This window comes from Lupinus angustifolius, chromosome LG15, assembly GCF_001865875.1.
Source record: "Lupinus angustifolius cultivar Tanjil chromosome LG15, LupAngTanjil_v1.0, whole genome shotgun sequence".
In the NCBI taxonomy this organism is placed as follows: Eukaryota; Viridiplantae; Streptophyta; class Magnoliopsida; order Fabales; family Fabaceae; genus Lupinus; species Lupinus angustifolius.
The window spans coordinates 12,966,707-13,038,795 of NC_032023.1; the positions used below are offsets into that span (position 1 = coordinate 12,966,707).

Genomic DNA, 72,089 nt, shown 5'->3' on the forward strand with positions numbered 1-72,089 from the left:
TGCCCTAGGAGGGGGCATGGAGTAGTGATGGTCATAAATACACCTACACATGTCCTTGTGCCTTAGAGATAGAGATGGTTTGTGATAGATCTTCCATGCGCTTTCCTTACCATCACGAGGAGTTGGAGGCTTCCTTTACCCTGCCACCTCGTAGGCCGACACCTGCTGTGTCGTCGACTCAGTCTGTGACCCCTCAGGGACCAGATGCTATAGGGCCTTCCAGGAGGCAACGGACTTGGAACGACGCGATCAGTTCCCCAATATGGAGGAGAGCAACCCAGCGGACGATGTCAGATCTCCAGGCAAATGCAAGGGTGGTGACTCCTTTGCAACATTCGTCCTATGTTCCAGAGGAGGAGATGGTGGCGGAGGAAGATGAGCCATCAGCTGAAGAGGATGACTGCATGGAGTTGATCAACATCGAGACTCCATTGAAGTTGTCAACCTCTCCTCTGACTCGAAGATATAAGAGGATCCAAGCGAGTGTTCCAGCACAGCCGCAGACGCTGGGGCTAGCCGCTAGGAGCTATTTCCATTTCTATTTTGCTTTTTGATTAGGGTACATGTGTAGGGTATTTATTTTGTGAGTAGTTTTATTTGGGCGACGATTAGGATTTCGCCTTGTACTTTGTACCAACATTTTATGAAATTCTAATGAAGTATGATTCGAAGTTATATTAAGTTATTTTTTATTACCATTAGGTAATGGTTTTTGATTTTCTGCATTGTATGTTACTTAAAGTAATATTCCAAAAATGAAATGAATATAAGGAAATAAATTTGTTATGTCTTCATTATTAAAAAATTTTTTTACCCATTTTTGAGCAAGACTTTTGGATTAATTTTCGGGGCGTTATACTATGCACCACAAAAGAGTAGGGATGATAAAGAAAATCGAACTTGTGGGTACTCGCTCGAACTCAACCTGAATTTAACGGGAAAAAACTCAATGTGGTTGGTTCGGGTTTTGCCCGAGTTTAATTTTTGGGTTTGGTATAGTTGATACATACCTAAACTCGCCCCAAACCCGATTAATATATGTAAAATCATAAAATTACACATAAATACATATATAGAACTTATATATATATATAACATGTATATATAACCTATGTATATAGAGAAAAATATATGTTTCTGACGAGTTTTCATCGTGTTCGGGTTACCCGAAACCCGATGGGTTTAAAGTGATATCATTGTTTTCAACCCGTTTAATTCTGGTTCAGATTTTGGATTCCAGGTTCAGGTTTTGGATTTCAAGTTCAGGTTTAGATAAGTACAAACCCAACCCAAACTCGACCCGTTGTTATTCCTACAAAAGAGTTTAGTTCCTTATATATAGAATGCCCATTTCTATATATAAAAAAAGGATAATATGAATAGTTAGATTAGATGAATGTTGCAAGAATCTATAGAAAAGAGCCAGGTTTGATAACCCTGTTTCTTTCTTCTACCTTAATTGATTTGAGCCAATAATTATAAAATCTCACATCCTTTAAAAAGGGACTCCTACAAGGGTAACAAGTAAACCAACTCTTACCGATAACTATATAAGGATGTTACCTTGGGACAGGTTAAAGAATAAAGTAAAAAGTAATGTAGTTAATATAACTAAGTTAAGCAAACCTAGACTAACCCCATTTGCTATTATTTAAAAGTCACTTAGCTTGTAATAGAATTACACAGTAAGCGATTAAAGTAAGTTACTTGATTTAAAAAAGTTGATACATTTACAATTTCACTCTCTATAATTTTAAGATAAGAGAAAGTGGATTATCATTACTATAAAACAATAAAAGCATGTAGTGGTGAAAATTGAGTTTCCTTGTTAATGAATAACTAATTAAATAGGGATAAATTAGGAGGAAATTAAATATGTATAAAATACCTTATACAACTAACCTTACAAAGCATATGTCTTACAAATAATATCAAATAGAGTATTTTTTTTTATGAAATTGAAAGTTGTGATAGCAAGAGTTTTCTAATAAATAAGAGTAAAGGTATAAATAATTAACTACTAGAATTTTAAAAATAAAATTATTTCAAATTGTGAACACATTTTCTCATATAACTGGTACATAATGTACATATCGGGTCATTAAGGATTATCTTCATTATTAGAGAGATAAGTGTTACAAAATAACAAATAAAAGATAATATGTTATGATATTTTTATACTTTTATTTATAATAATATAACATTTTCATCAATAAAATAAAATAAAAAACAATAATCTATACGTACGGGAGAAAATTATGGGTCTTATTAAGTCACCATTTTCCTTTGTTTTTAATGGTAATAGGGTAATTTTGTTATAATCAGAAGGGTAAATGTGTCATTGAAAATTGTGTTTTTCTTTATTTTTTGATGTAATTGTCTCTCCATTAATGAAGATGATCCTAACTCGTCACCAAGGTATATACAGCCAGGTGTTACACGGGTGTGGATCCTCTCTTGTAATGGATGCCAGTGGTATGATAGGATTATGACACATGTCTCAATCAATTTTTAATGGTCAGAATTTTAAAATATAAAATAGTATATTTTTAAGTAAATTATTTTAGGCAAAATGACAACCATGTATTTCTCTCTCTCTCATTCCCCAATCTATTCATGGAAATGGATCCATCCTCTCCGGTACTGGAGAGTCCTGTGTTGAATAGGATGATAACATATGGCAAAAAAAAATTTAACGACTATAATTACATGTTATTTTCTATTAAAAATAAATAAAAACTTTTTAAAAAATTGTCATCCTCATATTTTAGTATTGGAAAGGAGTTGAACTCTCTATTCATGATTTCATGAAAAGTAAAAAAGACATTCCACAATCCAATTTCATCTTCTTGTCTACTTTGTTAGAACGTAAGAACAATAATCACATGTTATCATTTGTTCCAAGTTGACATTTTTATTCATTCTCCATTTTACTCTAGACTACTCACTGTGGTAGCTAATCTGTGTGTTGAAGAGGAAGAAGAGAGGAAATAATTTTTGATTTTTTTCTTCCAATGAAGCCACCGTTTCTACAAGTTGCTAAAGAATGGAGTCATGGTAGCTGCAAGTTACTGAAGAAGAGAAAATGCTATTAATGACCTTGTGGGTTCTCACTCCACCGTTGATGGTTGAAAGCAACCAATTTGCTTTTCCAAAAAGAAGAGAAAATGCTACTGAAACTCTTATGAGTAATGGGAGAGAAAGACAGAAAAATGACATGATTGTCATTTTCCGTAAAACAATTTAGTTAAAATTATATTATTTTACATTTTAAAATTCTGACCGTTAAAAATTGACTGAGACATATGTCATAATCCTATCATATTATTGGTCTCTCCATTACAGGAGAGGATCCAGACCTGTATTACACAACCTAATTGCATTGATAACAAATGGAAATTGAAAACAGGAGAAATACTGGAAACGAAGATCACTTATCCTATTTAGTATCTTAGAGTAATTAAAAAGTGATACTTCAAAAATTTATAAATACATAAATTAATATTTTTATAATTATTATAATTTGATTGGTTTGAAATATAGAAATTTATTTTTTAATTAAGACATTTGATCTATGTTGGTATGAAATACTTTTTAGTACATTTGATTTTTGTTGGTATGAACTATTTGTAAGGTGCTACTTATAAATGGACCTCAATGACAACCTAATATCACTAGCGTGTATCTCATCTTATTTACCCCTAATACCTCGAATAATTCACCTTTTAACTAAGTGGCATGTCATCATTCTACATAACCCACCTCTCTCTCCCTTATGTCATAATATTTGATTTCTTCTTAATGAGTCCCCTTCACATTTTACATGAACGAGATTTCGTAAGGCCTTGGCATTACTAGCTTTACCGCTACATAAGATGTTCTCCAGGCATCAACTTAGGGGCATTGGATCTGGAGAGTGTAATATGAGATTCCAATGTACAATAGTAAAAATATGAATATACTATCCTAAATCTGATTTTATATCTCACGCCAATGAAAAATATGTCATGTCAATTAAAAATACAATTTAAATTTTTATTATTATTGTTTTTGATTCATTATCATTAAACAATACAATATATGAGAGATGATTTGAGACAATTTTTTCTAATAACTAGCAGTGTACTCGTACACTTGCACGGGTCGTTTCTTTGTTTATGCATAATGCAAATATAATATACATATATTTTATAATATCAATAAATCATGTATTTGTATGAAAATAACTCATAAATTAAAAACACACTAAGTTAGGATATGACAGATATTTCCATGAATATATATACCATTGTTATCTTTTAATTAAATAATATAATGATAGTAATTAAATACATGTGACCCGTGCATTCGCATGGTTAAAAAACACATATGTTACTCATGCATTCGCATAGTTAAAACGTACATATTACTCATACATTCATATTATTAAGAATATACATCTTACTTGTGTATTTGCATGTTCAAGCACATAAGAAAAATAAATTGATAATTTTTAATTTGAATTTTCTACAATTAGTATTAAATTATTATTAACATATAAAATATATAATATGAAATATATAAAAAGTAGGAAGGAAAAAATGTGAGGAGGAGATTACATGTGACATGAAGGAAAAAATATAAGGAGAAAGTGACATGTAACATGAAGGAAAAAATATAAGGAGAAAGTGACATGTGGCATGAGAGAGTTTATTTTATTATATTGTTAATAGATATACCCAGAACAACACAAACACAAGTGTATGGTGGCCCACCTATAGTAAAACCTTTAACTGAAAGAAACACACCCCTAAAACCTGCAGCATTAGGGGTGGTTTTGTTAAGAATCTCACACCCCTTGCACAAAAAGCACGAGTATCGACATGTTACAACATCAACGTCTCTCACCTCTGATAAACATAAAAGGCTAAGTTTTGCAAGTAATCATACTATCGTCTCATTTCTATACAAATTGGGTTGGAGATTGGTGCATTGAAGCTAAGTCCTCTTCTATTTACAACCACTTCGGAGTCGAGTGAGAAGGAAGAAGATATCGATCAAATACCAATATCTCATCCTAGGTATTAACTCAAAGCACATATGAATTGTACTTGAATTTTGACGAATTTATTTTATTTGAAGTTGAATTTTTAAGTTTAGAACATGTTTAAATATTATTAGAATTTCATAAATAGGATGCTGACTTTTCTATTTAACATACCACACATAATTATTTTCATTAAAAAATTGTTCCCGCGTTTAATTAATTCTAAGGCAAATTTATTAAAATGGAATGTATATAAATATAATAATAGTTTGTATCAAAACTTTGATCCTATTAATTGTATTATTAATGGATTTTCAACACAATATTAAAATAATACTAGAATTACTTTTTATTACAACTTTGTCAGTTTAAGCCTAAAAATGGTAATTCAAATGATGACATTGTTTGAACTGACGGAGTCAATCAAAAAAAATTATTTAAAAAAATCAAAATAACATCGTTTTGAGTTTGAGAAAAATCAAGTGTTTTCAATATTTGTAATTATGTTTGTGGTTTATTAGCTTATGTTCTAGTAAAACTTTAATTGTTGACCAACAAGATGTTGATTCCGTCGTGTAAGGGCTCATTGGATCCACATACATCATATTAGGCCAACAGTTAAATATTCGATTTTTATGAACGATACTTGCTATGAGGGAGAATCACACATTTCAAAATAGATTATCCATAGGGTGGTGGAAGAATATCATGGTTATACAAAAAAAACTTAATTCTTAAATTAAATTTTAAATTGTTCTTTTCGTTTGATTATGTTTTCAAGTTATTTGTGACATTTCTTTATAGTAAACCTTTTAATTTTATATTTGTATGATGATAATTTCAAATTTGGAGTACATATAAAGTTATTAACCATGCTAGTTAATTTTATGATTTTAATTTTTTTTAATGTAAACTGAGTCAACTGATCTAACTATCTATATGGTATAATTATCTCTTACCTATTTTGCTCTTTTAATTAACTAAAATTATAATATTTTCTCACATAATAAACTATATATAAAAAGAAAACTTCTTATATTTATACTTCTATATATATACTATATATTATATATTATATACTATATAAATGGAAAATTTTCTACATATATGGTGTAATTATCTCTTACTTATTTTGCGCTTTTAATTAACTAAAATTATAATATTTCATACCTATATGGTGTAATTATCTCTTACCTATTTTACCCTTTTAATTAACTAAAATTATAATATTCTCTATACAATGAAAATTAGAGTAAGTTACTACACCAAAAATATAAAATCTCCAATATAATTGTTCATAATATCACAATTTATTTTCATACATTTTATCACAAAAATGATAATATTATATATACTCAATACAAAAGTGTAATACAGACACTTTATAGTTTATACCTACCTGTTGACAGTAGTTATTTATAAAGGAAACTTAATTAAAATCTAACATATATACGTAAAAGATTGTGTACGAATTCAAAAGATTTATGTAATAATAAAAATAAAAGAATAGGTTATTAATTATTACTAATTCAATTAATTTAATGATTTATTTAACGTAAAATAGACGTAGGGAAATTAAGGAAATTCCCTAAACCCTAAACCCACTAACATTCTCTCACTTATTGTTGTTCTTGCACCACCAGTCGTGTTGAGCAAATCTTCTCTTATTTATTACACAGAAAATTGTATTTTTATCTTCTTAATCCTTGAATGTTGTATCAAAGGGAAAAACCATCTTGTTCGTTTACAAAAGTTGTTTCCATGCTCAATTTTTCTTCCTTTTCGGCGTTTCCAATTTCCCATTTTCTCCCTACGCGCAATTATTTCCCTTCCACACAAAGAAAATTTTTGGTCTTTACAAAAGATTGCTGGTCTTTTCATATATCTGGTGATCCCAGAGAGGGAAAAACAAAAACCCAGAATTTAAAATCACCCGAAACACAAATAATAACATCAAATTTAACCAGGATAGGTGAATGTGAAAATGGGATTAGGGTTTTCAATTTTTATTGGGAACACGATGGAACCTTCATTCATTTCTAATTCATCAACTAGAGATGTAAATAACAACAGTGTAGATATGACTAACTAGGAATCATGGTTTGATGTGAATTTTTGTTATGTTATTTCTTTTGCTTGATTACTTTTCAAGCATGATGAGTTCCGCAACACCTACTCTTGATTATGATCATGTCACTAGAGTCATTGTTCCTATAATTCCACCTAGTTTCCAGGTGATATCTGATTCCGATTCTAGTTTAGGTTCTAGTTTTGGGGTTTGCAGTGATGATAGTGGGGTGACGGCGGCAACACTGATGAACTTGAAATCAAGATAATTAGGGCTGGGGAGCAACAGTGCAGGGTAGGTTCTATGTCATCGGCGGTGTCGTGGTAGTCATCATTTTTTTCGTCACCTAACCGGGTTGGGGAAGAGGGTTATGATGATACTTTTGGTGATTTGACGATGAGTGTTAGGATTGACATGTTATAATTGCGTAATCTGACACCAGAATCTAGGAGAGTTATGGATATAGACAATCCTTTTGAGTATGACACTGGTGAGAATGGTGGCTTTTACGAAACTTCCCTCTTAGAGATGTATGATCTTGAGCAAGTGGCGAAATGGACTGAGAGGATCCTGCCTTTCTTGCTGCTGTTGTTAGCTGTTTTCCTTCGAGAGCATTTCCAAGGTATTGCTGCTTTCTGCTCTAGTTTTATTTTGTTTGTTATCTTAATATGTTTTCAACTAGCAATTGCAAATATATTGTCGATGCCCAAAGGAGATAGTTAGATGCCCTAGTAAGAAGAGTAGATCAAATGGGGTTAGTCCAATTTCTAGAGAAAGAGAGTCCTAGAAAAACCATAGATAAAAAAATTAAGAAAATTTTGAGATCAATGTTTTGTCATGAACATGATTTATGATACAACATAATGGTGTCTTTCAATCCATATTGTGGACCTTACCTAATGAATTTAAGGTTTGATTGTTGTTGAATTGATTCATTCTACAGTCTAGGGGATTGACAAGGCAACTCTCACTTTTTGGCATTGTATTTTATTTAGTTCTTGAGGTTTTCTTATCCTCATCATTTGTACTTTTCTCTTCTATCTTATATATAATATTCTTCTTTTAAAAAAACAACAAAGCTATTCTCACTTTTATAGTTTCAGTTTCCTATGAATTTGTACTTTTGGCTCTTTCTACATTACGTTGAGGTATTCATTTCTCAAAAAATTGCAGGAGTCTTTGTCATGATGTTTACATCTTTTGTGCTGTTCAAATCTAATGACATTGTTAAGAAGCAGACAGCTCTAAAGGTGCTATACCCAGATTTTTGCAAGTCCTTTTCAAATTTCTATTCCTAAACGAAGTATCTATTTGTAAACTCCCTTCCCCCTCTTAAGAAAGTGAGAAAATAAAATTGGAGAAGCTCAATTTAGCTTCTATTTTGTAGGAAGATCGAAGAGCGTTAGTTCTTGCTGGTTTCTCTTCTGCCTCCATGTTGTATGTGATATGCATTTACTGGTTGTATCGCAATGATGATCTTGCATACCCACTTATCATGTTTCCTCTTAAAGAAACACCATCTTTATGGCATGCACTGTTTACCATTTTGGTTAATGGTAAGTATTTATTATGTGTATGCAGTTTATGTAGTTATTAAACATTAATTTATATTATTATAATTTTTACTTTTAATTAAATAAGATTTTTTGATTGGACGAAGACACCAAATGAGACAAGTAATCTCCACCCGTTTAACTCTACTACAAAGTTTTATTTACTTTGAGTTATGTAATGGTTTTCAAAGGTATATTTATTAGTTTATTAATAGTTTATATTAAAATAAAAAAGTTAGCTCCTAAGAAAATAATTGCGCAGTTCAAGGTCAAATGTTGAATGCTTGACTTAATTGTTCAATGTCCACTCATTTCAAGCCTATATTTATATAAAATGTTGATATAAGTGCTTATATACAAGTGACTCTCTAATCAATTTTGCAGTAGCTTAAGAACAACTTATTCTAAAATCTTGAATATGTTTTGTATGGTATTAATATCAATTGTGTTGTGTCACTTCTGCCAGGACTTCGGATGGACTCAATGTTCCTCTCCAAATTTTAATGTTTCATGTCACTCCTTTAATTTATGCAATGTGTAGAACAGTTGATTATAACATTAAATGTTTTTTAATGCTGTTTCAAAATCTTTAGGTCATCCAACATGTGCAATTTGAAGTCACTTTTATGTTCTATCAAAAAAATCAATATTTACCCAAACTAGCTGTTAGCATAATAGTTCAGTAGTATTTGCTTATATATTTGAGACATATTTTTATGCTGATAATGAACAGTATCTTTGTAAACATCTTTCATGTTATACCAATATGTTTTTTTTTCTTTCTCAGTGCTTTGGTTGGATGTTTCCCTGTGTCTTGTTGATCCTTTGATGTTGGAATTTTCTTGGTATATAATCATATTCTAATTCTCTTGATTTTCATGGTCACCTTTATGCATTGATTTTCAGATACATTAGTGCGGCAAGCAGCAATGGCTTTGAAGTGTATGTTGCTTATTTCCTTCAAAAATTGCAGACGCAATAACTTCCTTTGGCAGGTAATAAAGAGTCACACTCCTCTCAATTACCCACTTGAGATAACAATTATAGAAAATACATTAAAAAAAATCAAAAGATAATAACATTTATATTCTTTAATTTATATTGAAGTTACAATTTTAGCTTTAAAAATATACTATAAAATATATCTGTCATCTCTAACAGTGGAAAGAAGCCGGTCAATAAGTACCTTCCTTACTAACTAGCATTTATTTTTAAAATATAATTTCCTTCTGAAAGCATTGAACTTGTTTCTAGGGTAAAATGTTAACTCTGGTTGAGCACACACTGCTGTTATATCGTTCCTTGTTGCCGATTTCTGTTTGGAACACATTTTTCATGAACAAGGATTATGGGACTTTGTTTTCATTAGTGATGATAGGGTTATATTTAACCTTCAAGCTATCATATGCACTTGAGAAGGTATGTTTTTCATTCTTTAAAGTTCCTACTTATATTCTTACTTCCTAGTACAGTTACTAAGAACGCGGTTCTCTACGATACCGGTACGAGTACGTTGTATGCTGCTACCTCAAATATTCGACACATTAAGTATATATTACAATTATTTAATTATTACTAAATGTATATAAATATTTACATTAGTATATATATTACAATTATTCTAATATAATTTTAAATAGTTCCTTCATTTAATTTTTGTAAAGTATTTTTTATAATTATATTTATTTTTAACTTCCGTATTTTAAGTTAGTGGTACTTTATATTTATATTAAAGTTACATTTTCAATATATATCTTTATTATGTGAAAAATAATTTTTTTTGTTTTAATAGGTTCATTTCCTTTTATTTTTCACTATATTTGTTATCACTTTTCCAATACAATTAAAATTAAACACACTCCAACTCACTCTAACTTTTATTCCATTATCCCATGTGTTATAATGACTAGAATTTCAAAATGGAAAATAGTAAATAATTCAAGTTTTTTAAGGTATAATTTCTTCTGGGTAATATTAATATTTAATACAAATATTAAATAATTCCTATTTCAAATGCTTCTGGGTGATTATGTTTTCCATTCTTTTCCTCTTCCTCTTGGTTAGTGACTTCTCAAATGCTTGTTTCTTTACCTTTCCATTTGCTTCCTCTTAGTTTTAGTGAGTGAAATTATAAGTCTTGTCTTTCAATAAGTTTTTTTATACTGTTCTTATTCTCATTTTACCATCCCAATTCCTTCTCTTTTCTTTTGGACTGAAATTCACAGTAAAAACTGTGGTTTGCTTTTTACATGGAGGAAACAAAAGAATAGGATAGAACCAGTTTGCTAAAGAACGGCGAATTAGTATGCACGAACTGATTCGCGGTTTCTATGCTTTCCTACTGCTGTATTTAAAGCTTTTTTGTGTGTGGCCCTAAATTATTACATGTCTTCATCCTTCCATGTCGTTATTAGGTCCGATGCTTCTTTTATGCTTTAAAATCGTTATCAGAAAGGGAATCTCTTAATAGTATTTATTCGACAACGGACCAGGTAAATAATTCTTTTAAACTCTTTGATGAACAATATTCATTTATGCACATGTTTACTTACATCAATATACCTGCATGTTTCTATATATCGATATTGGTATTATCAATGATTCATTTTTGGAAATCTTATTAATGGCGATTCTAAATAATGAGTATCTAAATGCAGGTAAATGATGCTGGTGACTTGTGTGCTATATGCCATGAGAGGATGTATGCTCCTACTCAGTTGTTGTGTAAACACATTTTCTGCGAGGACTGTGTGTGTCAATGGTCAGTTCATACTTTTATTGTTTGTGAGGACTTTTAAATAGATAGTTTTTCTGTACTACCAATGTATCTCACCACCTTTTGGGATCCAAAAGTATCATTTTGGGTATACGGTTGTCCCTCTCAACAACTGTCGCTCACAGAAATTGAACCATTGACCTCTTGGTCATCCAAGGTATCTAACGGCGCCTTACACCACTACCATATATTTGCTCGTAAAAATGGAGTCTTGGACTAAAGTTTTTCTAAGCTTTAAATACTTTTCTGTGGAATAAATTCAGAAAACTGAACTGGTTGATACTAATAATTACTACTTATATTAGTAATTACTTAGATTGTATTCTGATTTGTTAACAATCATGGTTATCACTTCTCTCTTGACATATGATACCCTTGTTTTTCAGGTTTGAGAGGAAAAATACTTGTCCATTATGCAGGGCAGTTATGTCAACGCCGCCTCTGACGACATTTAGAAGCGGATCAACAAGTCTGTTTTACCAGTTCTGTTAGACCTGTTTTTTCCCTGCTTGAGTCATGATTTTGAGACAACACATCTACCTTATATATTTGATGTTTTGTTCTCTTGTGTGGTTAAAAATCAATGCATGAACTCTATGAAATTGAGATCGCAGGAAATGATATACTGTTGTTACAATTATGGGTTTTAAGTTTTTTTGGGTGTTAATGAGGTCCATGTACTAAACGCTTAAGCAACCTGATATGAGTCATGTGATAGACCCATTTGTTGATGTTAAATCCTTTGTCAACTCATTTCTCATTCACATATACCATAAGGCACGGATCTTTCAACTAAGATTGGGTGAATTAGTTGACTTAAAAATTATAGCTATTTTTCTGCAAAATCGAGAGTTAAAGTGCAACGGAAAATATATGCAGAAAATTAATAAGTAAAATCAAAGAGATAAGGGAGAAGAGAGTACACAAGAGATTTTTATAGTGGTTCACTTTCTTATCCACCGAAGGCTATGTCCAGTACTCTTGCAGCACAAGAGATTTTTCTACTAAAGATTATGAGTTGAAATTACAATATCTCACCCCGAGATTTCTATGTACCTTACACACTCCTTAATCCTTATTCACTTTTAGAAAACACATTTCCAAGTGATTCTAATCCTCTTTCTTATCACACCCCATGAAAGAAAGTATTCTGCAATAATAATGAAGAATGTTTAACTATGGCGGTATTGCCTTTACAAGTATGAAAGTGATGTAACTTGCAATCCAAACAACTATTTGTATACTTAGTAATAATGTTATTTTATAAGTTTGTAAACTTGAAACACTTTCACTTTAAGTAACTTCAGAAAAATCATTTTTGAAAGTTTAAGAACTTGTTGCAAAAGAATATTTGTAAGAGTTTTTGAAATTTGTATGAGAGTTGTGTGTTGCATTGTTTGTTTCATTGCCTTTATATAGGTTTTCCAATTAGCCACAATGTCTCATTGAAATGGTGGGAATTGATTGGTATGAAAACATGTCTTTTGGATTGAAACTCATTCACTTTGAATTTGAAAATCTGATACAACAACTTTCATTAATCGATTACAATATCTGAGTAATTGATTACTCAAGTGTTCTATCTACTGATCATTTAATTTCGAATTAGAGTAATCAATTATAGTAAGTTGAGTAATTGGTTACTCAACTTTAATAACATTTGTAATCTGTTACTCAAATACAGTAATTGATTACTCTGATCAGTTTTAAGTTGGATAACTCTTTTCTCACACTTGTAACATATTACTTAGATGAAGTAACATATTATACACTATTTTTTTTTAAAATTGTTTGAATTATTATAAAGTGTTTCAATTTTCTTAAAAATTATTTTTAGCATTACTACTATTGTATAATTAAGAATATATGATAGAAGTACCTATTTAGACTTAGACTAAAAGTCTTGAATATCTTGAAGCTTAAATCTTTATTGTCTTTATAAGTATTCTTCCCTTTCTTCCTTTTGGTGATGTTGGTGTCTTCATCAAAACCGTGTCAAGGTCAGGAGCAATATCTTCTTCACAATCTCCCCATTTTTTATGATGACAAACCAATATCTTCTTGACATTGTATTTTTTTAGAGAAACATACTTTGTGATATTCTTGACTTGTCTTGAGTATGCTCCCCCTTTCATTTTATGTGCCTGAAATGTTTTAAACAGAAAATACACTCTCTCAATTGTTCTCCCTCTTTTGACTTCATCAAAAAGTAGAAAAATCAAGAGTTTTCCAGCACAATATATATATGGCATACAATTTGTATATGACAAACATAAATGTAATCATAAGATAACATAAACACCATAATACATATCATAAGGGTAAAAAAGATGTTCAAGCATTAACAGTAATAAAAACAACATAATAAAAATTTGTCCAAAACCAAGAAAAATTAACATTACAATAAATAAAAAATCCTAACAACAGATAAAGTCTAAGATTCAGGCTCAGAACTGTCTTTATCAATGTCCATGTTACTCATCTTAGAAGATAGACGATGAAATTCAAAATGGAGTTATTGATTCTGAGTATCAAAGACATTCATTTGATTAGTGATGTAGCCTCAAAGAGAAATCAATTCATCCATAATCATCTAGTTTAAAAGCATGACAACATATGAGGAAGATTAAGCATGGAACTCATAAGGTTGAGATTCAAAAGGATTAATAGGGGTAGGTTCTGGTTCAGGAGAATAAGGTCTGCTTGTAGGGTCCAGTCACGAAGATAAAATGTGAAGCGTATTTTGTGAATCACAGCCACATCAATATGACTTTCACGAGGGTTAAGCAGGACCTTATTTTCTCCAACAGTAGAAACACCGAAATGCTCCAGGATTTTTGTTATGAAGATTGCATATGGCAAAGGGCTTTGGGTTCCTCTTACAAACCACATTTGTCTCATTATCATCAGAGTCCAATTGATTTTCATATTAAATTTCATAGCATACATCAATTGGAGTTCTATGTCACTTATTTGAGAGTGGTTTGAAAATTTTGGTAAGACGATATAGCTCAGAAAATATTGAAGCAAACGTTCTTCTAATTTGAGATGTCCATCGGAAAAGATATCTCTATTTTTAACAGTTTCACAATAACCCTATTGCTTAAGCATTTTTATTTCCTCTTTAGTAATTCTACACAGAGAATAATAAAAATCTTTTCGATCATAGTTTTCTCATTCGCATACAAAGCAGAAACCTGCAATGCTCCCCTGATAGGGTATGTTACAGCACAATGAACTCATGGTTTTCAAATCCAAAGTAATGTCTTTTCCTTTTACATAGGAAGTAAGACGATTTTTCCTAAAGTTCATGTTACAGTAATATACTCTAATCAGTTCAGGATATATTTCATTTGATTCACAACAGAAATCGAAAATGTTTTGTTGTCTCAAGAGATAAGGGAATAGAAAATCTTCAAATTCAAAGTTCCTGAGATTACCTATTTAGGAGTGAAGATGATGCGACCATGAAAGTGCTCCTCAAAGATTTTACTTTGCTCATCATTTTCTAGAAGTCGCGTTAAGTCAAGAAGGTTGGACTCCAAAGATGAAGTTCCTTGGTTCCTTTGAGTCACATTTGTGCGTTGCTTCTTTGATCTAGAAGAGGAAGTCATTGATTAAGGTTTTTGGGTTCTTAGGTTTTTGGGTTTTGGAGATTTAAGGTTTTTTTTATTTAGGTCACTAAACACGAAAATGATGGTGTAGAAGTATTTAGAATTGAAAACATTATATGAATAGACACAAAAATCACTCAAAACGGATCAAAAACAAAGATTTTATAGAGAGAGAATGGTGGTCACGAAGAGAATTTGAAATGAGGAAGAAGAAGTGACAAAAAAAATGGAAATTTCATATAAATACCTGCACAGAGTAATCAGTTACTCACCTTTGAGTAACCAGTTACTCAATTTTAAAAAGTTTAAGAATTTCAAACAGTAGCGTTGAGTAATCGGTTACTGAAACACGTTGTTCAACCCTATAATCGGTTACTCTCTAGTGTAATCGAGTACTGACCACAAAAAAACTTATTTTTAGGCAAAATTAAGCTATGAAAATGATTTTTAACCCAAAAATTGAAATTTTAAACATAATTAAACACATTTAAGTTCAAGTAGGCATGAAATAGATTTAATGAAGCACACATATAATCATATATTAGCATTTAAGATAAGTATGCTTCATCAAGAATGACTAATTCTCTTCTAATTTTATAAAGAAGTTCTTTTGCCAATGGTTTAGTGAATATATCTACTAGTTGGTTGTGAGTAGCAACAAATTCTACAGACACATCCTTCTTTTGGACATGGTCCCCAAGGAAATGATGTCTTATATCAATGTGTTTGGTTCTAGAATGTATAACAGGATTCTTTGTGAGGTTTATAGCACTAGTATTGTCACATTTTAAAGGAATACACCCTATGTCTAAGCCATAATCTCGTAATTGTTGTTTGAGTCACAACACTTGGGCACAACAACTGCCTGCTGTTATATATTCAGCTTCAACAATGCTTAGGACAACACATGCTTGTTTCTTGCAAGACCAAGAGACTAAAGCATTTCCCCAAAATATGGCAAGTACCACTTGTACTTTTCCTCTCATATTTGCACCCAGCAAAATCTGAATCCGAATAACCAACCAAATCACATATACTTCCTTTTGGATACCACAACCTAACGTTAGATGTACCCTTAAGATATTTCATGATTCTCTTAACGACAACTAAGTGTGATTCCTTTGGTTTAGTTTGATAGCGTGCACACAGACATACACTAAACATTATATCAAGTCTACTGGCAGTTAAGTATAAAAGAGATCCAATCATACCTCGATACTTTGATATTTCAATGCTTTTTCCTGCTTCATCCGTATCAATGTAAGTACCGAATCTCATAGGAGTAGCTATTGACTTGCAGCCATCCATGTCAAATCTTTTTAGCAAGTCTCTGCAATACTTAGATTGACTTACGAAAATGCCATTATCATGTTGTTTGATTTGAAGTCCAATGAAGTTACTTCCCCATCATGAACATTTCAAACTCTCCTTGCATCATTTTCCCAAATTCATTCACTACACAAAATCTCATTAGTAGAACAAAAAATAATATCATCTACATAAATTTGAACAAGTGGAGTATGATAATTTACTCTTTTTATAAAGAATGTAGTGTCGACCTTTCCTTTGTTGAAACCTTTTTCAACTAGAAATTTAGTTAGACGATCATACCATGCACGACGAGCTTGCTTTAATCCATAGAGAGCTTTATTTAATTTGTACACATGAGAATGATGTTTGTAATCTTCAAAACCAGGAGGTTGTTCAACAAACACTTCTTCTTGAATGTAGTCGTTGAGGAAAGCACTATTTACCTCCATTTGATATAACTGAAAATTCAAACAGCAGGCATATGCAAGTAATAGCCTAATGGCTTCAAGTCTAGCAACCGGAGCGAAGGTTTCATCAAAATCTACACCTTCTTCCTGATTGTATCCTTGGGCTACTAGTCTAGCTTTATTTCTAACAATAATACCATTTTCATCAGATTTATTTCGAAATACCCACCGAGTTCCAATAACATGCCTGTTTTTCGGTCTAGGAACAAGTTCCCAAACTTCATTTCTCTCAAACTGGTTTAATTCTTCTTGCATAGCAAGAATCCAGTGTTCATCCTTGATTGCTTCATCAATTTTGGATGGCTCTATTTGAGACACGAAGGCCATGTTTAGACATGTGTTATCAAGCATTCGTCGGGTAGTAATAGCCGTATTTAATTCAGTAATAATGTTGTCAATCAGATGATCTCGATGAGTTCTCCATTATTTTGGTAAATCTTTATGAATATGCTCCTCTTGAGATGATAGGTTATCATTCATTTTCAAATGCTCAGTATCAGTTGTAGGTTCAATAATAGAAATTTTATTTGAGGATGAACTTGGCAATTCCTCTTCATCAAGAGTTAACTCATCCTTTATATCAGGATTGGTTTCATCAAAAGATATATGAATTGATTCTTCCATGGCTAGAGTTCTTTTATTAAAAACTCTATAGGCTTTACTCGTAAGAGAGTAGCCTAGGAATATACCTTCATCAGCTTTCGCATCAAATTTGCCTAAGTTATCATTACCATTATTCAAAACAAAGCATTTACAACCAAATACATGCAAGTGAGAAATGTTTGGTTTTCTACATTTGAAAAGTTCATAAGAGGTTTTCTTAAGAATTAGTCTTATAAGAACTCGATTTGAAACATAACATGGAGTACTTACTGCATCATCCCAAAAATATTTTGGGAGGTTAGTTTCGTTCAACATTGTACGAGCCAGTTCTTCTAAAGACCGATTCTTTCTCTCTACAATACCATTTTGTTGTGGTGTTCTAGGAGCAGAAAAATTGTGACCGATGCCAAGATCATCATATAATTCTTCAAAAGAAGAGTTTTAAAATTCTCCCCCACGATCACCTCTTATAGCAACATTTTTCATTTTGGACTCTTTTAGCATAAACGCTAAAGGCTTTGAATGCCTCATTCTTATGAACTAAGAAGAGTGTCTAAGTGTATCTCGAAAAATCATCTAATATAACAAGAGCATAATAGTTACCACCAAAACTTTTTGTCCTTGAGGGGCCAAACAAGTCCATATGTTGTAATTGCAATGGTCTATCGGAAGAAACCATATGCTTAGGTTTGAAAGAAGTTTTTGTTTGTTTACCCATTTGACAAGCACTACATAGTTTGTCTTTAACAACTTTCATTTTAGGTAAACCAACAACTAAGTTTTTCTTAATAAGTTTATTCAAGTGGTCCATATGTATATAAGCAATTCTCCTATGCCATAGCCATGCATCATAATTATCATTTGCAACTAAACATGTTATTGGTAAATATGAATCTATGTCAATGATACATATATTGTTTATCCTTTTACCAACAAGTTTAGAGTTTTGAGAGTTTTTACTTTCAATGATGCACTTATCTGAGTAGAATGTCACATGGAAGCCTTTCTCACATAATTGACTTATGCTTATAAGGTTGTGCTTGAGTCCTTCAACATATAGTACACTTTCTATAGTTGTTGAGGGTGACTTGCTGATTCTACCAACTTCAAGAATTTTTCCTTTGTTGTTATCACCATAAGTGACATATCCTTTGTCCCTTGGAGTAAGGACAGAGAATTTCTTTCTATCGCCCGTCATGTGTTTTGAGCAGCTGCTATCCAAGTACCATAAGTTGTAGGCGGCTCTCAAATTTTCCTAAAAAACAATTTAAGTTGTATTAGGTACCCAATATTCTTTGGGTCCTACATAGTTAGTACATTTCTCAACCTATTTAAAATGACCTATTAAAATGACCTAGGGGTACACCATATTTTCTAATATTACGCATATTAGGTGTGTGTCCAAGGTTCTTGCAGTATGTACATGTGAGTTGATGATCATGTATCCTAGATTTATTTTTACTATTTTTAAAAACATGGATATTTAGTTTTTCAAAGTTTATCTTAATGGGGACACCTTGTTTAATAGAAACATGACCTTTTGAATAGCCAAGACCTCTTCGGTCTGTTGAGTGTCTTTGATCACTTATGTTCTTTTCCAAACTTTTACTGCTCTTGTTCATTTTACTAAGTTCAAGATTTAAAGTTGAAATTTTATTTTCCTGAGTGATACATTTTTTACATGAAGATGATGATGGTTTATTTCTAAAAGTATCTAACTCAGATTTTTGTTTTAAAAACATTTTAGTAAGTTTGACATATTCATCATGCAAGTCATTGAAAGCAATTTGTAATTCCGAAGAATATAGTTGAGTGTCATTTACCTCTTCATCATCAGAATGATGAGATGCCATTAAAGAGCGATGTGCTTGTTCCTCATTTTCAGATTCAGAGGCAGAATTAATGTCATTGTCTTCTCAAGCAATGTAGGTTCTTCGTCCATTCTTTGTTTCATTCTTCCCTTTGAAAGAATTCTTCTTTAGGTTAGGACAATCCATATTCATGTGACCAGCTTTGCCACATTCAAAGTATGTGAAATTTTGGTTGGAAGTGGATGCGTCATTGTTCTTAGTGAATTTCCTTGTTTGTCCAATTCTACCACCTTTGTTCCTTTTGAGGAATTTGCTGAATTTCTTCACAAGGAGACTCATGTCTTCCATCTCTTCCTTATCAGATTCATCTTCTGATGACTCGAATTTGTCCACTCTATCCTTGAGAGAGATATTCTTCTTTTTCCTTTCATGTTCTTCATGTTGGTCAAGTTGACTGAGTTCTACTTCATGTTCCTTCACTTTTCTAAATAACGCAACCAAAGACATTTTCGATAAAATATTCTTTTCAGAAATGGTTGTTACCTTGGGTTGCCATGTTCTGGTGAATGATCTTAAAACTTTCAAGTTCAAGTCATTGTTTGATAGAACCTTACCAAGAGCAAGAACGTGATTTGTGAGATGAGTAAATCTCTTTTGAAAATCCAGAATCTTCTCTCTTGATTTCATACGAAACATTTCGTATTCTTGGAAAAGAGTGATGAGTCTAGATCTTTTTACCTCATTTGTTCCTTCATGTGTAGTCTCTAGAGTATCCCACATTTCTTTCACAGATTTGCAGTTTGATACTCTAAAGTGAGGATATTCTTTGCCTTGAGATCATACCGCACCTTCTTCTTATCTTCATCATTCCATGAAGATTTGGGTTTTACTTCCCTTACACTCACTATTCACAATTGTGAAGGGTTCATATGATCCTTCTTCAATCGCGTTCCATATATCCAAGTCTTGAGATTCTATGAAGATTCTCATTCTGATTTTCCAGAAGTCATACCACTTTCCAACAAAGCTTGGAAGGCGATTGATGTTGGACCCTTCTCCTAGGAATGGTCTTGAGGCCATCTTTGATATATGATCAAGTTTGAGAATATCTTACTCAAAAATAGCTCTGGTGCCAATTGTAAGACTGAGATTGCAACTAAGAGGGGGGTGAATTAGTTGACTTAAAAAATATGGCCATTTTTTCTGCAAAATCGAGAGTTAAAGTGCAGCGGAAATATATGCAGAAAACTAATAAGTAAAAGCAAAGAGATAAGGGAGGAGAGAGTACACAAGGATTTTTATACTGGTTCTCCTTCTTGTCCACTGAAGGTTATGTCCAGTACTCTTGCAACACAAGAGATTTTTCCACTAAAGATTATGAGTTGCAATTACAATATCTCACCCCGAGATTTCTATGTACCTTACACACTCCTTAATCCTTATTCACTTTTGGAAAACACATTTCCAAGTGATTCTAATCTCCTTTCTTACACACCCCGTGAAAGAAAGTATCCTGCAATAATAATGAAGAATGTTTAATTATGGCGGAATTGCCTTTATAAGTATGAAAGTGATGTAACTTGCAATCCAAACAACTCTTTGTATACTTAGTAATATTGCTCGTTTATAAGTTTGTAAACTTGAAACACTTTCACTTTAAGCATCTTCAGAAAAATCAACTTCGAAAGTTTAAGAACTTGTTGCGAAAAGCGCAGAAAATAATTTCAGAATATGTGTAAGAGCTTTTGAAATTTGTATGAGAGTTGTGTATATGTTGTGTGTTGTGATTGTGAGTTTCAATGCCTTTATATAGGCTTTCCAATCAGCCAAAATGTCTCTTTGAAATTATAAGAATTGATTGGTATGAAAACATGTCTTTTGGATTGAAACTCATTCACTTTGAATTTGAAAATCTGATACAACAACTCTCAGTAATTGATTATAGCATTTGAGTAATCGATTACTCAAGTGTTCTATCCACTTATCATTTAATTTCGAATTAGAGTAATCGATTATAGCAAGTTGAGTAATCGATTACTCAACTCTAATAACACTTGTAATCTGTTACTCAAATACAATAATGAATTACTCTGATCAGTTTTAAGTTGGATAACTCTTTTCTCACACTTGTAACATGTTACTTAGATGAAGTAACCTGTTACACACTATTTTTTTTAAATTGTTTTAAGTATTTTAAAGTGTTTCAATTTTCTTAAAAAACATTTTGAACGTTACTACTATTGTATAATTAAGAGTATAAGATAGAAGTACCTATTTAGACTTAGACTAAAAGTCTTGAATATCTTGAAGCTTTAATCTTCATTGTCTTTATAAGTATTCTTCATTTTCTTCTTTTTGGTGATATTGGTGTCTTCATCAAAACCGTGTCAAGGTCAGGAGCATGATCTTCTTCACACTATCTACCGATAATAGAGCAAGTCTTGGCATGCTTGCAACATTGAATACTTATTTTGAGTTTTAATTTTGCCAGTAGTTGGATTGGGAGTCTAGGTTGATCAAATCTATAAAGTTTCATAAAATTTAAAAGATAGTTAACATTTGTGTCCAACCACTAGAGAGGTCTTGTTGGTTATGTAGCAAAAGGTTCTGAAAGGAAATGTGTTGTGTATAAGGAATTATCTTATTCATCAACAAGACACCTTATTTATACACCATGGAAAAGAAAATTGATGCAGAAAAATAAATTTCTACCTGAATAGCATAATGAGTCACATAAGTGCTTTAACATTGTAGGTGAAATATTTCTAACTGTCATATTGACTTTTTATTTCCTAATGAATACTCCTTATTGTTTAATGAATAGAAACATAACAAATTATAAGTCATATTAATCAATACTCCTCCTTGACTCTGGAGCTGTAAACTTCAAGCTTTTGCTATATGCTTATTCTTAGAACCGTCAAGATTGAACTTAGTTATGTAAGTCCATTTGACTCTTATACACTTCTTGTGTTTAGGCATCTCTACCAACTTCCATGTCTCATTTTTTCAATGATCTTGAGCTCCTCCTTCGTTGCATCTATCAATTTCTGGCCACTTCCAGCTTCTTCATATTTTGCAACATCTAATGGTGTACTCATAGGTCCTCCAATATTTGTGTGTATCAGTTGCAGCTTATGTGTAGCCTTCCATATACTTTTTTTGCGGAAAAAGAAGCCTTGTATGCTTCCCATATCGGCAGACAATACGTGTAGGAGACTTTGTTTCTATTTGTTCTTTGTCTACTGCAACTTGCTCATCTTTCATCAAATCCCAGACAAAACTTTTGCCTTTCATTTGAACTTTGAACACCTCTCTACCTTCTGAATCTTTAATCATGCATTTTTTGTCTTCAAAAAAAACCTTATAACCTTTCTCCATCAACTGAGGAACACTTAACAAATTTTCATTAATTTCAGGAACATATAAGACAACATGAATTAATTTCAAACTTCTGTAACTTTTAATTGCAATTGTTCTTTTGCCTGTTGTTGCAATACATGTCCCATTTCCAATTTTGACTTTGAAAATAGTAGTTTTTTCAAGCTCTCTGAAGAGCTCACGATCATAAGTCATTTGGTTTGTACAACCACTATCAATGAGCCAACTTTCTGTAAATCTGTTAGCGTCAAAGCATAACACATCAAACAGTTGCTCTTCTTCTGGTTGATCATCATCAACCTTAACTTCTCCTTGTTGTTGTTGAAACTTGCATATATTTTTCCATGTGCTCTAATTGGCCACACTTATAACATCTTGCATCATGTCTCCACCAACATCTGTTTATTGGATGATTAGTTTTTTTGTAGTAGGAACAAGGTGGAAAGACTTCATTGTTGCTACTTTTGTTATTTTATTTGTTGTTTGCAAAATCTGTAGTTTTGTAGTTGTTATTTTGCCTCCTTCTTTTGTCATTCCAACCATTGTTGTTTTGTAATTTGGTTTGGAAAGCACTCTCCACTAATCTTTCTTACCTCATAAGCCTCATTTGTTCTTGTGCCTGTAATACATTCAACACTTCTGCCAAGGTGATACTTGACATATCCTTATATATTTCTAGAGATTAAATTGCAACTTCATATTTTTCAGGAAGTGTAACTAAAATCTTTTCAACTATTCTAGAATCAGAAAATTCAATACCAAGAAGTCTTACATTGTTGGCAATGGCTATATGTTTATGAGAGTACTCCTTGATTGTTTCTGAATCTCTCATCCTTTGCATCTCGAATTCTCGGATCAAATTCATCACTTGCATCCATTTGACCCTTTCATCTCCCTCATATTCTTGCTTCAAAAATTCCAGATTTCACAAGTTGTTTTCAATGTCATTATTCTGTTAAAAATGGTGGGTGAAACAGCTGCATGTAGACATGCTCTTGCTTTGGACTTTCTTTGCTTCATCTCCTTCTCATTTTTAATTTGTGCAACAATTGGATTGTGCAGAAGAGTTTGAATGACATAATATTGTTCAATGGCATCTCATAAATCATTAGCATCCAAGAAAGCTTCCATTCTAACAGCCCATACATGATAATTCTTTCCATTAAACACTGGAGGTGAAAATGCAATAGACACTACTTCTGAATTCATTTTGACAATTTTAGGCAATAGAAGATAATAGAGAAAGTGTTTTGGTTGTGTTTCGTTTGTGTTTTTTCTCACAAATCCCTCAAGATATAGCTCTAGATACCAATTTGTTGGTTATGTAGCAAACAAAAGTGCAGAGAGGAAATGTATTATATAGAAGGCATTATCTTATTCATCAACAAGATACATGATTTATACACCATGGAAAAGAAAACTGATGCAGAAAAATAAATTTCTACATGAATAGCATAATGAGTCACATAAGTGCTCTAACATTGTAGGTGAAATATTTCTAATTGTCATATTGACTCTTTATTTCCTAATGAATACTTATTGTTTCCTAATAAATAGAAACACAACAAATTATGAGTCATATTAATCAACATGTCCAATGTCACTGAACCATGTGAAAGTGAAGGCAACCATTGCAATTGCTGGAAATACGCTTACTAAAGACACAAAAATGGAGTCTTGAACCAAAGTTATTCTAATATTACTTGTTGGACTTGTTAGGGACTTAGGAATCCCAGTGTTACTGGGCCATGAGAGTGTGAAGGTCAACTTATAAGTGAGATATTAGGTTTTGAATTAAAATTTTAAGGCAATAATTTCATATGTTTTACAACCAGTAAAAATATAACATGTGTATTATTTTGTTTAGTTTTAGAAATATTTTTATAGAAAATGATTAAACATGACACATGTCATAATTTTAATAGCGGTAAGAGATAACTTATTTTCTTATATCACTATATACTTTATTCTGATATTCAAAACCCTATTCTCTTTTTCTTGTTTACCATTTTAAGACTGTTTCTGCACTATTTCTCTCACTATTAAATTGTTGCATGAGATTTGGACTTGCTTTGTATATATGTTATTCAGACTCCTCATTAATTAATCTTAATTTTGTAAATACAAATAAGGTTAAAAAGTGATTGGTTAGTAGCTAGGAAGTGTAGATAACTAATTTGGGCCTCACCTTGCTTATATGTTAAATTATGGAAGACAAGTATTGCGGTAACTTGTATTAATTAATAACAATTATTGCGTATCTAATTGTTGTTATATTGCTGCTAATGGAAAGAGGATAACTAATATATTTCCTTACCTACAAGATATGAAGATATTGGAAATTTGGAATGGAAGTAAGTATATAATTCACTATCCGGTATCATTGATATGATTTTGTTTTAACTGAATGTATCTAACTCAGACCTAAATGGTTATGCAAATGTGGGTTATTATTTTTCTAACCATACAATGGTGGTATAAAGTATAAAGGTTCAACAAATTTGTTCAAGTTATGATCTAGTCTTAAAAAGCCACTACCAACTAAAACTTTCAAATTATCAATACATAAGGTTGTTCTTCATCGTCTCAAAGATATTTGTCCATATAAGGAGGACCAATATATTCACATTGCACTCTTTCACATGTATTTGATAGCAGATTAAAAATTGATGTACTCTATTTCCCTCACAGGTTAAAAAAGCAATGTTTAGTGTAAAAAGACATCCAAAATAAGTGTTACAAAATATTGCTATATGTGAATGTATAAAGTTGTTTCTGAATATATATGTGATGTTGCCATTCGGTAAAGTTACATACTATTTTCTCTCTTTAATACATTTGTGGTACTGCCTTTAATTGTGCAAGTAAAAGTCCTGGTCGCCCCATGGTAGAACAATCACATCTTTCTTATACAATGTTATATTGTATGATGAAAATCGCTCAAATATACACATTCACTATAATGTTATTGTCGTGCTTTTTATTTTATGCATTAGGAATTGTTTTGGACTTCTTATCATCGTTTTTCTATTATGAATCTGTGTATTTTATATAGCCCAATTGCCACACAAAGGAGGTGAATCAATGGAACATTTCATAAGTTACACATTTATCTTAAAGCAATGCACATTAAAATCTACAATTGAATGCACAAAATAAAATCCACAACTGTGTAGTGTGTACATACACGCTCAATAACATCAACGTCCAACACTAGTCTACATCTGATGTCTAGCACTTGTGTGATTCTTCACTCGTTTGATTTTGAGTTCACTCTCATTGTTCGAGCAATAACAAATAAAACACAATTGCTCTAATTAATTGTCATTAATTTTATCTCTCTAAGAGACATTATAAAAAGTATATAATAGGCTTGACTTATAATCTATAAATAAAACTCTTGCTCACATTTTATTTTATCACTTGTGAATTTTGTCAATTCCATTGCTTAGTTTGTTGGTTTACTTTTGTTTGGATTGAAGAAGTTATTTATATATAGGTATAACAATGCAATTACTCTTTTTTGCTGACTTTTCTCCCTTCTTCTGTATATCATTTTATACTTTGCTCTTGTTTGTTAATTCCCAAAATCAAAAATAAATATGCAATTATATATGTGTCCAATATGCTTATCTATTATAAATGATAAAACTCTCCCAGCAAATATTAACAATATTTAGATTATCAGAAACGGGAATTCAAGATTTCTTATTGTGTTATAATATAACTTAAGTTTAAAATCTATGCAAGTAACTGTCAGATTTCATCAATCAATGACCTGTATTTCGTTTTTGTAGAATCAATGATAGTTTATACATGAATGGTAGAAATTTGTTGATATTATAAAAAATACTTATATTATCGATGTACAGTGTATACATATTAAATTTATATAACTTTAAAAAATTATATAATATATTCATAAAAGATTGGTACATTAATTCTTGAAATCTTGTCACAATTAGTTGAATTTTGATCCTTAAGACTTCAAAGAAAAACAGGGAAGATAACTAATGAATTTGGAAGAAGGGTACAAAACAAATTGATTGAGAAACAAGAATAGATAAAGAAAAACAGAGAGATTCTACTAATCAGAACGTCTTCATCACGTTCTTACCTCGAAATATCGATTATACATGATCATGTTAGAGTGACTCAGATGTTATCCCAACATCTTCGCTCTCGGTAACAACATATCAAATATTTTGCATGTAACTCGATTCGCAATCTTTCCTTTCTAATTTTCAACCTTTCCAATATATATGTATATATATATATATATATATATATATGTAATATTATTCAATTTATTTTCTTTTTTATCTTTATGATACGAGGGTCCATTTTGTCAGATACCCAATATTGGAAATTTCAATTTTCGTCTTTCAATTTTATTTTTTCCAAAGAAGCTTCTCAATTCGCTAATTTTGACTTCCACGTCTAAATTCTCGTCAATTACTGTTTCGGTTGTTGATTAAACTTGATTTCGGAGTTAAAGTTTGAATCTTTTCTCTCAGCATAAAAAGAAAATATTGGATTTTCCCCCTATTTTGAAACTTCTGATCATGAGATATATATGCAGGATTGGTGACATAAAGAACCGTTGCTGGGAAGAGTTTGAATTTTCTGTTTTTTGGCCTGAGTGATTGCTTCCCCTGGTAGCCTCTTGCATAAATCACATTAATGCCATTTGTTGCATAGTTATGAAGATATAAATATGATGAATATCATTAGTAGACACTTATAATAAGTAGTTTTCTTGGGTGGGAATAACTTATTTACAACTTAACTGCATAATGTTGGTTTTCAACAAACTTTGTATGAGTAGGGATTGGAGAGCAGTATAGGAATTGGGAAGTAACAATGGCTATGATGGGAATAAATCTGTTATCAGCTTATGTTTAGTGATTGAAAGGTTGGTTTTGATTTTTCATTTTTAATGAGGTTGCTTTATGGGCATGTTGGCTTTTTGCTACACGGCCTCGAAATTGCTGTTTCTACACCATTTAAATGATTAATCTTTTTGAACTTTGAAGGGCATCAGAGACAGTTGCTTAGAAAAGTATGATGAATTGGGAATCTTAGGTTGAGTTTCAGTAATGTCCATGATTTAGGGACTTGTTTTGGTAATGCTGGAACTGATGCATGAAAACACATAAGTTGTAGAATTAGTAGGACCAAAAAGACATGAATAGTGACCAAGCAATGAATTTTAACTGTCTATACTCAAATTCTGATTGTGGTGTGGAGACTGAAACAGGCTAAAGCTTACTATGTATGTGTGGTATTATTATTCGATTAATTCCAGTCTAATTAATAGCGTTTCAAGCAATATGAATGAATTTTTCTCATTTCTTATGACAGAAATCACCTTATAGCACTGTACTTTATACCTCGTTCTCTGAAGCACGGATTAGTCAAATACTTTCACGTGTCAGTGTCCGACACGGATACACTCAGATTCGCGAAGGATATGTATTCATAGAGTATCCAAAAATTAAAAAAATAAAATAAAATAAATATTAAGATATGTATCCGATTCGTTTTGAATAAAATATAGTATGTATGAATTCGTTTTCAGTAAAGTATAGGATATATAGATTCGTTTCCAATAAAACAGAATAAGATAAATTCGTTTCCAATAAAACAAGATAAGATAGATTTGTTTTCATTAAAATATGATAAGATAGATTTGTTCCAGAGGATAATGATTTTATGATATATTCGTTTTCATTAAAATAAAATAAGATAGATTTGTTATGGATGGAATGATTTTAAATTTCCATTATATTTTTTACTTTAGATATTTTGATTTACACTTATGATTTTCATATTTTATGTGTTTTTATTATTTTATACGTGTACCCCTGAACGTATGGTATCCTGTGTTTTAGAACAAGAAAAATGAGTGTCCATGTATCGGATACTTATCGTATCCGACACATGTATCACTATCCGTGCTTCATAGCGAGTGGCCTCGTCAACTGTGGTTATCTAGTGAAGCAAATGCTGACAGGTGCACTCTCGTCTCGTATGAGTTCATCCGTTTCATCATCTGACAGAATATTCCCACCTTCAAGCTTTGGAAGTTTTGAATCCCCTGGTATTCGGGCTTCTTCTTGTTTTTCCGGGCCCAATGCTGATATGAATGAATATGATGAAACAGACTTATTCTCAATATCATGGAATCAGGACTATGGTTGCTTTGCTGCCGGCACAAGTCATGGCTTTCATATCTATAATTGTGAACCTTTCAAAGAAATTTTCAGACGTGAGTTAAAAAACGGAGGGTTTAAATTTGTAGAGATGCTGTTCCGCTGCAACATTCTAGCTCTTGTTGGCGCTGCAGCCAATTCCAGTTATCCGCCAAATAAAGTTTTGATTTGGGATGATCATCAAAGCAGGTCCATTGCTGAATTTACATTTCGTTCTGAAGTTCATGGGGTGAAATTAAGACGTGATGGAATTGTTATTGTTCTTAAGCACAAGATATATGTTTACAACTTTATGGATCTAAAGCTTCTTCATCAGATTGAGACTCTGGCAAACCCTAGGGGGTTGTGCTGTCTTTCACACCATTCAAATACATTTGTTTTGGCTTGTCCAGGTCTTCACAAAGGACAGGTTCGAGTTGAACACTTTGGACTCAATGTGACAAAATTAATCAATGCTCATGATTCTCAAATTGCATGCTTCATGCTGACAATGGATGGGCTACTTCTTGCAACTGCTAGTGTAAAGGGAACTTTGATTAGAATCTTCAATACAATGGATGGGTCTCGTTTGCAAGAAGTAGGTTGCTACACGATGAATTTAATTATTATGATAGTCATTATCTTGAGAAATTTAACTTTAACATCATCATAGTATAAGATGGATGGACTTGAAGTTTACTTCCAACGATAATGTTTTACATTGTTTCTGAAAAGAAGCTTTTACACCTCAATATTCATTTGTTGTCAGCAAAAATTCTGAAGTAGAACTTTTCCCCAGCGGGATTTGGTCTCATCATCTTTATCAAAATATTTATTTTATTTTCACATTTCTTTAGGTAAGAAGAGGAGTAAATAGGGCTGAAATCAACAGTATAGCTCTGTCTCCAAATGTCCAGTGGTTGGCAGCATCAAGTGACAAAGGAACTGTTCATATATTCAGCCTGAAAGTGAGAGTTTCTGGGTTGGATAGCATCACACATCCAAACTCTCCTCAAGGACCTGCACTGTTTCATCAAAATTCTTCAACTTCTATAGATCCCTTGGTTTCTCCAAATACTGGTGCCAACCCCAATTCATTGTTATCTTTCATGAGAGGTAAACACCTTTTCTTATGTGTAATGCTGACTGCCTAGCACTAGGAAAGTGGAATTATCATAATTTAGAGTTTCAATAATTTTGTCCACTTCAAAGCTACATTTTCTGTGTGTTTAAACGATGATTCATGGGCCTTTATATAGATTTAGAAAACTTGATGGCATCACATGATTCTCATCTAGTCATTTATCTGAGTGCTTAGTATAAAATGTGCACATGCATGAAAATGATCGCCGCCTCCCCAGTCCCCAAGATGGGCTGTGTGTGCATGTTGGCCCTGCTCAAATTGTTCATTCCTTTTTGAAGAGTGACTCTAGATATATGACACAAAATTCAATTTTCTTCTGCTCCATCAGATAATTTACCAATGAATTTGTGCAGGGATACATGAAATGTTTTCTCCACATAGCAGTAGTTTTTTTCTGATTCATGTCCTTGCATAAGTATTACTTTTTCAACATCATCTTTTTGAAGAGTGTGCAGTTTATTTTTTCTAAAATCTAAATCATCTCATGGTTCTGAAGCTTACTTTAAGATGGGAAATTGCATAATATTTATGATCATTATCTGTTTGTTTTTTGCTTACCGTTCTTCATTGACAACATTGTAGGGATTTTACGAAAATATTTTAGCTCAGAATGGTCATTTGCACAGCTCCATTTACCTGGAAACACACAATTCATTGTGGCATTTGGATCTCTGAACTCTGTCATGATTGTTGGCATGGATGGGAGGTATGTGTATCTATCATCATCTTACTGTTATTTGGACTTCCCAGTTAGGTGTTTTGCCCTTTTTCCCACTAAAATCGATCCGCTGATCTTTAAAATTTTCAAACAGAATTGAGGTAAACATAATATCTTAAAGCGACACGTGGTTGTTCATGTCCAATTTTTTTTTAAGGATGACGCATGTGTGTTGATAATAACGGCTAATTTAGATTATGTATACAGGGGGCATATCAAGTGATAAAATTATTTGTAGGTGAAAGATTAGGAGTTATTTTAAGCCCTTTGATCAAATGCATGGCTGATTTTATTGCACCCAATAAAAAAGTCTTTGGGCATTCTCTTTTCATTCCAAAACAGAGCCTTTCTCTCTGACCACTGCAACACCTGAGCAGACCGCTACCAACAGCTTCAACATTCCCAATCTTTCTACAACACTGCTGCTATGTTGCTTTGGCCAGCTCCAATATGTAATATCCAAGGTTAACTTTGCCCCAACCATTCTCCATGTTGTCAAACTCTTTGCTCTATACTTCTCTGCTTGGCAAGCTTCGCGTCAACAACCAAGAAGACCAGTATGTGTTGGTTGATGGGTGGAGGGGAAGCTTTGAGGTTCCTTGGAAATGGGTGGTGAGGAACAAAATGAAAAAGAAACCATTAAGGTTCGTTTGCGAGTTGGGTTTTGGAGGAGAAGGAAGGGAAATGGAAGACTTTAGAGTCATCTCACAAGAGTATTTTTTTCATTTCTTCCCCTCCAAAACCCAACTTACAAACAGGCCCATAGGATCTTAGCTCTTGAGTGGTGTTGGTTCGTCATCAAGCATTCTGGCAGGGTTTACTTGCTGCTATGATGGTGGGCAATGGTCAGAGAGGAGGTACTGATTTGGAGGAAAAGGAGAGGCACGTGACATTCTCATTGAAGGGTTAAAAATAATTCCTTCACCTCTGCATAACAGTAACTCTTTCAGTTGATATGATATATATAGGAGTTAGACTACTCTTCGGTAACGGAGAAGGAAGTGTTGTGTAAAACAAGACAAAAAATAAATGATAATTATATCATTTTATTTACACTTACAATGCCATTTTTATCCATCAAACTAAGTGTGAAAATAACACTTCTCTTTCCAATAATGGAGAGAATCCCAACTCGATATATAAGGCAACCTGGAGTGGTAAATAAAACATAGATCATAGACATGTGTCATTAACATAAATGAATGGTTTAAATTTTAAATTAGAATTTGTTTAATGTTTAATTAAATAACAAAATTAAAATAGAAAGACAAGGAAACAAAGGGGTCTGAGAAGCAGCAAAACTTCACCTTCATCTAAAGCACCTAGGAAGAAGGAGAAATAGTGCCAATATCTTCCTCCATACTCACCTCCCTCCCTTAGTAGGTATTCATCGTATCCTCCTACTACTGAATCATGCAATATTATTGTGATGAACATGCATACTAAATTTAAAATAAAGCAGAATTTCTTAAGTCCTAATTTAATTTGACATTTACTTATATTTTTAAAGTATATTGCACTTAAAATGAATTAAATGGTGAGCACACCCGTAAGGTTATTTGTCTTTTGACCTGGAGGCTATAAATTCAAATCCTAAAAATAACATTTTTCGCTTGCGAATGTATGACTGTATATGTCTACCATCCCTATACCCACTAGGTGGGAGCTTGTGCATCTGTTATTGAACTCAGTGGATTTCCAAATATGTATACATATGCTATACTTTTAAAGGCGGAGAAGGTTTCAGTAGCTTCTTTTATAGTCATTCTTTCTATATAATTTGTTTTATTTCCCTTCACCCTCCTACCTCTGTACTTGACTGCGTATTTGCATGTTACAATTCCCTTAGCTTGAAAAGTAGTTTTTTGAAATGTATGTGACTTCTCTAGTACTTATGGAACTTGGTTCTCATTATTGTCCGCATCCTCACACCTCTGCTCTCCTTTTCTGTGATATCAGTTTCTACAAATGCAGCTTTGATCCAGTGCATGGTGGAGAGATGGTGCAGCAGGAATATGTTCGTTTTCTAAGATAAGGTACCAAACAGTGACCTCTTCTCAAGAAAGGTAAATATGTTGTGTCCAGCACCAGGCAATAAACTCTTCTCATTATGTGTAAATATGACATGATTCCCTCATATTGGAGGACCTTGAAATTCATTGTTGTCTATTATTTTGTTGTATATTTGGGAAAAGAGCAAATGAAATTGAAAGGATGAATACTGAGTGCAAAAGCTGCTTTGTAATTTGTAAATAAACTTGTTGAATATCTAACACCATCCTGTGGGAATTGTTGGAGTTTTCAGTCATGTTACATTACATGGGTACAATTATATCACTCTTTTACTGATACATGTATCAAAGTCACTGGTTTCGTTGACATCATCCAGTGATGATTAATACATGAACAATATACGATATATTGACAATATAAAAAATTCTTACATCAGTTGTGCATAGATATTAAACTCAAGAAAGTGTGATTTTTATTGCCGTAATGGATCTATAAGACCTGGGATGTCAAATTAAGGATACCAGGGGTTTTTTGTTTTTCTATTTAAGAAAAAAAGGATAGTTTTGGGGTTAGTACAATTTTTGAAGGAAAAGTGGTACTGAATGGGTCACTCGAACAAAATTATTTGATTGTCTTTGAAGTATTTTCTTGTTCTTTGAAATTATTTATTTTCAAGTCGATCTCTTAAATTATTTTTCAATTAGTTTTATAACTTAAAACTCATTTAGCATTTGTTTAATCAGAAGAATACTTGAGTTAATTTTGTACATCAATTATTTTGAACTCAGTGATACCAAAATTACAAGTTTTTGTTGAAAATTGAAAAAAGTGACCAAGAAAGTGGCAGATAGAATCAAAACAGAACAAGAAAAAAACTACACAACTACATCGAAAATATATAACAACTTTAAGCAATCTAATATAAAATGCAAGGCTCACACAAGGACATAAGAGAAGCACAAATATGGCACACGAGTTGAGAATTGTTGAAGCATTGTTTCACAAGCAGTATTAATATTTGACAAAATTCAATTTTAGAAACTAAAGATTTTCATCAGAGTTGTTGTCACCATTTTTTTTACATTAGTTTGGTTCCAACCATTTAATATTTCTCATGAGTATTAGATGCCAAAAATAAATGAACTTGTGATTTAGACAAAAAGTATAATATTTTAATTCATAATTAAGAAGATTCTGAGAACATTGATCTGGAGAAGATTATTTAATAGTTTTGGCAGTATTGCTCCCTTTATTTTCCACTTCTACAACTAACAAATGTTGGACTCTAAGATAAACCTTCATTGCTTGAGTTCCAAGAACAAATTCTTAAAGCATGCATCAGAATTTGGGCAGTGTCATAGCTTAGACCTTGTAGATTTTTCATCAAAAACAATCATCACCTTCCCTATTGCTTTCCTATCTCTGATAGCAGTAAAGGCAAGATTGGCCTGCAAGTATAAGAAATTGTTAAACCACACCCCCAGTGAATATATATGATGAACAGAGGAAAATACTGTAGCAAGTGATACATATTTCTGAATACAAAAAATGTAAATTTTTCATGAATAATATGATTTGTTAACCTGTGCCCTTAATTCTGACTCCTTAGGGTATAGGTTAAGAAGCATTTATTATCATTGATGTCAAGATAATCATATTTACTTTTGTCTAATGTTAGTTAATAATATTTAGATAAATGCTTTGTCATATTCATGTCTGAAATGCAAGAACATGTATATAATCTTCAAAAGCTTACAAGTTACAACAGTACTGAAATCTCATTAACTAAGGTTAGTTCTTAGGATATTATTGAATTAGAGAAAGGAAAAGGAGATTCACACGTTAAAATTAATAGATCAGCTGCAGAAAAACTTCTGACCTCTGACAAGCGATAAGTATGAGAAATGTGGATTGAAATCAAGCCTTTTGCCAACCAAGATAGTAGCTCCTTCAGAGAATCGTCAAGAACAGCCGGGCGATGTATTCTATAGCTACCCCAATAGAGACCATGCACTGTCCAATTCTGATACAATGATTTTAAGCAAGAGAAGTCATAACATAGAAATAAAGGATTCCAGTAATTTATACCAATATACTCACTTCACATATATAATCTGTGTGCATGTTTATATTTTATCATAACCACTTAAGAGGAACTTGTGAAATGCAGAATTAGTGCAAATATGCAATGCAGGCAGCAGAAAAACCAAAAACTCGAAAGTTTAAAAATTCCATTAAGCATTTTAGCAAATATTATGTATCTAAGCAAACCAGATTAAGCACTTTCATTAATATACTAAAGTTGATGGCCTTTTTCCAACTGCATGTGTGTTTCTCTCCATATCCCACATGATATTAAAATCATTTCATGCAAAATATGGTTTTAAATTCAAAGTCTGCATAAATTAAGCATTATCAGATCAAGGAACAAGTATTAAGTAATCCATTGAGCAAGGAAATTAGGTTAGACAAAGGTAAGATGGTAAATTCAAAGTCGGAAACTTCATTCGAGGTGTACCTTAACAAGAGATATGTTAACAGGGATGACCGGAACTTCTCCACTTGCAAACCCAATTATCAGAATGTTAGCTCCCCAGTTGAGAAGCTTCAAACTTTCTTTCGTAAGCTTCCCTCCAACCGGATCATACAGCACATCAACCCCTTTAAGCTTTCTAGTCTTGAGGAACTCTTTGACACTAGGAATAACATTTTCACTGGTCAAGTCTACCACATGATCAACACCAAGCGATTTCAAAAGCTTCACCTTTTCAGCTCCCCTGAAACCACATTATGCAAAACAAAAAAGACTCAACCCCAAATGTACTTAATTCCAAGTACATAGGACTATAGGAGTAACTATAAAATACAGAAATACAGACAAAAGATTTATGACATCATGTCATATGATGCAACCCATATAATATAATAAAACAATTCAGAACCTAGCAACAGCAATGACAATGGCATCACATGCTTTTCCAATCTGCACAGCTGCAAGGCCTACACCTCCTGCGGCACCCAAAACCAGCAACACCTACAATTCCATCACCCAATTAACCACCTATCATCGATATTTAATAATGGGCGGAGCAGGGAGGAAAGAAATGGAGTCGAATAGGACAAAGTTACCATAGCACTGTTTGGAATTTTTATGATGGAATGAATTGGAATGTAGCAAATAATAAGTTGGATTCATATCATTGTGTCCATACCCCAAATTGTAACATTTAAAAAGTCCAAACAATAAAACCAAATATCAATCCTATCATCCCGACACACAGAGATTATTTGTTTTAAATTGTGGTTACGACTATGCTGTGTTTACTACAATTGTGGTCCTGGCGTGGTTGCGGAAAATCCACAACATTGCAAATTTGCAGCCACAATCAGAATCGCAGACTGCAATCATAATTCCCCAATTTAAAACCATCACTATAACCATTATCCAACAACAAGTGAAGTAAGCATTAACCACAGAGGAAATGTTAAAGCATGTTGAGATACCTGACCAGGCTTCAATTGAGCTCTATGAACAAGTGCAACATGAGAAGTGCCAGATGCTACAGCAAGTGCTCCAGCAGCAACCAGATCACAACCTTCCGGCACTTGAAACCTTCAAAATTCACAACTTTACACACACACAAAATAATCCAAAAACTATGTATAAAACAAAATAACTCATCTAAGAAACAAAGCAAATTAAAGGTATCTCACAATTGGGTCTCATCAACAACAATGAATTCAGCAAAAGAATCAAGAGCAGCGAAGGAACAAACAGGGTCCCCAACTTTAAAGTTTGAAACTTTGAGACCAACAGCATCAACATAGCCAGAAAAATCAGATCCTGGGATGAATGGCAATGGTGGTTTCTCTTGGTACTTGCCCAAAACCTGAAGATAATTGGCAAAATTCAAGCTTGTGGCTTTGACTCTGACTCTTACAGAAGTGGGAGAATTGAGTTGAGGGATTGGGTGATTCTTCGATACAATTATTGGGCTTGACTTGTCTTCAATAGACAATGTTGGATCGCCCAATTCTCTGCACACCAGAGCTTCCATTTCTTACCCTCTTGAGGATGATCGATAATCTGCTAATCTATGTGTATTAATCTTAGGTTCACGTTATAAAATTGGTTCCTCAATTTCATCGCACTCCATCATTTTGGTACTTAAATATTGTTATTTTTAATTAAATATTATATATATTGTTATTATTTTATAATCAATTTTAGTAATCAAAGTATGATGATAAATTAACATATAACTTATTCCTAATTTGGGTAGAGTAAAGTATATATCAAATTAAACTCAATTTATATAATAAATATCAAAATTATAAAATTATATATAGTATAACATTAAAACACAAAAGAGGTGTATTATAATGATAAACAGTATGTTTCTCCTAGGTTTAATATGGGTTCAGGCTACCAAAACTCAACATGGACATGGATGATAATCTATTTTTTAGTCTCACTATGTTCAAGTTCATATATGAAAATTTAGGTTCAAAGTTGGATCAGAATAAACTCATCCCCAATCGTTGGTCCTTGCAAATTACAACTTTTCATTTTGGACTTATTTTTTTGCCACTAGAGATTACAAATATTTGTCACATGAGATATCACGTTAGATTAACTCATGTTCACTAATGTGAAATACTATTCACAGGTGTCAGTTAGACTACACAAGCTTTGTAATGGTAATTTTATAAACCACATTGATATTTTACCTTTTTTGGTATTTTACTAATGAAATGACATTTTAAAATGTTTATGATATATTTTACATTTTTTTCAAAAAAGAATACAAAAACAAAGTTCATTTCTCTCTAAGTTAAAAACTTAAAATATCAAATTTTAATATAGATTTCTAACATCCCTTTTAGATCAAGTTAACATTTTTTATATTTTATTACATACATAGTGTATATCAGACTAAATATAAAACACCTTAAATTATTATTAGACTAAATAAGCTTTCTCATGATAATTTTATAAAACCACGTTGATATTTTACAGTTTTTGGTATTTTACTAGAATAAATTAAATGAGATTTTAAAATGTTTATGACATATTTTAAATTATTTGTTTTTGCAAAAAAGAATACAAAAACTAAGTTCATTTTTTCATAAGTTAAAATATCAAATTTTAATATGAATTTATAATATTCATTTGAGTAAATTACACTAACACCTCCTGAGTTTTAGTGAAATTACACAAACTACCTAGACTTTTTTAAAACCTACTCAAATCCCCTAATTATATATATACATTACACTGACCACCCATGTAAGATAGATAAATGTAATTTCTTAAATAAAAAATGGTGACAAGTGTAATTAAGTCAAACAAAATACGTATATTGTGAAAACAAGTCCAAATAGTATAAGAGTCGATGTTTATTCTTTATTTTGGTTAGTTAAAATATAATATGCGGGTAATTTAAACATCTCCTTAGACTTATTGATGTAGTTTGTAACGAATAAAAAATAATGAATATACATGAAGTTTATACTGTTTGGACTTGTCTCCACAATATAACATATTTTGTTTTATTTAATTACATTCGTCATTATTTTTGTTTAAGAAATTAGACTTATATCTCGGTTATAAAGTTTGTTCAGTCAAATTTTATCAGCAAAGACATGTGCATATGCTTTACTAGTACACCCTTAGTGATTGAGTTTGTTTTGGTTAGATGCGTAGCACTTTTCATTCCCCCAAGTTAGTGTAATATATATGTATAAATAGGGATGATTTGTATTGATTTAAAAAAGTTATGGATGGTTTGTGTAATTTCATTAAAACTTGGGAGTGTCAGTATAATTTACTCTATTCATTTTAGATTAAGTTAACATTTTTTATATTTTGTTACATACATATTGTATATTAGACTAGATATAAAATAAGTTAAATTATTATTAGACTAAATAAGTTTTAATGATAATTTTATAGACCACATTTATATTTTACCTTTTTTTGGGTATTTTACTAGAATAGATGAAATGAGATTTTAAAACATTTACGACACGTTCTACATTATTATTATTTTTGTAAAAAAGAATACAAAAATTAAGTTCATTTCTCCATAAGTTGAAATATCAAAGTTTAATATGAATTTCTATTATTCCTTTGAGATCAAGTTAACATTTTTCATATTTTGTTACATGTTAAATTATTATTAGACTAAAAATAAGCTCTGTAGTGATATTTTTATAGATCACGTTAATATTTTACTAGAATAAATGAAACAAGATTTGAAAATGTTTATGACATATTTTACATTAATATTTTATTAAAAATAATATAAAAGCTAAGTTCATTTCTCCATAAGTTAAAATATCAAAATTTAACATAAATGTCTAATTTTCTTTGGTACTATAGATATTCGACTCTAAAGTATATAATAACCAATTTATTTTGTGTGTAATTATCTTATATACGAGAGTATTAACCAGTGAACCAATATGCTGTTGCTAATGTTATATGCCAGTGCATACCTGTTTTACTTGCTACCGACCACAGTTTGTGGTTGTTGGTGATTTTATCCTTAACTTAGTTGATGAAGTGAATGAAGATTACAAGCTTGAACTGACACAAACTCAATCTCACTTGTGAGAAGAATTGTGAGGTTTGTTCTTCAAATGTTGAATTGTGAGCAATTGGGGTTCCTGGCCCTTCCTCCTTATTTACCATCACATTGCAGTAACAACAAGTGTGGATATTCATATATTTGGCGCATAAACAAGTATCATTCCCCTCTTATATTTGCTTCTTCTTCTTCAGCTCCATCAGTTAGTGGTTCGGGTGATGAGTATTCTGGTAACTTTGTCTTCTTTATCTTTTAATTTCTTTTTCTTCACCAAACTACGTTATTACTTTCATTTCCTTTTTCATATTTCATTCATGTCTTTCATTTCTGTTTTATTTCATGGAAGAACCAATCAAGTAGTTGAGAAAAGAAGGAAGAGTTATGAAATATATCTCAATTATCAATGATCAAAATCCCTTTCATTTTCTGGAATTTGGATTTGGTTTCACTCTTCCAGAGTATGTAGTTTGGGAAAATAAAAGAGAAAGGAAAAGAATATTTGTACATCAATTATGCACATCACTTTTACAATAGTGATGAGCATGCAAATAACGGCTGATCCACCTATATTTTTGGCAACTGCTAAACTGATTAAGGGATTAAAAAAAGTTTGTATTGGAATCACATCGAAAAATACTTTATCTGGTTTTCCAACATAGACTCAACTCTCTTTGATTCTTAATCAGTACACTAGTCACTACTGCACGAGGCTCAGGTTAAATATACGTAGCCTTACCCCTGCAAGCGGAAAAGCTGTTTTCAGGATTTGAATCCGTCACATCATGGTCACTAAGCAACAACCTTACTGTTGTGTCAAACTCACCCTCTAATCAGTACACTAGTTAGTGAGACCCAATATTTTTTGCCGATTGATGATGATAATCGACTACCAGCTTGTGGTGATTGGTGTATTATTGATCAACTTGTATTATGTGGTGATCAATGTCAAAATGATGTGCAGATTATTATGGTGTGTGAATAGAAAACTGAAAGGAAAACCAACACTTGTAATCAACATTGTTTTCATTGTGGAAAATCATTATTATTGCTTGGTTACTTATACAAGTGCTTTTTGTTGAACCCCGTATCTTCAGAGCAGTTGGTGGGTGTGGTAACAAAGAAGAAAAAGAGAATAATAGCTGGCATAGATCAGGACGAATTAGTGGATCCAAAGCTTTTAGCTGATCTAGACAGTACTTTTTGTGAGTTCAAAGGAGTACAAATACACCACAAGATATATGATGCTGTATCCCAACCACAAAACTCGTTACAGAACCAAACTGTTTCTGATCAAATCAAGAAGCTAGGTTTTCCCATGATTCTGTTACATGGATTTGGAGCCTCAGTTTTCTCTTGGAAACAAGTTATGAAGCCTTTGGCAGAGGTCACTGGTTCTAAAGTTCTTGCATTTGATAGGCCAGCCTTTGGATTGACATCAAGGATAAATTTGTCTAGCCATCGTTTTGCAGGAGCAGGAGACGCGAGGCCTCTAAATCCATATTCAATGGCATTTTCAGTGCTTGCTACCTTGTACTTTATGGGTTTATTAAATGCCGAGAAAGCAATTTTAGTGGGGTATGTGAATACTGAATGTTCTATTATCTGTCTTGTTAAATGGTTTTTTCCTGAGGAATCAGGTTATTTTCATCCACCTAAGTAGTGGCATGCTTCCCACGGTAGTTATAAGATGCCAGCCAAATAAGCACATATATTGTATCGACACATCTGATTGTCCAAGTTGTTACACATATGGTTGCATTAATATGATTGTCTCCGTTCTTAAGTTGTAGCCATGGTATAAGGAATCAGACTTTAGTCACATGGAATCATGAATTTCCCTTGTAGGTAAATAAGATTTACATATTTCTAGTGGTCTTTTATTTCCTTTTCTTCATTTTAACCTCTTTCTCCAGTGAAGTCAGGTCTTAGTTTGTTATGTATAATTGATACTGAATTATTAAAGTTTAACAACAAAAGATGTGTTTCTGACCCACTGTTTCCCCCTTTTTAAAAGCTGAGATTATTCAAAATGACAATTCAGGCACTCAGCTGGTTCACTTGTAGCAGTTAATACATATTTTGAAGCTCCGGAACGTGTTGCTGCTCTGATCCTTGTTGCCCCAGCAATTTTTGCTCCACTTACTACACCCAAAAGTGTTAAAGAAAATCAATCAGGACAGGATAACCAAACAAAAGAAGACAATAGTTCTATCACAAAAAATCCAATTTTTGGGCTTTACAAGTTGTTGTCCAAGATTAGCAAGCACATTGCAGAGGCAATAACACAGATGACGAAGGGGATGATAGTTATGCTCAACTCATTGTATCGGAAATTTTTATCAGCTATCTTGCGTTCTTCCCTAGCTATAATGCTGGTAATGAAAAGAACTTGTTCATGGATAATGCAATAGTTTGTTCAGTCATTATTGGAAAATCCAAGAGAAACAAGAAATTGTTGGGTTAATAAATACAACTGCATTGAACCCATGAAAACCTCTCCATTGAGTTGGTATCCTGTACAATTCCTTCAAACCAAATTTTCTCAGTTCTTAGCATGAATTGTAGAGTTGAAGTGCATGTAGTGCGCTATATATATATGTGTGTGTGTTGGACGACCGTTTTTGGTTGTTTGTAGACTGTAATTTTCAAACTTGCACTCTCAATAATTTGTCATGATATTTTGGTAAACAACCTAGCTGATGGCCTCTTTGTCCATATGAATCTCAGGTAAGAATGGCAATTGATAAGTTTGGTACTGCTGCTGTTCGAAGTGCGTGGTATGACCCAAAACTGGTTTCTGAGCATGTGCTTAGTGGTTATACAAGGGTAATCTCACTGTCATTTCCTATTTCCTTGTTTTGTCGCTACTGTCTTTTTTGTCTCCCTTGTACTCATAGTCAATGCTCACCTGGCACTGAATGCAGCCATTGAGGACCAACGATTGGGATAGGGCACTGGTGGAATACACTGCAGCACTGCTTCTGGATGAGGAATCTAAAACAAAGCCATCGCTTTCTCAAAGGCTTCATGAAATATCATGTCCTGGTAATATATTTATCCATTAATTGTGTTCAATCCATTAGGGACTTTTGTGATGACATCAAATCTGGTTGACCGAATATAGCTGCCAAGCGCTAATCAATGTTACTAGTTTCTTTTCTATTAACTGAGCAAATCAATTGGCACATACCACATAGTTTTGATTTTTTGGTTCATGATGTAATTATTTGTTCATTTCCTAGTTGCTGTTCCTGATTTAGTGTTGAATAATGTATCTCTTTCAATTAGCATAATTGATACCCTGAATTCAATACTTAGCTTAATTGATTATAATTGTTTGAATGGGCAGTTTTGATTGTCACTGGTGATACTGACAGAATAGTCCCTTCATGGAATGCTGAGAGACTTTCACGAGCCATACCAGGAGCATCGTTTGAAGTAATTAAGCAATGTGGTCATTTGCCCCATGAAGAAAAAGTGGAGGAGTTTATTTCAATTGTTGAAAACTTCCTAGGGAAACTAGTTGGAGATTCAACTGAGCAGCATCTACAATCTGTAATGTGAAATTTCAACAACTCAAGCATCCCTTTTTACATCATAGAAGATCCATATAATATATGGCAGATACTAATGCAGTTTATCAGGTGGTGAAAGATGCAGTGAAGCTGTAACGAGTCATGATCTTACTTAGTTCATGAAGCACAATGATCTCTGTCAAACAGCTAATGAAAAGCTTGGAAGTGGAAGAAAAAAGCTAATAAGCAATGACCCAAATTTTTTAGGGGTGTAACAATGACCTATAAATGCATTAAATTGCTGCTAGCCTGTGATATAGTACTTGAAGAACATATGTAACTCCAGTATACCCTTGACTATTGGGCCTATAACATGGATGTCTCCTTAGGTGTAACAAGACTTATTTGTTATCTATTTGATTTTAATATTAAGTTATCTTTTTTTTGTTCCTTCTGTGCTTAAAATAATCACCAAGTCATTAAAGCTAGCAACTTCTCATTGAAGAAATAAAAAACATAGCAATTTACAGAGAAAAATAATAAAAATAACTTGATCTTTCAGCTATGAGTGACACCTGGAATTTTCTTTAACAGAAACCCAAGAATATTGAAACCTTTGGGATTGGGCATATCTAGTTTACTGGTGCATTGGGTACTGCCAAATATAGTTATAGAAGGTTCTTAAGTCATTGTTCAGAAAGGTGGATCATCTTCTTCAGTAAGATTAGCATCTCCTAAGCCTGGAGGAACATCAAATCCTGATATGAAATGATCACCAAATATTACAGCACCAGCTGCTAATGCCCCAGCGCCTAGCCCTACAGCGAACCCTGGAGGTCCCCTCCACCGGGTGCCTGCCCCTGACCGCACCATGTCTGTGAAGCCTGGTGATAAGTCATCATTTCTTGGGAGAAAAGTTGGAATATAACCAACATTTGAGGATGGAAGAGTTGTTCTAGTTCTAGATGGCTGGTGGTAGCTTGGTCCAACTGCTGCATGGTAACTTGGTTCACGCACATATGGGTCAGAATAGTCAGGGGTTTTTGTTTGTAGATGATTTTCTGGTTGATGAATTGAAGCTTGAAGCTGCTGCTGTGAGTATCCTTGCTCTAATCCACCCTTTATGGTCAATTGGGTATTTCTTCCACGATCTAAGAGCACCATTCCTTCCTTGCTACCTACGGAACAAACTTAGATTTCTTGAGATCAAGTTAAGCATTTTTTAAGATCAGAGGTAACTTGAATCAAACTTGTCAGCTTCCATTTAAGTTATGCCACCAATTATCAGGAATTAGAAATGATATTTTGCACATAAAAAATCTTACATCATTGTTCCTTTTTACATAATAAAAGAGACAAGAAAAATGACCTCAACTTTCTATCTTTATTTTGCACATAAAAAAAAGAAAACACATTTCAACACACAAACTTCCTATCTTTATTTTTCCAAACAAGTGAAGTGTAAAAATGACCTGAACTGTATGTATAAATATTATGACTATATAACATTTCATACACAGGTAGATTAGAATGGATCAAGATATTATGTTATTGTTCTCTTTGATCACAAATTTTAGTGAAACCAAAATGTTCTACTACTTTATCTCATGTCCTATTGTTTTGTTTCATCCTATTATGATACGTTATACAAATGCTACCTGTGAATGAAGGAGAGAAACAAAATATGCTTAATGCAGAAGAACAGCAACAGCAAAGCTGAAAGGCAAGTTTGCTGTTGTCTTTAGGTTGCAAAGTAATCATATACCTGTTTTGGAATTTTGCTCTTTCTTTTCCTCAAAAATACGAATTGAAATATCAATGAAACCAATTGGTTTTCCGGATTTCGTTTTTCGTAGTTGGTAGCTCTGAACTTCCTTATGCCTCGCCTTTGAGACCTCAGAATTCTTTACCTGCTTGACAAGAAACTCTTTGAGAACAATAGTTGCTGAGCCCTGAAGCTTTTCTGTTAGGAATATTGGTTCTAAACTGTAAACTTCCACATTCAGTGCCAAATTTTGGAAGTTTGGTGCCGAGTCATCGACAGGAATGGCAAATTTGGTTCTCCAAACAGGATTTGGATTCCTAGAATCATCAACTTTGGTGCAATATTTGCTGTTATGGTCAATCCACCCTACAGCAAACCATTGACGTTTCCAAAGCGACGCTGAATGCTCGATTCCATGAGCAGATATCAAACACACTTCCACCCAGATAACTCCCATAGAAATTAGAGAGATGAACAAAATTGAGATTTTAGAAATTTGTATGATGTTTTCTCCTTAAGCTTCTGTATGTTGCGCCAGGAATAGAGATAAGGCAAACGTGTTCTGTGGTATTTTAAGGGCTACTTTACTTTGTTAGTGAGAAAACTCTTATATGCTTTTCCAGCTAAGTGCATAAGGAGGTAGAAAGGAATCTGTTAAATGTGCTTACATTGTGGAATTAATTGAAATCTCCTCATGCAAAGGTGGAAGCTTCATAAATTAATATATATATGATATTTTCACTCTATCCCATATCCTTTCTAAACATACTTTGTAATCATATTATAAAGTATGTAGAAAATGGTGTTGGTTATTATGAAGAAGTTTTTGAATGAGTTAAAGAACATATAAGTGAATGGAACTATAGTCCTAATACTTTAAGATTTTTTGTCAAGATATGGTATCAAGTCCATTTATATATTTCTTTTACTTAGCCTAAGGAAAAAACACCTTAGTTGTTGATGAAATTTCCCAACAAGTGGTATTAGAGACTAATCTGAAGGATACACCACAGAAATTATACCAACATTACTACATGGAAAAGAAAATATTCAAATATCAAAACATGTAGGAAGCTGCTTGGAGGAAGTGAACAACCCAATTTTTATTTAAAAAAATCAGTTCAGAAATTGTGTTGGGTCAAATGAATTGAGAACGGTGTAATAGGAAGCATAATAAAAAAAATCAATGATTTCCTTAATTTTTGTAAAACAATCAAGAATAATACCCATGAAGTAAAATAAGGAAAGCCTAATAAAATTGCATATATATATATATATATATAGTAGTTAAAATATACAGCAATAACATTAAGATACAAGAAGTAATAACACAACAGAAAACTTCACCAAAAAACAAAATACACTTGGACTTTGAAGTAGATTATTTAGCCTCATAATCTCTGATCAAATCTTTTGAATAAGGATATGAACACCATGTCCTGGTTCTACAATCATTCTATATGCTGGAGAATGCCTATAACCAGGAGACAGAGAGAAGCTAAACTTGGAAATGATAAGTGCTAGCACAACCTTCAATTGAACCATTGCAAAGTTTTTTCCCAAACACAATCTATTACCTGCTCCAAATGGTACATAAGCTTGTGGAAACTTACAAGCTTTGGAGACACCCTCACTGAACCTTTCTGGTTTAAACTCATTAGCATCTGGTCCCCAAACTTCATAGTCTCTGTGAATTGTTGGGATTAGAGTCCATAGACAAACACCTTTAGGAACATTGAGGTCTCCAATTTGGATATCTTCATATGCTTCCCTTGACACAAATGCTGCTGGTGGGTATAAACGTAGCACTTCTTGAATTACCATTGTTAACTGTAATGAGAAATCTATCAGTGAAAAAAAATTATTTGATTTGATGCAAAGTCTCTCTTTCATCTATCGCGCGGCTTATTTTCGGTTGGAAGACTAGCTCTGCGACTTATTCTAATCCTTAGAAGAGAGTGTTGGAACATTTTGAGTGTACTAGCATAGTGTAGTATATGATATTATAAAACATGTTAGTTGAATTACAAAACATTAGAGCATGTTTCTTTAGCAAAAATCTAATGCTTTTGTCACATTTCCATCACCCTCATTAAAAGAAATGATTATATGTCACTATTTGATGTTATGTCATAACCATTAGTGACATGTCTTCACTTATGTTAAGATTATGAATGAATTGCATATTGGGTAACTACAATAATAGACAAATGATCAAATTAAAAGAAGAAATTAAACTTGGACTATAAAGCTTATTTTGTAGTGTTAAACCCAATGTAATATGAATCTAATATATGCAAGACAAGAAACATATGCTTTCTTCAAACAACAATGTTATATGTACAAAACCCATAAGTATCATCAAAAGTTGTTGCCCGAGTTGTACAAATATCATTTTTATTCTTAAAATCGAAATGCACATACCGTCTTGAACAGAGGGAGAGTATCTGCATCTGGTATACCATTGGGGCAAAGTTGAGCCACCTCTACCCTTACACGAGTTTGCCATTCAGGGTATAAGGCTAGAAGCATCAAACACCAAGAAATAGCAACAGCAGTGGTTTCATGACCAGCAAAGTATATGTTCTTGCAATTATCCACAATGAAACTCTTTGAAAAATCTTTTCCTAGACTTTGATCACTCATGGTTGATTCTAGTAGTAATTGCATTAAATCCTTTTCTGATGATGATGAGGATATTTCTTCTGCGCATTCTCTCTTTCGTTCTTCCACTAACTTCCATATCAGTGACTCTATCTCCCTTTCCAAACTGCTTATCTCGTTTTGCTTCTTGCTTAAGAAATTTAGTATGTCACTGCCATTCATTATTTATCAGTTTACTACAGTTATAATTAATTAAACATGATGCTTTTTTTTATTTACATGTATATCGCATTAATATGGAGATTTTTTTATGTAACATTATACTAACACCTAAACGTATAGATTTGTAATGAAGCTAATCAGATTTTTCGTGTCACACATTATACTATGGTCTTAGAGAATGTAAGAATTTCTGACTATGTGTTTGTTATAAGAAAAGGGAGGCCCGAGGGCATGAGACTTCCACATAGTGGGCTCTGAGGATCATAGACATACGTAGTCTTACTCCTACAAGTAGAGAGCCTATTTTCAGGATTTAAATTCATGATTTGGTCACTAAGTAACAACCTTACCGTTGTGTCAAACTCAATGTTGATTGGTCAAAAAACATTTCCTGTTATTGACCGATTACTACTAATTACTCGATATAGTTTTAATCAATTCGTCAATTAGAATATATGACATAAGGTTGTGAAACATAATGTGGTACTTGCTTGCATCATGACTCAGTTTAATATAAGTGTGACACTTGAAATCAATGAAGGCTCTTGTACTATTGCTTATGTGCATTTTTTATAAATGTTGGTTATTAGCTATGTATATTTAATAATGTAAGAGTTGTGTAACATATATTTAGAGGAATATATGTATAGTAGACATACCCAAAACCAGTAGCTGCAAAAAGAAAGCCACCTTGTTTGGACATGGCCTTCTGCATAGTTCTAAGCTTTGAGAAAACTTCCTTTCCCATAGAATAAGAATGACCAAAACAAACCCTTGAAATAACATCAGCTGATAATTCCCTCAAATCTGCATCAACTTTAACTTCTGCTGTGCCACCTCCTTGACCCTCACTAATTTGTTCCCATTTTGTTAGTAAGGGCTGTGCTGACTCTATCATTAGGCCCACCATACCCTGCCATGAATTGTTATCACTTATAAGATAAAGGGGTGAAATGGTATATAGTTCTTTCTGTTAAACATGGCAGATTCAGTGTCCCAATCATGTTTAGTGTCACCAATCAATATCTATCCTAGACCATTCCCTTGATTAATTTTTGAGAAAAAATATTTAAGCACCAACGAGTTGCTTAATCTAAAGTTAAGAGGGAACAACAATATTTAATTACAATTTATAATTAAAATTAATTGATTAACAATAATATATATATATATATATATAATTGTTTTAAAATAACAAATTAATTCTAAATAACATTAATTAACAATTAAAGAGGTTAAAGAAAAATGTACATTCATTTAAAATACATTTTAAAGACTTAAACTCATGTGATTGAAACGGTGGTAAAAAATTCAGTTATTTTACTTTTCAATATAAATCATCATGTTGATAGTAAAAAATTATCTTAATTAATGATTGAATCAATGAATGTATGATATAACAAAAAATCAAAATATATGAGCAATGTCTATGACTACACCCCAATATAAAAAAATGATACTGCAATATAAATATCATTTGAGAAAATAAGAATATAGCATAAATAAAGTTATAAATAAAGTTATTGGTAAAAATAATTTATAAATACTACATGAACTCATGGATGATGAGTTGAATCATGTAACAAATTTTTTTGATAACAAAAGCAAATTCAAAAATGCACTCTCAATTGTGCAATGATGATTTTTTTGTTACCCCTACCTTGCAATGTTGCATGACTTATAAGATGAATAGAATAATGAAATTGCTTATCACTTGTTATTGAAAATTGATAAATTAGGTTTTAATTTGAATATCTATTACTATGTAAATTTAATATTTTAATAAATTATACAAAGTAAATATATTAAAAATATAAAAAAAATCTTAAAATTTTGTAAAAATTCAGGGGCAATTGCTCCTACTTGCCTATAGGAAGATCCGTCCGTGACATTGACAATGTAAGAATTTTTAATCATTATTGATTTTTAAATATAAGTAATATAAATAAGTAAACAACATATGTATGGAGTATAAATATTTATATTAACATGGATATTAAATTCTTAATTATTTCATCAGCTAACATAAATTAAAACTCTGGAAATACATGTGGGATACATCCATCTCAGTTAATTTATGAACAAGTTTTTATCCCCGAACAAGTTAATTGGAAATTATTTTCATGATTCTATGTAGAATTAGAGTCTAGAAGCACGGATACTCCACAAAACATGAACATGGGTATGACATAATATGAAAACAGGAAATGCCACAACTTATGGGCTCAGTACAACTACAATACAAGTTATATAATCAATATAAAATTCTTTTAAATTAAAAAAAGTGGAATTTTTTTAAAATTAGTAAGCTATGGTATCCGGATAAGTTATTATAATAATATATGTTAAAAATAAATAAGATATTGGTCTAATAATATAAAATCAAAAATTCAATTTTTGAGGAATAACAAATCACTAACCGAATGATACGTTAGTTATCTATACTATATATAAAGCCAAAACTTGAAATAACTTCCTTCATGGTGTAATTTTCATTTCCTATTTTGCCCTTCACATTATTTAATTTTTACAAAAAAACTATATAATCCTAAACAACCACCACCAATACATTTTAATTCAAAAAAATGAAATATATAAAAATTGAATATGTAGTATTACACAATATTCGCCGGCAGGTACGAAGTGCCTGTACACACTAGTATAAAAAGAATGTTAAAACTTAAAAGTTCCCAACAACTAGTTCACTTGATTAAGTTGAAACAAAAAATTTAAACTCATCTATTTAAATCTCCACAGCCGCATAATTTTCCTTTCTCTTATTTGTCAAAAAACTTTGCCTATTAAAAATTTAATTTTAAAGATGCTTTATTCACACTTGTTAAAGAATCCAAACGTATAAAGATTTATATATTGTGAATGCATCATTCATTTGCATTATTTTTATTTAAAAATTAATGGTAATTAAAAATGAATGGTATGTGATGCATTGATAATATAAAAGCTCTTACACGATCGATGCTTACATTTTTTCTCATAAAATATTATTTTCTTATATATATATATGTAAGATCTTATTTATTATACTACAAAAATGTGTCATTTTTTATATGATATTGTAATTGGTTAAAAATATTTAATTTTATTTAAATATTTTATTCAATCAAACACATTAGATGAAATAGGAGGAATACACTTTTTGCTACACCTATATAAATATATACATTAAAAGTTATATAATATTAATAAAAGTGTGGGAAATGTGTAATAAATAATGTGATCAAGTATTCATGATTATTAGATGGAGCACACTTCTATTATAAGTTGTTGATCTAGAAGTCTCCGTTAAATTTGTAGGATAACGAAAAAGTTAAAGGTTTAACTTTTGAAAGTAACACTTATTGAGATAGGTAGTCACGTACCTAAAAATAATTAACTCTTTACAAAAAAATATAGTTAATAATACAAACAAAAAATTACTTCTCTCATAAGAATAATGCAAGTTGGTAAGCTTCTACCGTTTTACTTCTGTTATGTGAGGCTAGCTAGCTACATATAAATGAGTGCAAGTTGCTATCCAGCACATATATGATTAATGTGCAAATAATATATCACTAGGCTCTTCTAGATACTTCTATTTCGTAGCATGTGGCAGAGCAAGCTAGCCACTACTGACGAAATTTCAGGAAAAATGGAATATTGTAGGGAAGAATTGTTGAACCTATGAGTGATCCCAAATGCATATAGATAAGAGTATATGACTTATGAGTTATATATTTATGTACCTTAACTTTGTCCATGAAGAACTCAGCTGAAACAAGTTTCCTCTGGTGTGCCCAACTAAGACCATTGGCTCTCAAAATGCCATTGCCAAGTAAGGGTGCAAGTTTGTTGGTTATGTAAGTAGGCTTACCCAAATCCAAAGTGATACATTGGTTCAGTTCTCTCACTAGTTCTGGTTGGTTCACATATAGGTGTTGCTTCATCCCTGTCGAGTAAGTGTACAATAGACCTGCATGTACACATTATTAGTATTGCCTGAGCTGGTGGATAAGAATCTTTAATTTCATAATTTTTCTCTTCTCATATTCTTAATTAATTAAACTTCATAAAATAATATTAAAATATAATTTTATGTTTTTAAATGACTAAAACTTTCTAATTAATTTGGGACACGAAGTAGGACATGGAATCCACAACCTAGCTACCAAAATTCATGTTATTACCTAACCATTATTTGTTAGACATATACTGAAAGAGTTCTGATATTTCATCACCGAGTTGAAAGTTACAATTTATTTCTAACTCATATTTTTTATTCTTCATATACACGTTTTCTTTAATACATGAAAAATACTAACACGTATTAATATCTTAGTTTTAGTGTCATCTTAACATTTTCCTAAAATGCAAATTATTGGTGCAATGAAAGGACATATCGTTAGTCACAAATAATAAAATAAATGACATAATAATATATAGGAGAAGACAATAGAATTTATTAACAATTGTATATACATTCTAAAGAGTTTTGAGTAGCTACCAATAAAAATTATTTTAACACAGTCATAGGCCTTAGCTTCATGAGATGTTTCTAATTTATGCAAATTATAACAAATTATTTTAGTTCAATATATTATTTTTCCTTGTTCCGGTACCAAATAATGTAAAACTTAATATAATAATATATTTTAAGCAACTTATCCTAAACAATTTTGTAATATTTTGAAAAATATTAAGAAAACCGGGAAGGTGAACTTTATTGAAAAGTTGTGTACTTAAAAAACAGTCTTTAATCCATAGACATGGTCCCAGGTGAAATGACCCGTACCTAATGGTCTATCAATTTGCTAGCTCCACTAACATCAATTTTTCTGAGTTTTTGCTGATCGAGCTATCTTTTTTTTATTAGAGATTACAATCTGGATCAGAATGCAGATAATGTATTGGCAAGAATGTACCTATCCCACTGTTTAGAAACAAAATTTCTACCCTAAACTTAAGCCACTATATTTCATCCTTTTTATAAGACATGGTTATATATATTTTTTACTTTTTCCAAAGTTTTATACGTATTTTCTACTTAAATACCCTTATATTAATGGATTGAAAAATATAAAAGAAGACGTTAATTTATTGTACAAGATTTATCAACAATATGTTGGTATAGTGATGTAAGGTCATATCAAATTCTTATGTGACCAAAATATTAAGTATTTAATTAACATGTGCAACATTTATTGGGAGAGATAACCATACACCCTAAAAATGATTAATTCCTTACAAAAAAAGATGAGAAGTACCCTGATATCTAAAAAAATGTACAAGTATTTATTCATATTCTCTTACCTTTTCATTAACAAACTAATTTTCTCTTTTCAATAAATTAATATAAGATATTTGAATGACAAAAACAATTGATAATACAAAAGTTTGAAATATCCTATAAAAATCAAAATTATAACTTTAAATGAGGGATAATAGTTTTTTATGCATAGTTGTTGTATGATGATATCATCATATGTAGTTATTATGTACTATATGGAGTTGCTACTTCAATGCAAATGTTGCCCCCAAGGCCAGAGACCCTTCCACCAGTTTCTAGATTGACACATAACAGCTGTAAAGGTCACAATCCCAAATGTATTATAGTCACTCTACCTTTCCTAGCTGGTATTGTAAACCAACTACTTTGCTTCTTAAATAGATTTCATGTCATAGTTTATATTTATATTTTCAATAATTTAAGCAATTTATATAAGATTTTATTCCATTCTTCTAAGTTTTTAAATGGGTCCCATAATCTATCCAACATTTTACATTATTCCTTCTCATTCACATTTAATTGGCAAACTCTTCCAAATTTAGATAATAGTTAATGACCGAGGATGAAATAATGGCCACAACTTCAATGATACTACCAAGTACTTTTTCTAAAAAAATAAGTACAGTTTAACTGTTTAAGAACCATTGCTCTAAGATTGTAGGATATATTTAGAGGTGAAAAAAATATGCTCCACATTATTATTAGTTTTTGGTGTTGCGGAAAGAAAGATGCTTCAAAATTTTCAGAACTACATAATGCTCTTTATATTCTTTGTAAATAATAAGAATTATGTGCCAAAAAGTTAAAAGTTAAATTTTAAATCCAAAACATTGAATTTGCCACATAATATAATATAAATTCAAAGGTCTGTAACGTTTTGTAGAGGAAGAAAATTAATACTACAATATATCCAATTTTAAATATACTAAATATGGATTCACAATTAGCAACAAGTGAAGAAAACCACTTGTTTCTTTGATCAATAAGCTGCACGTGCAGGCAAGACAGTAATACAAGAAAAAGGTATTTTTATAATGTTTGAAATAATAATTATCATAAATTAGGATTGAAGAATACTTATCAATTATATAATTACTAAGAAAGAAGAATTTGAAGAATATGTTCACCCTCTTTTTTAATCTCATCTATAATAATTATTTTGCTTTAGAAAGTGTCAAGATCCTAAGCTCTTTCATAGTGATGTATGCTTTAACTAAATCTCAGTTTTTTCTTCTTTACATGCTAATCCTAATGTTCTCACAATCGCACTAGCAAACTAAACAATCAATCCAATAAAGACGAATAAGGAATGTTCCAAAAGATTGCTGTCATATCTAAAAGTTAACCAAATGGGAAGCCAAAAGTAGCACCAGATGCATGAACACTGGCTTTTGCTCCCATTGGTTTACCTTTACCATTGTTACACCAATAATATTATTTTGAGAATCAAATTATATAAAATTTAAATTATCATTTAATTTTTAGATGCTTTTTTTATTTGGGTTAAAGATAAAAGATAAAAAGTAAGGAAAATGGAAATATCTAATTTATCAGAAGAGAAATTATTAAACTTTAAATATATAAAATGTCTTTAAAATGCAATCATAATAACTAGATTTTCATTTGTCCAACTTCTGGATCATAACAGTTAAATTATACCAGACTATTGTTTTCATAAAATATTTTATCAATATTACAAAAGAAAAATACTCAAGATTAATGAGACCTAAAAAACTTTCGGTAATCTGTATATACAGAATAAAATTATGCTGCACTAAGTAAATGAACTAATTATCTTCTTCTATGTTCTAGCTGCTATATATTATTAAGCTACAATATAATGAGTTCAGTTTAACATTCAATTTTGACTAAAAGAAGCAATTATCTTCTCATATCTTTTATCTACTATTAGAAGAAGTAAAATGAATAGATGAATCAATGAATGAGAAAGAAGAAAAGGGTACCATATTGTTTTCTCCAGTGTTCAAAATATGGGAAGAGACTAGCAGTGTAATCATGTGCTAGAATCTGGTCAACATTAGAATGGTTGAAATTGGAAGCTTTGGCTATGTTGCTAGCTTGTGCTTGAATTCTCTGCATATCAGGTAGATTCCCATGTAGAAAAGAAGGTGGAGGCCCTTTGATACCTTGTTTTTGGAGCTTCATTCTTACCCTTTGGATCTTAAGCCACATATTACCATACACATAAAGAATCCAGCTGAATATTCCAACAATAGCAAATGAAGAAGCTAGTTTCATTGCTACAAACACCTCCTCCATCTTTAATTCTTACCCTCTATTATGTTCTCTTTGTTTCACTCTTAAAGAAGTGATACAGTCAACAAGTTATTATAGCATAGTGCATATAAACTATCAAAAGAAAAATATGTATACACTATCATTATGATAGTATATCATTTAAATAAATAGTGAATAATATAGTGCATATATAAATATTTATACTACACTACCGTTCATAGATTTTACACTCATAAACTATATATTATCATTATTGGTGTATCAGAGAGCAAAGGCTCATTATTTTATTAAGCTGTGTTACTTATAGTTATTTATATATTACGGGAGGAATCTACTTACTAGAGGAGTAATTTTTTAAACTTAGTACATATCTTAACCATTAATTTTATGGTAATTTAATAATTGAAATTAGTGAGTAGATCTAAACTATTGAATTTTCTTAAAATTGATGGCTAAGATATAAAATAAATTAAAAAAATTAGTATCCGGGTAAGTTTTATAGTACATACTTTTGGAATTAGTAGTTCCCATCTCTTACATTATATATATATATAGGAGCCAAAGAAAGAGAAAGGGCTCCACTCTAGCAAATAGCAATAGAGTAGGCATTCACTTGAATATAGGCTGATATTAATTATGTAATATTTATACCACAATGAATGGACTAATATGTAAATAAATGGACTGATTACTCTGATTAAATTGATATATAAACATTTGCTTAAAGTTTAATTATTTATTTAATGAGGATAATTAAAAAGATTATACCCTTATAGTGTAAATTTCTAAAAATTAGCAGCCCGTCATCTACTATTAATGCATATGAATTTTATTTGAAAAACAATAAATTATAATATACATACTGAAAAATACTTAAGAATATCTTTATGCATACTTAGTAAGTAAAGTGTTAGTAATAGGATATAATAATAGAGAATAAAATATATTTTTACTCATAAGATAATTTATCTCCTTAAATCAGTGATTGTTTATATGTGTATTATTTTTTTATACTATATTTTAAAAGAAAACATGGGGAGAAGAGAAAGTATACACATGTTAAACAATGAATAAACTTAAATAGATAAGTTATTTCATAGTATAAGAATATACTTTATTCTCAAATATTTATGCATTTTGGTGTAAAAACTTATACACAATTCATATATCATCTCTCATTCAATTATATTAGTTTTATTCAAAAGTTTATAATAATTAAGAATGAGTGATGAATAATAAATTAACAATATATAAAACTTTTATCCTATATTTCAAATTTGATTGAAAAATTAGTAAATTGGACAACCGTCAAACAGGCAAGTTACGTAAACCACGTGGTTTATTGCATCTTTTTATAATAAAAAATTGGAACAGCAAAACGACCTTGTTTTTCTTAAAGTAAAAAAAGAAGGTAAAATTGGAGATAAAGGAAACAAAATGTCATAGTTTTTCAGCTTCATCATCTATTGGATTTATTAGGTTAAATTTCCAAATTTATAATATGTTTTATATACTAAAATGTGAAATGATAATCTTTGTTTATGTTTTGAGTTTAGTATTTGTAAATTAAACTATGAATTTATTAAAGTATGTTTTTTTTGGAATATTGATTTTTGAGTATGCCATAAATATAAATATAAGTATTTATCTATTTGAAATTGAGTGTAAAATATGTGCACTGACAGTGTAAAGATTTATACACAGTCAGTGCATCATCCACCATTCATTTGCAATACTTTTATTTAAAAATCAATGATAACTAAAAATCAATGGTGAATGATGTAGTGACAGTGTAAAAATTCTTTACACTGTCGGTGTATATATCTTTTTCTCTTTGAAATTATATATACTAGCGTGTTGACATGCACTGTCGTGCCTGTCAACCCGCTTTCCTGTCGTTTGTAATGTAGTTTATATTTTATAAATTCAAATATAATTTTTTGCGCTAAATTTACGGTTGAATTTATTCAATTGGTCTAATATTCAATTTTTTAAATACACTTTTAAAATAAGAAGATAATAAGGATAAAATAATATTATATGATTTTTTGGTAGAAATAAAAAGATGTTGATCACAAATTACACCATGATGGTGGTTATTTTGTGTTTTCCCTTTATTAATAGTATAGATTAATAATATAAATATAAATATAAATATAAATATAAATATAAATATAAATGTAATTGTATTAAAAAAATACTAATATATGATTTGATTAGTCAACCACTCTCCGAATTGATGAACCAATGTCCCAATTTCCTTAGTGTTTTGATGATGTCCGCAGAGTTTGAACTTCTCGGAGAGGTATTACTAGAGCATGTGACTGAGATTATTTTAAATTTTATTTATTTATTTTTAATTTAAAAATTGTATGAAATCATGACCGTTGAAAAGATTTTTTTATCACATATCATCATCTTATATTAGACTCTCCAGTACTGATCCTTTTCATGTCTACAGTATTTATAACATTAGTGTATTGCATATTGATGGGATACATAGAAAAAAGCAAACTTTTTAGTTTATTTTTAACAACGAGGCAATTAGGGAAAGTGGAGATATATAGTACACTTCACATTTCACACCTCACACTGTGGGTAATAGATTCCTTCCAACTTTAAAGCATAAGAGAAACCGACGTATTTGATGGAGAAAGATCATTATGTTTACACGTTGTTTTATTTGCTCTTATAGTATTTATATTATTATATAGGTAAGGTTTGATATGTTTGGTGCATTCTATATCAAATAGGCAAACTTCATAAAGTAAACCAACTTGTAGCTTATAGTGGTTGGCTCCTTACTAGAATTGGGATGCTAAAAATTGGATCAGATCATATTACTCCGTCAGAATTGATATTTAACAATACTCATTCAATAGTGTTTACATGTTGAACGTTGTTAAAGATGTTATATTTATTAACACTTATTGAAGCAAGCGTTTTTAAAGCTTAATATATTTAACGACACTTCTTCAATAAACGCGGTTAAATGTTTGTTTTAGTGTGCGAGAATCTTTTCAAATTCAAAAACAAAACCTCACACAATAATACATATCACACAATTTATTATTTCTCTTACTTTTCTTCTTCTTTATAAATTACATTTTTTTTCCTCTTTTGTTTTTAGTTTCTCTCTTCAAGTAAGTTATCAATTTTTGGTTTTTCTCTTCAAGCATAAGGTAAATCGTTATCTTATTTTAGCTCATTTATTTCTCTCTTCACTAATAGTGTGATCTTTATTTGTTGTGAAGTTATGCAACGATGATGTTCTAGGTTTTTGGCTATAGAGAAGAAAGAATGAACAATTTGCGTAAGATCTCATTACTCATATGTTATTTTATAATATTAGAATCTGTTAAGGTTGAATGCAGTTGAAGTCATTGGCGATTTAACAAATCTATTGTAGATGTGGTGGAATAATGTCGGAAGATATATTGTCTTGTTTAGAAAATAGATATTTAACAGTGCTCCAAGGAGCGTTGTTAAATATCTACTTTCTACATTGCTACAAAAAAACGTTTTGAATATAACTTTATGTGCTACTTCGCTCACAAAGAAAGCGCCACAAAAACGCAGTTAAATGACAATTTTGAGCGTTATTATTTTGCTATTATGACGTAGTATATGTCCCACAATATTATGTTACTTCATGTGCTATGAGGTGTGATTGATCATAAATATATTTAATAATTAAAATTTAATTTAAATATATTTTTACACATTTCTCCTAAAAAAAAATAAGGTTAAAATTGTCTACACTACTTTTTTTAATATTCCTCATTTGTATCTACATTAATTACTAGCAAGAAAAGAATTAGAAAACTTCATACAAATTCCAATTTATTTTTTATTGGTACATATAAATTCAAATTAAATGTTCTAAAAACTTGTCCAAGGTTGCCTTATTTAGTTCACTATTTGCTCGTGATTATATATATTTGGTTTGAATAAAGTGATCCTTGTTAGTAAATAATTAATGTGTAATTCAAATTTAAATCTTTGCTTCCATTGGGTATTGGGATGATAATAATGATATATAATATAATTATTAGTCGAATGTGTCTTTAGAGAGACTGTATGCTACTTTATTTATTGCTACAGTGCACCCATGCATACTTTGCAACATGGGTGTGATTGAAATGAAATGGTCTCTTTCAATTATAGTAAGTAATTGAATTTATTATAGAAACATATACATCACGAACATAGTCTATCTGGGGGGCCTTCACTTTCTTAGTCTTGAAATTGACCTCTTTGTTTAAAGCCTATTCTATTGTTAATCTATTGTACCCTAAAGCATATATATTATATATTGTATATTTAATTATTATTTTTGTCCTATTTAAGGCAATTTCTCTTGTGCCCATTGATTTAGAGAGATCCTACCTGATCAAATTAGAGTGCATTAAATATTTGATTCAGGCCCCTCTCCATTAATGGAGAGGGCAGTACCATCTCTACATCATGAGAGGTGGCAAACTAAATATTAATGATCTAGATTTTAAAACAAAATTTAAATTTTAATTAAATAAAAATTAAAAGAAAAACTTGAAATAAAGATGGAGAAGAATGCACAGCTAATGAAGAACAATGTGTAACAAACATCACTCATCGTCCCAAATCTTGTCTAGTTCATGTTCAAAGTGCTATCCATGTATTGTTAGGTAAAATATGAGTTGAGATCTATAGTGAAGAGGTACAGTATCGTTAGGTAACACCTTATAGTATCAAAATGCATTTAATATCTATTTGATCATATAATTATTTTTAATTTACATAATCACCTTAAGTCATTCATATATTTATATATTAAATATCATTAACTCTTCAAACAAATAAAATAAATTAAAGTAGATTGCGCCATTCACAAACAAACTTTAGCAAAAGGTTATAGGATTGAATCCTATAGTTTGAAAAAACTTATAGGGTTCAGATTTGAGAGTTATTTTCATAATTAATTTAACTACTAACTGATTAATTGTTTTAATCTAAATTAGAGAAAATATTGTATAAACATATATGTTTAATAAGCACAATCAATCAAAAATTATCATATCATTAAACTAATAACTTTAAAAGGATAATAAAACCTATCCAAAGTTATATCTAAAAGTAAAAATCATTCCTAAATATCTGAACAATGGTGTTTTCTCTGCACAGAGATAAGACAAGGAAGAGAAGCATGGGAGTCAGATCCAACAGAACCCCAGCTTGTGGGCAATGCAAGGCCACGAGTTCTCCATGTATGTCCACTCATCTCATAACAAGAGTCATTGGGATGTTTTCACTTTTCACTCAACAAAAATAATTATTAGGGTGAACTAATGCATGATATTAAATGTAGAATGTGTTAATGTAGAGACATTGAACTCTAATCTACATAAATAGATGGTGATAGGAACTTATGGTTCTTGGATTGGGGGGAATAAGATTGGTTTTTTTTTAATACACGAATATAAAAAAAAAGTAAGAGTAATTGTGTACTATTAGTATTTATACACTTTTAGCATTATAAATTTACTTGAGTATTTTGTGAAATAAAAATAAGTAAGAAGCTAAAAGAATATAAAATAGATTTTGACAGATAAAATAGTGATTGGAATGTAGCTTTTGTCACCCTTAAATTATATACCACTTAAGAGTTAAGATGGATACAGGTCCCTCCCAGGCCCCAACACTAGAAAACTACGTTGTTTTATTTTTGATGCTTAGAGAAGTACCTTTATTTAATCGTAGTGGTTGGACTTATTAACTAGACGATTATTATATGCAATTTCTAGAAGACTGCCTTATCACGCAATTTCTTTGTTTTATAAACCAATGCATTTATCCTATATTTTAAATGTTTACATAATAACCCTTTCATTCTATTATAGTGGTTAGATATATTAGAGCACTACATATATACATGTGCATTTTGGCCTTATATTATGCCAGTGTCTTTCAACTGTTTCCTACTTCTTAGTCTTAAAATTGACATCATCTTTGCTTAATCATAAAGTGACGTATCAATTCAATTATGAACGGCATACAGATAAATTAAATATATTTCACATGCATTAGGATTAATAAGTAAATCATTAATTGCAGTCATATATCACTGTATCATTAAATTAAATATATAAATATATTTAATTAAATATACATCACTGGTCCAGTGATGTAATGTTACGCTAGAACTTCATAATGACTGAATGGTCTTATCATAATAAATACAGTGTTATTGTATTTAATTTTTTTCATGCAACTTCTCTCTACTATTGGGAGGAGTCTTATTCTCGTGCATGATTCAGTAAGGATAACACTTTTATTTGAACTCTTATTAGAGGCCTATGCTTAATTGCTTATATGTACGTGTTCAAACTGAATTACTGATTATTTTGAGATGTTTCCCTGTTTTTCCGATTCTTAGCCTTGAAATTGATGTCTTCATTAAGCTAATCAAATTTATAATTTTTCAATGACTTTGCACATAGTGTTCAATTTATATAATAGAAGGGAACCAATGGTCGTTTTCAATATGGATTAGTATCATGATTATTGGCATCCGGCATATAATTCAAAGGTTCATTAATTAAATTAGCAAGTATAATATTTATATATTATCGATGTACAGATCTATATATAGTCATTACATCATCTATAATTTATATTTAATTATCATTATCTCTTCAAAAAAGTAATTTTAATGAATAATATCATTGACTATTCAAAAAAATTAATCCAAATAAATGACAAATGAGGTAATGACTGTAAATAAATTTTTATACTTATAATATATATATTACAATCTTATAAGTAATCTAGAATTTTTAAGATTTTTGCATTAAGATTTCATGCAATTATTGGTTGGTGAAAATAATTTCCACACTATGATTAGGTGAATACACCTAAAATACTCTTTGGTATCCTTAATCCTAGAAAAAACTAAAGAAAGTTGAGATGAAAGTAAGAATAAGATAGTTGAGATATGATGAAATTATTATCCTATTAGCATATCACAGCATGTTACATTTTCTATCCTATGAAAAAGTTGAGTTAAAAATGAACATGATAAGATGGTCTGATTTCACCTAATATCATTGCATCATAGCCACAACATTATGTCATTATTGTTTATTATGGGCCAAATACGGAAAAGGATGAGAATTGATCTCATATATTATTCTCCTCTCATATTAACATCATATCCTTATTAGTCTTCTTCCCACAGTTATCTCACTCTACCAAGTAACTCTTATTTTAGCTTATTATCCCTATAAACTTTTATGCATTATGTACATGAAAGTCAACTTTATGCAAGTATTATTTCCGTTGTTAAGATCTTCGAAGGATCACGTTGTATATGACAATAATATGAACATGGATTATTATTTAAGTATAATATCTCCCAATATAAACATTCAGTATATTATTTATTTGAATTTTTTAACCATCAATACTGATTGAAAATAAATAATAAATAATGGAGAAATAATCACGTCTTTTCTATTATTGTTTTGTGGTGGAACAATTATTAGTTTCACAATTCTTATACATGTAGTTTAAAAAACTTACTTTATCTTAGTTATTCATCACAGAGAAATCTAATGTTCAACATATTAATTCAAGCCATTAAATTTCTATAAAATAGATAATTAAAATGTGAAGTGAGTTTTTTAAACTTACTATTGAAGTAAGTGAATTCTCTATCCATAATAATAAAAGATTAGTATGTCATTTTTTATCCTATTATAAATACAAATGTAGGAAGTATTATGCATCTTGTCACATCAATATTTTCCATGATTATGAAATTCTTTAGACCAATGAATTAGAACGGTTCACGTTATGAAAATTTCCATCACCTCAGCCTCGATCTCAATTATTCTACTATGTGGGTTGGACAGTGGTCCTGTCCTAAAACTACACTCAATTGCGACACGAAAACACTTGAAAGTGGACCACTATGGAAAAAATGTCAATTCCGTGAAAAGCCAACCCAATCAATCTCATAAGACTCACATGCTATGAGAGCAGCCATGACAATATCGAGTTAGACTCATCTGCATTAATAGAGAGACAAATATTATATAAAAATAAAGAAAAATAACACATGTTAATATTTATATCTTTTTATTTAAAATGATATTTCATATTTATCCTTAAAATACAAAAAAAAAATTACTTATCTTTCCATTACTTGAGAGAAGTCTCACTCATCACAATCATATCCTCTGCTTCACCATAACTTTTTTTAATTATTACCACTTTATTACCATGTCAATATCATATCTCTTTTAGTGGCTTAAACATTCATTTGGGAGTTAAATTTTTTAAAGGAAAAACAAAAATAAAAATTGGTAGTACCAATAATATTGTTAACCATGTGGATAAAAAACTAATATATCTTAGTATATAATTGTACTTTGGTTTCTAAATTTTCATATTTCTTTTCTTCAATTCTAAACACTATCTTTAGATTGAGTAAAAATAGAAGGAATGAAAAGAATAGAAGAGAAATTGAGGAGATTATGAAATCTTTTCCCATTTTGTTTAAGAGAGAAAATAGTAGGGATGATAACCGAGTGGAACGAGCACGAATATTGCTTTCCCATACTATACTTACACTATTTACAGGTACCCACACGAGTAGTGGGTATTTGCGATACCACAAGGTAGGTACTTACGGGTTAATATTTTTGCCATCCCTAAAAAAATAGAAAAAATGAAGAAAAAAATGTGTGGAACCGGACTCAATAAATAGAAGGAATGAAAAAAATGGGCCTCTCATTTTCTTTGGCAAACCAAACATATCATTAAACTTCACTCAAATAAAACCCTAAATCTTAGGCGAATGCTATCACTACTTCACTAGTCATAGGGAAAGTGCTTTGTGACCTGGCTATGTACATTTTTAAGTGTGACATAACATTTTCAATATAAAAATCCATAGGCCCATTTAACAAATTGAGACCCAATTTTAGGCCTGCCATCCACCTTATAACCCATCTCTATCCATATCATATTTTCTTCCTTGGGCTTAACCCATGGGGGCTTCTAATAAAGTGCTCAAATCAAAGGTATTAACCTATTATTGAGTTATGATATATTTTTATAATAAATTCTCATAAAAAATAAATATGAAAGTGACATATTACGCATGCACACCTCTCTCTTTTTATTACTTCCTTACATAATACATCCAGGGTTAGTTTGGTTAATAAATATACCAATATAATGCATGAACACATATTTCCAGCACTTCTGTCGCTGATTCTTTAGAGCAAATTAGCAAAATGTATAAATGGACATACACCGTCACGCTTGCGTAATATGTTTATAGTAATCATAGGAATAAAATATGACATTATTGGGGTTGTGTGATATGATTATAAATAATCAAATCAAATTCACAACATTTGCCACTCAGTTTTTAATTTAAAACCTATTGCCAAAATAATGTGGAAGTATAAAATGAATATTATGAATTTTTCTCATTGAATTATCAAGACATGAAAAACCTTATTTATAGTGTAAACTAACTAGTTAACTAACTAACAAACAAACTAATAAACACATGTTGAAAAACAATTCAACATGTAACAAATTAATAAACACATGTTCAAAAACAATTCAACATGTGTTAAATGTGTAAAGTGTGTAAAATATGTAAAACATGTAAAATGTGCCAATTACAATAATTGTTCAACCAATGCTTCACTTGATTTTCTAACCAGTTAATCGATTAACACTTACCCAGTTAATCGATTAACTGTTATTGCTGCTGACTTGTTTCAATGGTGGTTTTGTTCTCCAATAGCCCCCTCAAGTTGGAGGGTAAATGTTAATGACCCCAGCTTGATAATTTGATTTCATAACAATGTGATGGATGTGAATCTCGATCCTGATATGATTGGATTTTCTTAGTCACTCGATTATACTCCTAGTCAAAAATCTTGACCATATTCCCATGGTTTTTTTTATGGTTTTTCTATGGTTTTACATTGTTAAAGCTTCCTTGGTTGCTCCTGATCATACTATTCACTTTCTTGTTGTGAATTTTATACATTTTCTTGACATCATCTTTAATCATCACTTTACAAACAGGGTCTTGAAAACAGGTTATAACAATCTTCAAAGCATGATCACAATCTTACATGACAAATCATAAGAAATCATTATGAACTGCCATGCCCACTTGTTCTAAATCTCGATACCCTAGTAGGTAATGACATTGATCCATTCAATTGAATGCAAGAGACTCCAGACTTGTTCAAAGAGTAACCTATGACATCCAAGAATGGTGTGAACTGACTAAAAACAATCCCTTTTCAACGAAACAATTCTAGGTGGAAGTGTAAGATCAAGAGCTCTGCCCATTTTAGTGCGCCTAAGTAATATGCTCTTCAGAACTCTGTGCTCAAGCAATATCATTGCTCTCTTTTTTCTTCAAATAGTCATCTCCGTGAGATTTCATTGGGTTGCCAACATATTTCTTCCACCAATAGAAATGACTATAGGGATGGACGGATGGTGGGTGTAGTTTGGACATTCTTCAGAGCAAAGATCACATATCTCCATCTTTCCTTGCTCACTTCATCAGAACCACTGGAATCTGATCTTGAACCTCGATCTCTTAGGTTTCTCATTGTCTCTTCTTTCTTCCCCTCCTATCAGAGCTACTGTTCATATGTGAGCCATGCTTTCTCTTCCACGAATGAACACAACAAGTCCTTGTATTCTTGATTCCCCTGTCTCCTTCTTGAGATTATTTGTGCCACGATATGTGCAAGTTCCTTTCTTGCTTTCATGGCCTTGTGGAACAGTTTTCTAAGAAGATTAATTGGCCTTCAATCTTGGAACAGAAAGATAATAATTATTGTAAAATGTGTTGTGGTTACCAAAACCGTCAGGATGAAGGCTCTAATAGCGTATTGCGAAAATAATGCAGAAGCATAAAATGAATATTGTGAATTTTTCTCATTGAAATATCAAAGGCACGAAAAACCTTATTTATAGTGTAAACTAACTAGTTAACTAACTAACAAACTAATAGACACATGTTAAAAAACAATTCAACATGTGTTAAATGTGTAAAGTGTGTAAAATATGTAAAACGTATAAAATGTGTCCATTACAATAATTGTTCAACCAATGCTTCACTTGATTTTCTAACCAGTTAATCGACTAACAATTATGTTATTAATCGATTAACACTTGTTATTGCTGCTGTCTTATTTCCATGGTGGTTTCGTTCAATAATAAAACCTTAGATATAAATGAGAGAGACACAAGTTGAAGATAACTAAATAATAAAAGTAAATTAAAAATAACACGTCAAAAATTAGAGTACATTCTCGTTTCTCTATCTTTGATTGTTAGGGAGCTCAATTTTAGATTGGAAAACAACTCCAATGAAAAATGATAGATTAACTAAACATCTTTATTATTAGTGGGCTAAATTATTTTTTCATGAGCTAAATAAAAAAAAACATATAAGTGAATTTGATATCACATCTTATATCAAAACCTAAAACAGCTAAAAACAATAATTTTATTAGTCTTTTCTAATTATATATCTAATATGAGACTTCACATGAATATACTCTAAAAAAATGTTAAATAGAACCTCTCAATGTCAAACTTAGTGAACTGCATAAGTAAAGTATAAGCAAATCCTATGAATGAGAGCCTAATATAGTCCCACCTAAACCTAACAATGACTTATCTATAAAGGAGGTTGAGAATATTCAAAATCATAATTCACTAACAAGTATAATAAGATCAAACCATCATTTCTTGTATATAGATTTCAACCCAGCAATTAGTAATAAGTAATGGAAAGCAATAACTCATCTATAAATTTAGTAACGCACATTTATCTATGCCTAATATGAAATGACAAGTATTGAAAACAACACACGAATCATAAGATGCAAAAAAAAATGGAAGGTTGAATATTTTCCATGGCTTCATGGAAATGATTGAGATTCAATGTAGAATTTTAAACAAAATTTTAATCATGTCTCAATTTATTCTAAAGTATTTCTAATCAGATATTTATAATTACAAAATAGGATTAAAAAATTAGGGTTTATAGTGATTACCTTTGGTGTAGGTAACATGCTGCTTGCTAGCATGTTGGACCAAGATTAGACGGCAAATTTACCTATTTACCTTGACTGAAATATTACAGTCTTTGTACACATTTTAAATTAATTACTAAAATGGTGCAATTTTTGGGAAATTGGTAATGTGAGTGGCGTTTTGTATAGTACAAATTTTGAGGAGTTTAAACAATTTACCCTCGACATGGAGCTGGGAAATAGACACTGTATCCTTTCCAGCCTTATACGCAGAGTAAATGGTTTTTGTTACTACCATTCTGATGATGCCACTAAGACCTTCAACAACAATAAGAAAGATAAAATGAGCTAAATGATCGCCTTGCCTCAATCCTCAAGCCATATAAAATTCTTTAGTAGGGCTCCCGTTAACCAAAATATATACAGAATTTACCTGAAGCAAATTTTTTATCCACATGCTCCATCTAAGACAAAAAGCCAACCTCTCCATCATATAAATGAGAAACTCCCAATTCACTGAGTCATACGTCTTTTCGAAATTCACTTTAAAAATATAGCAATCTCCTTTCTTCTTCGTAGCTTGCTCAACAACCTCATTTGCCACCACCACTCCATCCATGATGAATATACCTTTGATGAAAGCAGACTGCCAATAAAAAATAACCAAGTGGATCACCTTTTTAATTCTAACAGCAAGAAGCTTGGAGATAATCTTTTGGATGCAACCAATGAGGGAAATTGGATGAAACTCATTGAGGCCCTATGGACTTTTTCTTTGGAATAAGAACAATAAATGAGGCATTACGTCCTTGAGGAAGATTCCCGTACCTATAGAAATCATCCACCAAGTTGATCAAGTCGTCCTTAAGACAAACCCATAAATTTTAGAAGAAAGTAAATTATAACCTTCAGGTCTAGGACTTTTATCACCCTCACAACTCCAAATGACTTCTTTGATCTCTTTAGTCTTAAATTTTGCAGTTAAGAAAGCATTATTCTCATCAGACAAATAATTAAAATCAATACCATCAAGAGAAGGTCTCTTCTGGTAGTTCTCATCAAACTTAGCCTCAAAGAATGTTACAATGTAGTTTTGAACTGTAACCGGGTCTTCAATTCACTCCCCATCAATATCCAAAATAGAGATTTTCTTAAAACTTCGGTTTTTGTTAATAGACAAATGAAAAAACTTAGAGTTAGAATCACCTTCGCGGATTCATCTTTGTCTTGATTTTTGCCAAAGAAGATTATCCTTTTGCCTAGAAAGACGCCACAACTCAGCAGTATCTGATTGTCTAGCCATGACATCATTCTCAATAAGACTACTTGTGCTACCTTTGGCATCAACAAGATTGATAGCCACCACCATGTCTTCAATTTGTCTATCCAACGTACCAAATTGCTCTTTATTCCAACACTTCAAGACCACTTTAAGATGCTTTAATTTCTCCTTAAAAACGAAAGATCCCCTTCCACTGAACTCTAACTTCTTCAATTCTTCAACGACAAATGGACCAAATCTTTGATCAGAAAGCCAACAATTATTTGTATGGAAAGGAGTCAGGCCCCAATTAGAAGTATCAGTCTTGAGAAGAATTGGATAATGATATGAAAAAGTCCTTAGAAGACCCAATTGAACAAGATTGCCCCATTTGGTCAGCCATCCAGCGTTCACTAGGAATCTTTCAATCCTGCTTATAGCATTCCCATTTGAAAGATTGATGAGCAATATATTACACACTATTCATAACCTTAAATTAGCATGATTGATGATTCTTGGTGCCTAATTGACTTTGTTACTCATGGTTTAGTGTTTTAGACTTTATTGGACTAATATTCCTAAAATGAGTTAATTTGGGATTATTTGGCCTGATTAAATCTATTATCATTTTCAGATCACATTTGGCACCAATGGCATTTTGGGCATTATGGAAGTCGAGGATATGTGTTGAAGTGAAGATTATATTTTTAATTTACGAGTTGTTTTTATTGTAATTTAGCTTTGGGCCCATTGTTTAGGCCCAATTCGGTTTATGTGTGTTGGAGGGGTTAAATTCGGATTCCCCACTCCAAACACACACACTTCATTTTGCCTCATTTTGAAACACAAAGTCATTTTCGGTTTTCCCTCTTTTTGCTCTGCTAGGGTTTCACCCCTTCTTCATTTCTCATTTTCAGTTTGTTCTTCCATTGCCATGGAAGGCTAAATTTCTGGACTAAGTTCCTTTGGTAATGTATCACAACTCTTGAGGTTTTGTTATTAACGCATTTTTGGTTTCTTTATTGTTGTTTTCTTCTATCTTTTCTGAATATGGTTTGCTTAATGCCATTGCTTAGAAACTGGTTGGTTGAGTTAATCTTCACTTAGTTGATTTACTCTCTCTAGTGCATGAATGCTTAGTTCGTGTGAATTTGTTAATCGTTTCATGCTTATACTGATTTCGCCTAGTTTGAGGTTTAGGTTCTGGAACTTTGAATTGATTATCGCTTAGTTAATTGATTCTCAACAAATTCGGAAGTTAATGGTTTGAATATGAAAATAATCTTTTGAAACCGAGGATTGAGTTGTGAACAAACAAACCAAAGGGATTTAGCTGTTTTATTACATTGCTTAACTACTCTTTCTGAATTTGATTTATGTTCATACTATCCAACAACAAAAACCCCCTTGTGTGTGAGTGAGTATGAGGTGTTTGAAGCTTTGCTTGAAAGATAATCCTTAGGAAACGACATATGAGTCACTTCCTAGTACTGCAGTTTTAATTGTTATATTATTTGTATCGGGTACGACCTCGTTCAAAGATGCCAAGTAAACTTCTTTCCAGAGAGAGGTAAATCAAACAACTCCATGTTGAGGGTAAATTTCTTAAACTTCTTTCTAAAAGAAACTTTCTCTTTGGAAACATAAGCTCACCTCCTTTGGTGGCAGGGTTACTCTTCTTAAATCGGTACTGTGTTTACCTATCTACTTCTTTTCTTTTTATAAAGCCCTAATTTATGTTATAAATGTGATTGACAAAACCCAAAGATGTTTTCTATGGGGGAAGAGGGAAGAGAGAAAAATGATTCATTGGGCGACGTGGGAGAAAGTGTGTAGGCCGAAAGAGGAATGTGGTCTTGGGATAAAGAATTTATTCTTGTTTAACCTATCTCTCTTAGGTAAATGGAGATGGAGATTGTTATTTGAGGGAGACTCTCTTTGGGTTAAAGTCTTAAAGTCGAAGTACAAGGATGGGTTTTTAAGGTGTGTAGGGGAAGGTGATTTGGAATGATTTAGGAGGGGCTCTTCTTGGTGGAGAGAATTAGGGAATCTTAGTCTGAATAGAGAAGGAATAGGATGTGGCTAGATAAATGGTGGTATCCGTATGACTCTAGGTTGTGGCTCTACTGTTAAATTTTGGACTGATTTATGGGTGGGAGTAATACTCTAAAAAATTCTTTTCCTAGATTGTTTCAGGTGGCTTTGGATAAAGAGGCATTCGTTGCTTTCTTAGATACATGGAATGACGGGATTTGGTCATGGAAATTGAGATGGAGAAAGAATTTGTTCATTTGGGAGGAAGATGAATTTGCAGAACTCTTTAAACAACTACATGCCTTAATGCCTAAACATCACATTGATAATTGTTGGTCTTGGATTCATGATAAAAATGGAAAACACTCGGTTAGAAATGGTTATCAAACTCTTCAAAAGGTGGAAGGAAGTTGTGCTATTGCTTTCTTTAAAAGAGTTTTGGATTGTAATGCTGCCTTTCTGCTCTTTCTACCTTTGCTTCTCCTGCTTGGGTCTCGCTCACGGATCTCAACCAATGCCTCGACAAAGATGAAGTGCCTAGTTTAGAAAATTGATTTGGATGGGTTACCAACTAAGGTGAACCTTGATCATAGAGGTGGGCTAACTTCTCAAGACACCTTTTTTTGCTCTCTTTGTAGTGAGGTGGAGGAATCTACTAGTCATTTGTTTTTTTCTTGTTCGGTTGCTTACTTGGTTTGGCAAAAGCTTTATTCTTGCTTTGGGCTCCCTTTTATTAATCATATTAATGTCATGTCTATGCTCTCTATCCATGAAAAAGCTATTTGGTTGGAGAACAAGAAACAAAAATGGTGGGTGGCTCTTTGGTTTGTGACAATTTGGACTATTTGACACATGAGGAACAAAGCCATTTTTGAGCACAAGAGGTTCCAAATAGATGATGTGATGGAACTTATTTTTATACATTCTTGGAGTCTTCTCAATGCTCGGTTTCCTCTTTTCTCGTTTTACTAATAGATTGGGTGAGACACCCATCATATTGTCTTTCTCTTTGTTGATATAGAGATTTCGTGGTTAGGAGTACTACTTGTTCTCCTAATTGTTTTATCCATAAATTAATGAATTTTTTCTTGCTGCTAAAAAAAGGTTACCGAGTTTTATCTTCTTTTTCTATATTAAGTCACTATTGGCTACGATAGTGTACATTTTTGGATTTATATTAAATTAATATAACTCGGTTACCCTAACGTAGATTTTTTTCTCATGTAACTCGGCAATAAGATTGTAGAGTTAATTTTTTCCCCACTTTAAAATCAACACCTAAGATGTAGAGTTTGAAAATATCATTGTCGATTTGGTGTTTTATTTTTTAAGGTAGTTGACGGTATATATTTTTTAGAACATGATTGGTTTCATCAAAAGTTACATGAACAAATTTTTCCATGGCTAGAGTTCTTTTATTCAAGACTCTATAAGCTTTACTCGTAAGAGAATAGCCAAGGAAAATCCCTTCATCAGCTTTTGCATCAAACTTGTCCAAGTTATCCTTACCATTATCCAGGACAAAACATTTACAACCAAAAACTTGTAGATGAGAAATGTTAGGTTTTCTACCTTTGAAGAGTTCACAGGGGGTTTTCTTAAGAATATGTCTTATAAGAACTCGATTCGAAACATTACAAGCAGTGCTAACTACATCAGCCCAAAAGTATTTTGGGAGGTGAGTTTCATTTAACATTGTTCGAGCCAGTTCTTCTAAGTACCGATTTTTTCTCACTACAACGCCATTTTGTTGAGGTGTTCTAGGAGCAGAAAAATTATGGTTGATCCCAAGATCATCACAG

General features: G+C 31.5%; 6 protein-coding genes across 7 annotated transcripts; 3 read left to right on the forward strand and 3 right to left on the reverse strand.

Moving 5' to 3' along the window:
- LOC109328481 (RING finger and transmembrane domain-containing protein 2-like) lies at nt 6,700-12,141 on the forward strand. The gene is made up of 8 exons (XM_019561965.1): nt 6,700-7,716; nt 8,268-8,344; nt 8,482-8,650; nt 9,554-9,642; nt 9,902-10,066; nt 11,062-11,139; nt 11,305-11,408; nt 11,810-12,141. The coding sequence occupies exons 1-8, from the start codon at nt 7,551-7,553 to the stop codon at nt 11,913-11,915; spliced, it is 954 nt and encodes a 317-aa protein (XP_019417510.1). The 5' UTR covers nt 6,700-7,550; the 3' UTR covers nt 11,916-12,141.
- Nucleotides 28,517-32,818, forward strand: LOC109328479 (autophagy-related protein 18c-like). The gene is made up of 4 exons (XM_019561963.1): nt 28,517-29,402; nt 29,662-29,920; nt 30,531-30,654; nt 32,626-32,818. Exons 1-4 carry the CDS (start codon nt 28,554-28,556, stop codon nt 32,699-32,701), a joined length of 1,308 nt encoding a protein of 435 aa, XP_019417508.1. The 5' UTR covers nt 28,517-28,553; the 3' UTR covers nt 32,702-32,818.
- Nucleotides 33,832-36,828, reverse strand: LOC109328480 (quinone oxidoreductase-like protein 2 homolog). Its single transcript, XM_019561964.1, has 6 exons — nt 36,394-36,828; nt 36,184-36,292; nt 35,622-35,713; nt 35,198-35,456; nt 34,559-34,702; nt 33,832-34,127 (listed from the first exon to the last, which is right to left on the reverse strand). Exons 1-6 carry the CDS (start codon nt 36,735-36,737, stop codon nt 34,035-34,037), a joined length of 1,041 nt encoding a protein of 346 aa, XP_019417509.1. The 5' UTR covers nt 36,738-36,828; the 3' UTR covers nt 33,832-34,034.
- On the forward strand, nt 39,172-43,182 carry LOC109328193 (2-hydroxy-6-oxononadienedioate/2-hydroxy-6-oxononatrienedioate hydrolase). Its single transcript, XM_019561537.1, has 6 exons — nt 39,172-39,502; nt 40,367-40,847; nt 41,314-41,647; nt 42,000-42,098; nt 42,197-42,317; nt 42,622-43,182. The coding sequence occupies exons 1-6, from the start codon at nt 39,325-39,327 to the stop codon at nt 42,834-42,836; spliced, it is 1,428 nt and encodes a 475-aa protein (XP_019417082.1). The 5' UTR covers nt 39,172-39,324; the 3' UTR covers nt 42,837-43,182.
- LOC109328194 lies at nt 43,054-45,223 on the reverse strand. The gene is made up of 2 exons (XM_019561538.1): nt 44,553-45,223; nt 43,054-43,965 (listed from the first exon to the last, which is right to left on the reverse strand). The coding sequence occupies exons 1-2, from the start codon at nt 45,007-45,009 to the stop codon at nt 43,481-43,483; spliced, it is 942 nt and encodes a 313-aa protein (XP_019417083.1). The 5' UTR covers nt 45,010-45,223; the 3' UTR covers nt 43,054-43,480.
- LOC109328192 (cytochrome P450 714A1-like) lies at nt 45,876-55,224 on the reverse strand. Of its 2 annotated transcripts, none has more exons than XM_019561536.1 (6): nt 55,165-55,224; nt 54,627-54,977; nt 51,122-51,348; nt 48,038-48,291; nt 46,977-47,367; nt 45,876-46,382 (listed from the first exon to the last, which is right to left on the reverse strand). In XM_019561536.1, the coding sequence occupies exons 2-6, from the start codon at nt 54,940-54,942 to the stop codon at nt 45,957-45,959; spliced, it is 1,614 nt and encodes a 537-aa protein (XP_019417081.1). In that variant the 5' UTR covers nt 54,943-54,977; nt 55,165-55,224; the 3' UTR covers nt 45,876-45,956. The 2 variants fall into 2 exon arrangements, with proteins under 2 accessions (XP_019417081.1, XP_019417080.1); XM_019561535.1 differs by having other exon boundaries at nt 54,627-54,988; nt 55,171-55,206.

Coding starts and splice junctions, on each gene's coding strand:
- LOC109328192 (XM_019561536.1), bottom strand. CDS start 54,942: ATGGAGGAGGTGTTTGTAGCAATGAAACTAGCTTCTTCATTTGCTATT. Junction 47,368..48,037: donor TTTGCAGCTACTGGTTTTGG/GTATGTCTACTA, acceptor AATGAATGGCAG/TGACATACTAAATTTCTTAA. Junction 46,383..46,976: donor CTCTCCCTCTGTTCAAGACG/GTATGTGCATTT, acceptor TTCTCATTACAG/TTAACAATGGTAATTCAAGA.
- LOC109328479 (XM_019561963.1), top strand. CDS start 28,554: ATGTATCACTATCCGTGCTTCATAGCGAGTGGCCTCGTCAACTGTGGT. Junction 29,921..30,530: donor ATTGTTATCTTTCATGAGAG/GTAAACACCTTT, acceptor ACAACATTGTAG/GGATTTTACGAAAATATTTT. Junction 30,655..32,625: donor ATTGTTGGCATGGATGGGAG/GTATGTGTATCT, acceptor CTGTGATATCAG/TTTCTACAAATGCAGCTTTG.
- LOC109328193 (XM_019561537.1), top strand. CDS start 39,325: ATGTTGAATTGTGAGCAATTGGGGTTCCTGGCCCTTCCTCCTTATTTA. Junction 40,848..41,313: donor GAGAAAGCAATTTTAGTGGG/GTATGTGAATAC, acceptor ATGACAATTCAG/GCACTCAGCTGGTTCACTTG. Junction 42,099..42,196: donor TGCTTAGTGGTTATACAAGG/GTAATCTCACTG, acceptor CACTGAATGCAG/CCATTGAGGACCAACGATTG.
- LOC109328480 (XM_019561964.1), bottom strand. CDS start 36,737: ATGGAAGCTCTGGTGTGCAGAGAATTGGGCGATCCAACATTGTCTATT. Junction 35,714..36,183: donor CTCAATTGAAGCCTGGTCAG/GTATCTCAACAT, acceptor ATGGAATTGTAG/GTGTTGCTGGTTTTGGGTGC. Junction 34,128..34,558: donor ATACTTATCGCTTGTCAGAG/GTCAGAAGTTTT, acceptor TTATACTTGCAG/GCCAATCTTGCCTTTACTGC.
- LOC109328481 (XM_019561965.1), top strand. CDS start 7,551: ATGGATATAGACAATCCTTTTGAGTATGACACTGGTGAGAATGGTGGC. Junction 7,717..8,267: donor CCTTCGAGAGCATTTCCAAG/GTATTGCTGCTT, acceptor AAAAAATTGCAG/GAGTCTTTGTCATGATGTTT. Junction 8,651..9,553: donor GTTTACCATTTTGGTTAATG/GTAAGTATTTAT, acceptor ATTGATTTTCAG/ATACATTAGTGCGGCAAGCA.
- LOC109328194 (XM_019561538.1), bottom strand. CDS start 45,009: ATGGGAGTTATCTGGGTGGAAGTGTGTTTGATATCTGCTCATGGAATC. Junction 43,966..44,552: donor AGAGCAAAATTCCAAAACAG/GTATATGATTAC, acceptor TTTGTTCCGTAG/GTAGCAAGGAAGGAATGGTG.